This window comes from Culex pipiens, chromosome 1 (genome assembly GCF_016801865.2).
Source record: "Culex pipiens pallens isolate TS chromosome 1, TS_CPP_V2, whole genome shotgun sequence".
Taxonomy (NCBI): Eukaryota; Metazoa; Arthropoda; class Insecta; order Diptera; family Culicidae; genus Culex; species Culex pipiens.
Window position 1 is genome coordinate 1,129,281 of NC_068937.1, and position 69,584 is coordinate 1,198,864.

A 69,584-nucleotide genomic window follows, 5' to 3' on the forward strand; every position below is an offset into this window, starting at 1 on the left:
AATTTTGTAAACAAATTTAAGAAAAAGTTGCAGAAAATAACCGGTTAAAATGTTAATAGGACCTATTAAAAAAATAAATATGATAGATATGAATGTGTTTATCACTCAAAACCTGCAAGAAATGTTGTAAGCTTTTCGAATTTTCTTCTGAGAAACTTGCAATGGCGATTACAATACTTCCCCGTTCGCGAAAAGAAACTTCTCAATCCATTTCCGGTTGTCCGAAAAGTGTGCCATAAAAATTGTAGCAACCCAAAAGCGCTGTCACTCGATCTGTCAAAACAACGCTTTGTTTTCCTTTCTTTAGTGACCGAGTGCACCATTTTCACGTGTTGGCAATGTTTTGCTGCTAAAAATCGCAAATTTACCTGCACCACAGCTCCGCAAAAGATGTCCAAGTTTGCCCACCTCGTCGTGGACACGTCCGCGTTCATCAAAAATGTCCAGCTTCAGGTGAGGCGAATCCACAAGGTGGCGAAAATATAGTTTGTTGACAATTTTTTTTTTTTGGTCTTTCGTAGGACTTTGCCGACACTTGCTACACGGTCCAGGGCGTGCTGGACGAAATCAAAAACGACCGCCAGATGAAACGCCTCGTTGTGCTGCCGTACGCGTTGAACGTGCGCGAACCGGACCCGGTCGTGCTGGCCAAGGTGACGGGGGTGGCGAAAAAGACGGGCGATTTCGCGACGCTTTCGCTGGTCGATCTGCGGGTGATTGCGCTGACGTACCAGCTCGAGAGCGAACACGTCGGAACGGGCCACCTGCGGGAGGAGCCGGTGGCGGCGGTGACGATTGCTTCGGGGCAGCGCCCGCCCGAGATTGCCGGGTCGGGGAAGGTGCAGGGGTTCTACGATGGCGGGAATCGGTCGCGGACGGTGACCGAGACGGGATCGGAGCAGGTCGAGGTTGAGGTTGTGGACGGCGAGGAAGATTTGGAGCGGAAGTTTGCCGAGTTGAGTTCGAAGGAGGCGGAGGAGTTGCAGGAGACGATACTGAAGCAGGTTCAGGAGGATGGCGAATCAGCTGGAGAAGAGGAAGAGTCTGAGGACGATGAAGATGTTGAGGAGGGAGAGGATGACGGAGAAGATGACGACGACGATGGTTGGATCACTCCGTCCAACATCAAGGAGGTCAAGCGCGACTTTGGCACCGATCTGCTTGAGGACAATCCGTCGCCCGTTGCTTGCATGACCACAGATTTCGCCATGCAAAACGTACTCAAACAGATCGGCCTGCACATTGCCGCGTTGGATGGGCGGGTCATCAAGCACGCCCGAACCTACATTCTCCGCTGTTACGCATGCTTCAAAACGACCTCCGATTCCTCCAAGGTCTTCTGTCCCAAGTGTGGCAACAAGACGCTCAAGAAGGTGGCCGTTTCGTTGGACGAGAATGGCCGGCAGGTGATTCACATCAACACCCGGCGGCCGCTGACGGCGCGGCACAAGAATCGTCCCGTGTCCAAGTTCGACGGCGGCAAACACTCCACGAATCCGCTGCTCTTCGAGGATCAGCCGCTGCCCCAGCAGAGAATATCGGCCAAGGCGCGCGCCAAGACGAACGCCCTCGGGGACGATTACACGGCCGGGTATTCGCCGTTCGTAATGCGCGACGTCGATTCGCGGTCGGCCGTGCTCCGGGGCAAGTCCAACTTGAAGCAGTGGATGAAAAACTACGAGTATGATAACCACAGAAAGGGTTATAAGAAGTAGAGTTGTTTTGTTGATGTGGAGGAAATAAATATAACATTCAATGTGGAAAATGCCTGTGTTACATTATCGTGATTGCATGCAATCGTTTATTTTGATCGCCAGTCTCAATGTTCTCTGCGGTTTTTTACAAATTTACAATTGAATGCACTAAATTCTGCTTCAGTTACTTACTTTTAATTAGAGGTTCTTTCCACTATTTCAATATATTTGAGTATGGAAAAGCTGTTTAAGACATTCAAAATCTCAATGAATATTGGATGCCTTTGACACAGATCTTCATAATATTTTTTTTATAAATCAAATGATCTCTATTAATTATTGTTTATCAAACCAGAGGTAAAGTTAATGAAAAATAACATAAAAATAGAGCCTAATGGCCAGCTAAGAGTTATGACAACTAAAATTTGGCAATGTTTTTTTTTGTTGTAAATATTTTGAATTGTTTAACTAAATTCATTAAGTAATTTCCCTTGATTTTTTTTTGTGCGTATGGAGAAATAACCTGCTATAGATAAAGCTTGATTTTCAGTTTTCGGAAAACTTTAATATCGAATAAAATCCAAATTTTAAGAACTTTTTTTGCATTTTGAAACCGTGAAGAATATATTGAAATTGCAAAAAAATAATCCAAGAAATTTTGAGTTATTGCAAAATTGTAAAAAAAAAAAACAATTGTCTCTCCAAACATTTTGCTTAAAATAAGTGTAAAAACCTCGCATTAGACAAATAAGATTCCCAAGCATGAGTACAGGAATCTTCACAGTTACAAGGAAAACTAAACTCAAAATTAACAGTAGGCTTTCCTAAAAAAAAACGCAGAGTTTTACTCTAGGTTTTACTTTTATGTGAAGAAAAGGAAAATAAAAAAATAGGAAATTGCTTTTTTTCTGGTGACATTTACTATCCTTGGCAACGAACCCGATTCTTAATAAATGTGATTCCAAGATTTTTTTTTTTTAAAAAGGTAAAACTAGTTGTGAAATAAACATTTTCAACTTTCATATTTCTATCTCTAATTGACTCAGGAGCACATATATGATAAAATTATCACCAGAAAAAGAGAGAAAAAATCGAGAGCTTTGTGTAAAGTTCTTTGTCATAATGGTCATGTGTAACATAACCACCTGCACCTTTTTTGCATTTTTTGGAATGTCGGAAGATGTTGCACTTTTTGCAAGAATTTTTCAATTTTGAAATTTTCTTTTTTTTTGTTTTGTTTTTGCTATTTTAGAAGTTTTGGAATTGTTTAAAATTGTTGGAAATTAGGAAAATATTCGATCTACATATTTGCCATTTTTTTTTTGAATTTTTTTTTTAATTTGTAAACTTGTTAAGAAATGATGGAATTTTTGGACTTTTTTTTTGCAATTTTTAGTAGATTTTTAACAATTTTTCGCATTTTTCAGAATTTTCAGAGTGTCAAAAAAATGGGAAATATTTATAAAGTCCTAAAATTGGGTACTAAAGTCCTATGTCAATTATTATGTACAACGGTAAAAAACACGATTAAAAACCATTTCTGATCACTTTGTTTCATTTTAACGCATTTTTTTTTTTACAAGACAACATTTTTTTGATGGATCAACTATGGTCCCCTTGGAACGAGCTGTCAAGTAGGAGCTTTTCTGTCAAGAAGGACCGCGAAGTTAATTTTTCCATTTTAAACTCTTTGTGGTCGTACAAAGGGTCATTGTACTCAGAAAAATAAGCTTTATTGCTGTAAACAAAAATATCAGCAATCTCGTCAGCAATCTAAGCATAAATTTGTGATATTATGGTTCACAACAATAAAGCTTATTTTTCTTTGTACAACGACCCTTTGTACGACCGCAAAGAAATTTGAGAGAAGATGTGGCATTTTTTTATTTTCCGGATTTCTTGCAATTTTTAAAATTTCTGGAGTTTTCAGAATTTAGGAGATTTTGGAATGTTTTGGATTTCTTGTTGTAATTTTTAGTAAGTTTTTTTTTTCAAAATTTTCAAGGTGTTAGGAAATTTGGAAATATTTATAAATAATTAAATAATTAAATTAATTAAATTATTTTCGAATTTTAATTTTGGAACTGTTAATTGTTAACTTTTAGTTTTTTCATTTAAATTTTGTGAATTCTTGAATTTTCAACATTGAATTTTGGGAATGTTAGTTAGGAATTGCGAAGTGTTTGTTTGTAATGTGCTAAGTCGACAATTTGCAGAAATTTTTGCAATTTTTGAAAGAAAATTTTAAATTTCCAAATGCAAAGTGTTAGAATTTTGGAATGCCTCAAATTTAAATTTTTGAACTTTTAATCGTTACTTCTTGAATTTTAAATTAAATTTCATTATTTTTCCAACTGTTTTAATTTCCGGAAATTGAAGCTTTTGGATTTTTAGAACTCCAATCCATGAAATTTAGATTTAGATTTTTTATACATTTATAATGTTTTCAATTAAAATTTTTCAAATTTAATGTTTGAATACACTCAACCCCCGGTGGTTGGTCACTTTTTCGTTTGACACTTTTTTAGTTTGTACCCAGTTGGTTGGTCAAAGTCAAACTAAAAAGTGACGAACTGTCACTTTTTACACGGCGCTCACGCACACTATCAAAACAAACGTTTGGTAGTGTGTGTGAACTCCGTGTAAAAGGGCTGTCAAACTAAAGCGTGACCCCGTTCGTTTGACAACAGTTGGTGGCAAACCTTCGGGGTTTGAGTGTATAGAGAATTGGGTACTAAAGCCCTATGCCAATTTTTATGTACAACGGTAAAAAACCTTGAAAAAACAAGATTAAAAACCATTTCTGATCACTTTTTTTTTCATTTTAATGCAAATTTTTTTTTGACAAGACAACATTTTTTCGATGGATCAACTATGGTCTCCTTGAAACGAGCTGTCAAGTAGGACCTTTTCTGTCAAGAAGGACCGCGAGGTTAATTTTTCAAAATTGATTTAAAAATCCATTTTAAGCTCTTTATGGTCGTACAAAGGGTCATTGTACTCAGAAAAATAAGCTTTATCGCTGTGAACAATAATATCAGCAATCTAAGCTTCATTTTAGGACCCAATTTAGAATGTTTGGAAATTTATTGAAATTTAGGATTTCTTATATGGAATTTTAATAATTTTCGAATCTTTGAAGTCTGGATTTTTTCTAAATTGTTGTACACTCAAACCCCGGTGGTTTGACACCAACTGTTGTCAAACGAACGGGGTCACGTTTTAGTTTGACACCCCTTTTACACGGAGTTCACACACACTACCAAACGTTTGTTTTGATAGTGTGCGTGAGCGCCGTGTAAAAAGTGACAGTTCGTCACTTTTTAGTTTGACTTTGACCAACCAACTAGAGACCCTAAATAGGGAGACTGGTCGAACATTGCTAAATCGATCTGGCAACGTATGTTTTGAGCTTGCCAACACTGCCAAGTTTTGCTGGGCGTAAAGGCAAATGCTCGTTTGGATACGTCAAACTCGTGTCTGTTTGGGTACGTCAAATTCACTTCGACCAGTCTCCCTATTTAGGGTCCCTACAACCAACGGGGTACAAACTAAAAAAGTGTCAAACGAAAAAGTGACCAACCACCGGGGGTTGAGTGTAAAAACAAACCCTTAAAGACAAAACTGAGAAAAAAAAACAAACCGAAAAGTGCAAGGGGAAAACCACTCTGCACAGTGCCCCTGAGCAGGCTGTGCCTTGAAGGTGCCCAACGTGCCCGAAGGTGCCCGATTGAAGGTGCCCTGTGGCTAAAATCAACAATCAGTGGGTGATGCTAAGCAACCATTATATTAGAAATGTTTACATTTTTTTGAACGGTCAGTTGGCATTTGTAGAAACAAAATTTGATTTTCAAACTGGTCTGTCTTTTTCGAGGTGGTAGAGAGTGAATTCCAACTGAAGGCGAACTACGGAACAAGGACAAGAAGGAGATGACCAAGTAGCTCAAGGAGCTCACCTGAGCTGCTAAAGTTGTGCGTGGCTAAGGTCACAGAGTGGTCCTTGCTGTCTAAGATCCGCGTTGTCCGCAAGGCCATGTCCCGGGTGTCCATGAAAAAGGCAGAGGAGAATCAGGAACTGCGTGTCCCTGGATATACGTAACAAAAAGACGTGCCCCGTGGCCCTGAGAAGCAAAAGCGCACCAAGTTCCAACAGTAAAAGTGCGCTGTCAAGGCTTAAACACGTCGGTCAAGTCTACTTTTTCCATTAACAAAAAAACGCTGGAATCGCCAAAATATTGTCTTACAGGCGTTTATCCGGCGAAAACTAGGACCGCATCCTGAAGTACCGCGGCCTCGATGCGAGAACACGCCCTTCCGCTCTGAATTTTGGCTTAAAGAGGGATGGAGTAACGGGTTCGAAGATCATGAAATGCAAGATGTTTTCCTTCGAAACAAGATGAAAATTTTATAAATATATTGTTTTGTAAACTCAGTGAAATAAAATTGTGAATAAAAATGTATTTTTAGTTGGACACTTCCTTTATTTATTTTTATGTCAGCAAACTTTCTTTTCTCCCGTTGTCAGCTATCAGTGGAGCTAATTCTTTTCCGTATCCTGAGAGTTGTCCATTGGATTATGCAGCACGATAACAATGAAACCTCCTTGCCGTGTTGACCGACGCTGCGATCGACAATGTTTGAGGTGTTCTTCTTGAACAGGTCCTTCTTTTTGCCCTTGGTCGTCACCGTGGGGGTTGTTCATCCGCGAGGAATCGAATAACTGGCCCGCTAAGCAGGGTTGCCTTCAAACTAGAGTTGCTGCCGTTCCATGAGAGGACGCTGTAAATCAATTTCACGTCAAAAACGAATCTCTTAAAAATTAAGAGGTAAACTCACTTTGAATCGACACCTCTATCGACACCGTCATCACGAATTTAAAAAAATAACTTTATTTATCCGGTTGTTAATTTTCTCATTTTTTGTTGGGAAAACTGCAAACTGACTATTTGAATCAAATTTTTGGCCGAAGTTATAGTTTTCCTCACCGAACTGACAATGTTTACAAATTTTAACATGATTACTAAGATATTTAATTTGAGTTTGCTTGATATGCTGTCAAAAAGGTGCCGAACCTCGTGCCGAACTGTGCCCGAGAGGTGCCAAATCGTGCCCGGGGCTCTTTGATCAGAGTGGTTTTCCCCTTGGAAAAGTGTGTAAAAGTGAACTGAAACATAATGTGCAATAGAGTTATCTACGTGCGTATGTATTGCGTGTACGTACACGAAAAAGATTGAGGTTAAATTTTGTACCGTCCAGCAAAACAAATGGGGTGCTAGTGTGCGTGAGAGCGGACTTAGATAACTCTATATGTTGATTTCCCATAGAGTTATTTACGTGCGCATGTATTGCGTGTACGTACACGAAAAAAAGTGAGGTTAAATTTTGTCCGGCCAGCAAAATCAAATCGTGCGCTAGTGTGCGTACGCGAAACGTCATAAAGCTCTATTGAACAATGAGCAAGTCACTCGAATCTCGCGCCGCAACCTCTGCCTGCGTGATGCCATAAAAATTTCAGTTCAGCGACCGCATGCCTGCATCTGACAGCAGCTGCGGCGGGACGTGACGTCACAAACTTCATCGCGACGGCTAGCTCTTTTCCAACCGAGCTGTCCTTTTTGGTGGAAGCGAGTGGATTCCCTACAGCAATCAAAATGGTTAATATCGCTATGAAAAATTGTGAATTTTCGGTGGAAACGTTGTTTAAGCGATGGCGCGAGTGACTGGGCGTTGATTTGGGTGGATTTCGTGCGCGGAATGCGGAAATTCGCTGAATTGAGTCGCCTCATGTGTTTTTGTGTTTGTTTCCATTTTGGAAGGAGAGAGAATGAAGTTGATGGCATTCGTGGTTTGAGTGCCACTTCCGGTGAAATGACTGGGATTTGGTGCCGGAACGTGGTTCCCTGGCCTGCTGTGTAAAATTTTGTTTTTGAGTAGCAGGCAATGAAGATTGTTTCCCTTCGTCGATTTTGACAGCTAAACAACGTTCCCAAGCGAAAATGTGAGGTTATGTCCGAGGGCAGTTTTGTTGATGCCGGATTTTGTTTCTTTTCTCCAGGTGAAGGTCAAGTGCTCGGAACTGCGGACCAAGGACAAGAAGGAGCTGACCAAGCAGCTCGAGGAGCTCAAGACTGAGCTGCTCAACCTGCGCGTGGCCAAGGTCACCGGTGGAGCTCCCTCCAAGCTGTCCAAGATGTGAGTCTCTCACTTTGACGTCCGGAACAATCCGGATGCTAAACTGTTTCTTTCAATTCTAGCCGCGTCGTCCGCAAGGCCATCGCCCGGGTGTACATCGTGATGAACACCAAGACGAAGGAGAACCTGCGCAAGCTGTACAAGGGCAAGAAGTACGTGCCGCTGGATCTGCGCCCCAAGAAGACGCGCGCCATGCGCAAGGCCCTGTCCCCGCGGGACGCCGCCCGGCTCACCCTGAAGGAGCAGCGCAAGCGGGCCAAGTTCCCCACGCGGAAGTACGCCGTCAAGGCCTAAACGACAGTTTAAGCTTAACTACTTTTTTTGGTTTAACAAGAAAAAAAATCGCGGGAATAAAACGAGAGATCCTTCATTTTAAGTGGTAAAAACAAGTGTTTTGGTTTTGAGATGAAAGAGAAAGCAGCTGGAAATAAACCTCGGCGGAACCGATTCCAACCAAAGAAGTTTGACTTAGTTGTATTGTTTGAAGATTGCTTCGAGATTGCAACAGATTTTCATGGCTACTTCGATTCAATTTGATTTTTTTAAAGGAATTTCTCACATTTCTACAAAGACAACAGAAAGAGATTAAATTTTGAGTAATTTATTCCCTATTTAGTGAAATATTAATCAATTTCCAATAAACCCAACCCGCTTTATTTGGGCTTGTGCTTGATCAGCGTTTCGTACAGCTCGTCGGCTTCCTCACCCGTTTTGACCCGCAGCAGCACCGACGTCGGCGGTGGCTTCGTCTCCGGCGTCGGAACGCACACCATCATGACGTTATTCTTGCCCATCCGCTGCACCGGCACCGCCTCATTCAGGATGATGTTGAGCATAATCTGGCCCAGGCTGGTGTCGGCCCGCACCAGCACTTGCACCTTGCCGTCCACCTTCTTGATGTGCAGCGTTCCGATGCCACGGTCCGAGTAGTTGCCGTCGGCTTTGACGAACAGTTTGCACCGCTTGGAGAAGATGCTGTCCTTTTCCTCGACCGGCGTGAACTCCACCTTGGGCGGTTCATCCTCGTCGTCATCGGCGGTGGCCTTTTCGTCCGGCTTGGCGTCCTCGGCGGGTTTGGCCACGTTGGCAAAGCTGAAGCCCGTTCCGGGCGCGGAACTTGTCGCGCCAAATCCGAAGCTGAACGATTTGGCTGCCGCTGGGTTCGGTGCCGCGGCCGGGGTTGTCGTCGTCGCTGGCGCGACACTTCCAAACGTAAATCCACTTGAGGCCGTCGCGGCCGGCTTTGCAGCGGAAGCCTCCTTCGTGTCCACCTTGCCGCTACTCTTCTTGGCCTCGATCTCATCCAGATACTTTTCGTAATCCTTAAAGATCGGCGTCAACTTGCACACCGGATTCTCCTTGACCTTCTCCGAGATCCACGCAGCCACCGCGACATTAAGCGCCTTCACGTTGGCCGCATACTCCTCGTCCCCAGCATCCTTGCCGGCTCCGCCGGCCTCCTTCGGGGGGCTCCCAAACCCAGAGAACACCTTCTTGCTCGGATCGGTCGTGGCAAAGATGCTGGCCCCTAGCGCGGACGTCGTGGCCGCCGTCCCATTCGTAGGTTTCGCGATTCCACTGAGAAACGAAAATGGACTGGCCCCTTCCGTCGGCTTCACCGCCGGTGTCGACGTCACCCCGGCGAATCCCTTGAACGCACCAAACACCGACGACGAACCGCCGCCTGCGGAATCTGTGCCGGCGACGCCGCGCCGACGGGCCGTTTTTATGACGCGTTTTTTCAGTTCGTCCTCCGACGCCTGGGCAAAGCGGCCCGCCTCCTCCGTTTCCTCCTCCTCGTTCCAGTTGTCGTGGTTTAGGTCGGACTGAGCACCGCGTTTGGCCATTTTGCCCAGTTTGATTCGTTTTTCTTGGGTTTTAACACAGATTCTGGACACAAGACACAATCCGGAACGACGCGCACGTTTTTGTTTTCACTTTTTTTGAGCGGTTCGCGAACGCGATGACAGTTTGGGCCAGTGTTGCCAGTTGCGTGATTGCTTGGATCGATCGGTGAACGTGCCCCTGGACTATGGGGGTTTGGAGGGCATAATTTAGAAAACCGAACACACATTTTTTTGTTTTTTTTTTCGATAATAAACATTCTATAGTAATTTAACCATTAGTGGACCCCCTACTTTTTCTTAACTTTTTCATAACCCTATGTACAAAACAATGAAAACTGAAGTCATTTGAACAATTTTGACTATTTGTTTCATCAGTTTATTTGTTTTTGAGCAGAAAAGTAGCCATTTGAAAACAAATGTTTTTTTTGCCTGTTATGGACCCCCTTTTCCTATAGTGGACCCGGGTCCATAATCTGATTGTGGACCCGGGTCCACTATAGGCAAACTGTTATTTTTATACCAAATTTAACCGATATTTGATGTTCTGATACATGGGGTAGGTCTAATGATAGATATAATGAATAAAAGGTGGATTTTGCTGACTCTTCATCATAAAAAAATTTGTTTTGTTAACAATTTAGGCTTAAAACAACAATAAAAAACTAACTAAAATGTCAAAATTTAAAACAATTAATTCTAAAACTAATTGTTGTATCACCCTGGATTAGCAACCCAGCAACCTAGCGAAACCATTCGAAACAAACATTAGGTCTATTCCTGTAGCCACAGAATAACCGCAGCTTCTGCAGAATTGGGTCCTAAAGTTAAGCTTAAAATTGTGATATTATTGTTCACAGCGATAAAGCTTATTTTTCTGTGTACAATGACCCTTTGAACGACCACAAAGGATTAAAATAGATTTCTAAATCAATTTTCAAAAATTAACTTCGCGGCCTTTTGCATTAAAATGAAAAACAAAAAGTGATTAGAAACGGTTTGTAGCTGTGATATTAGAATAAGTAATGCCTCCTTTCCTCTAGCTATCCCACATCTATTAGCTATTTCGAAGGTGATTTTTGCAATTTTTGTCCAATTCGTTCTCCTTTGTACCAGTAAACTCTCTCCCCATTTCGAACAAATCAGCTGTTGAAAGGTAGTTCATATCTCAGCTCAGGATAAGAACTGCACCAAAGTAATTGTTAAAGCAACCTAATAAAATGAAATGAAAATGAAACGGTTTGTAATCGTGTTGTTTTTAACTGTTGTACATAAAAATTTACATAGGGCTTTAGAACCCTATTCTGCAGCCAGTAAAAGTAACTTATTTGCAGTCCATTCCCGTACTTTTCTGAAACTCTCGCTTCTGCAGCAGTTCTACAAAAGAGCAAGAAAAGGAAAGCGTTATTTACAGAATAAACTAACCAGCAGAAGCGAGAGAAAACTACCTGCAGAAAAATACGGGAACGTTCTGCTCCCGATTTTATGCAGAATTGCAGAATTCTGCAGTACTTTTCACTACTCAGCCGTTGGCAACCATACAGTCAAGCAGCAAATAAACATTTGTCTCCAGATTTGGTACAACGCTTTTTCTTTCCGGTCCACATGCGGACATATCATTAGAATTCTTACATTAAAAATAAATAAAAAACAAAACTCAATAATTCCAATTTGAAAAAAAATAACCATCTAAAATTTAATACGTAGATGTTTACCAAATACTGAAAAAAACAAAATTCAAGAATTTTAAAATCCAATTCATAAATTCCTTGTTATATTCTTGATCTTTTTAATTCTTCTTTTTTAATTGAACTGAAGAATTTAGTTCAATTAAAAAATAGTATTTGTGTTGGTTTCCTGCAGAACCACCAGCCACCACCACCAACAATTATTAGAATTTAGCAGTTCTGTTCCAGGATGTTACATTTCCAATTCACAGATTTGGAGAACCTTTAAACTGAGAACAATTCATAATTTTCTCAATTGGATCCTAAAATGAAGCTTAGATTGCTGATATTATTGTTTACAGCGATAAAGCTTATTTTTCTGAGTACAATGACACTTTGTACGACCACAAAAAGTTTAAAATGGATCTTTAAATCAATTTTGAAAAATTTACCTCGCGGTCCTTCTTGACAGAAAAGCTCCTACTTGACAGCTCGTTCCAAGGGGACCATAGTTGATCCATCGAAAAAATGTTGTCTTGTCAAATAAAAATTGCATTAAAATGAAAAAAAAGTGATCAGAAATGTTTTTTAAGCGTGTTTTTACCGTTGTACATAAAAATTTACATAGGGCTTTAGTACCCAATTCTTTAATTAATAAATTCTTGAATCAATTAAATTTCCTAAATCCTTAGATTTTGAATTCTTATATTTTTCAATAAAAAAAATCACTTCGTCAAATCACATATTCAACGGGACAAACATTGAACTTTTTTTATTTAAAAGAAAATATTTGTTGCAAAAATTAACTTGATTTCCAGATTTTTTGTTGATTTTCCCGACTTCCCGATTTGAGTGGCCACCCTGCAAGTTGTGACGATTGCTTCGATCAATCGGCGAACGCGCCCCTGGCGCAAAGCGTTCGCTTTGACGTTTCGACGACGGTGGGCTGGCGTCCCTTTAATCGCACTGTCAGTTTGCGCTCATCAAGCAAGTTTGTTTTCAATCGTGAAAATTTACAAAATTTTCAATTTTTGCTGTGATTTCGTGATTCAAAGTGAGATTTTTGTGGGTGGTGGACTTCGAGCGCAGATTCTTTACCTTTTGATACCATTTTCAATCGGAACAAACGCAGATTTGCAGGTAAATTTGTGGTTTTAAGTAACGTTCAGTTGGTCAACGATTTTTCTCTGTCCCACGCAGAGCAACCGTCGCGAAGCAAACAACCCGGAATGTCATCGCTCGAGGAGCAGGACGAAGGTGGCGGGAGAACCCGCGAGACGACCCCGGAACCGGACGAAACGTTGCGCATCAAGGATGAACCGATGGACGACGACGGTGAGGACGGTTCGCCGCCGCCGGCGTTTGGACCGGCCGCGCTCGGGTTGCACCCGGTGGGGGCGGCCTTCCCCACGAGGACCACCCCGCGCCAGGAACCGGTGCAGGTGCTGAACGCGCGTGGCATGCCCGCCCGCATTCGCAAGAAGAACAAGCTGTTTTTCGACGACGAGCTGCTGGTGAACGATCGGATTCCGCCGAAGGGGAGTCCCAAGAAGGGTGGGGGATCGGTGCCGGCTTCGCCGCAGAAGGGGCTGGTGACGCCGGGGAAGACGCTGACGCGGTCGGGGCAGAAGCGGAAGACGCTATCGCGGTACGTTAAGATGAAGGACAGTTTGAAGAAGCGCAAGGAAGATCCGGACGAGGAGGAGGGGGCGGTGCCGGCTGGGAGTGGGAGGGTCATTAATCCGATTGCGCTGCTGGACAAGAAGGCTAGTCAGCGGATTGGTTTGCGGTTGCGCAATCTGCTGAAGCTGCCGAAGGCGCACAAGTTTGTCAGTTACGAGTGGTTCTACAGCAACATTGACCGGGCTCTGTTTGAGGGTGAGAACGACTTCCAGCTGTGTATGAGGGAGATGTATCCGGATCTCAAGACGCGGCATTTGACGCGGGCCGAGTGGAACCACATCCGCAAGACGATGGGGAAGCCGCGTCGCTGTTCGGTGGCCTTTTTCGCCGAGGAACGGCGCGAGTTGGAACGGAAACGGCAGAAGATCCGGCTGCTGCAGACGAAACGTTCCGGCGATGTGTCGTTCGTTCGCGATCTGCCGAAGGAGATTCCACAACCGTTGTCCGTCGGGACGAAGGTGACCGCCAGGTTACGAGCTCCCCAGGATGGGCTGTTCACTGGGACGGTCGAGGCCATCGACGTTATCGCAAGCTCGTACCGGGTCAGCTTTGACCGACCAGGACTTGGATCTCACACGATCCCGGACTTTGAAGTGGTCGCCAACGACACTCCGGATAAGATCGCGCTCAACTCCATCACCAAGGACTTCCGGCCAAAGTACCAGAACGCATCGTTCTACGTGGCCTCGCCCGCCGTCAAAAACCCCATCACCGGAATCAAGGGCGATCCGCTGCTCGGCGGAGACAGCTACCCGAAGATCTCCGGCGACAACAAGATGCTCTTCCCCAAGGACAACATCGGCGGCTTCCCGGTGAAGCTGCTCGAGCTGATTGTCCGCACCAAGAAGACCCTCTCCGCCAAGCAGATGAAGCTGCTCCGCCTCCAGAACATGAACTCCGAGGCGGAAATCTACAAATCGTACGGCGATCCCTTCCCGGAAGAATTCCAAAAGCGCTACGCTTCCCTCGTCGTGGCCATGGAGAAGCTCAACCGGGACATCCTCGAGCAGCTCAACCAGCTCCAGTCCAGCACCCGGAACCTCACCCAGGACCCCTCCGTGATGGCCATGATCGCCCCCAGCCATCTCCGCGAACAGTGCCGCGAGCAGGCCGAGGAAACCTTCGACAAGAACAACAACGGCCAGCTCACCAACGACAGCATGATCAAACTGATCAAGGATCTCACCACGATCATGTACGTGGCGTCGAACCTCGGCACCGCCGACACCGAGCAAAGCCTGGAAGTTCTGCGCGGCTGCATGGAGGAAACCAAGGGCCGGCTCGACTTTGACAACATGGCCTCGTTCCAGCGGGGCGTGCACCAGCACATGAAGCACATCCAGGTGGGATTTGCGGCGGCGGCGGCGGCGGCCGCGTCAAGCAAGCCGGAACCGTCGTCGTCGAGTCAACCGAAGAAGAAGGTTGCTTCCGCCGGGAATTAGCGTGCATTTTTTTGTGATTTCTAAAATCACTTTCTTTTGTATTATTTTTTTCTCGCTTTAGTTCGACTTATTCTTATATACAAATAAAAGCTTCTTAAACCGGAAATGGCCTTTTCTTTCGACAGTCAAAAGCGAAATTTGTTTTTCGGAACAAGCGAACTAAAACCATTTATTCATCATCACTCTCCTCCTCCTCCTCCTCACTGGACTGGTTCAACCACTCGACCAGCTTGGCCAGCGCCTTCCGGGTGTCCTCCTCTTCAATCCCGCCGTGCCACTCCAGAATCGCCTCCTCCGCGACGTAGTCCTTCTCGTACAGAAAGTGCACGACGGCGGCTATCTTCGCCCCGACCGTGGCCGGTTCCTCACCGGCGACCTCCTCCAGCGCCTTCAGGCAGTCCAGCATGGCCGGCTGGCCGCGGATGTAGTTCTTGAAGACCGGCCCGAAGTAGCCGAGAAGTTTGGCGAGGGTGCTCACGAGGGCGGTCGCTGCGCCTTCCTGGGCGAGGGTCAGCTGGAGAATTGCTTTGACCACGAAGAAGTTGACTTCGGAGAGGGCCATGTTGTACGCGTAGCGGGATGAGTTGATCTCCAGGATGAGGTATTCCGGGTTGGACTTTTCCGAGAAGCCACGCTTGAGGGATTCCAGCACCTCGGACAGGAAGATGTTGGCGTCGTCTTGGATCGGGGAGGCAGCTCGGGATTCGTCCTCTTCTGAGGACATACTGTAGATGGATTCTGGGCTTGTGCGGGGTAGTTCGCCGAGGCGCATCGGATAACCGGTGGCGACGTCTTGGATGTCTTCCGCGTCGGAATCCGGTTCCTCGTCGGCATCGCCTTCCGTTTCGTCTGGGACGGTGAACGCGTGTTCGGCGATTGGCTTCGCGTCGGACCAGTCATCGTCGGGTTTTGTTGATTGGAGGGTTATTTTGGCGAGGGTCATTCCCTTCGGGAGAACCACTTCCGGTCCGAGGACGCAACCTTCGGTGAGGTTGCATCCGGGGCCAAGAATGACGTTTTCCGCAATGATACAGTGGTTCAGCACGCAGTTGTCCTCGACCTGGACGCCGTCCAGCAGGAAGCAGTTCCGAAGCTGGCAGTTCTTGCCGATCTTGCAGCCCTTTCCGAGTACGGAGTGGGCGACCACCGTGTCTTCATCGATTTCGCACTTTTCACCGATGACCACGTCCGACTCGAGCGTTGCCCTCCTGGCCAGACGGATGTTGCGATGGCGGTAGATGTTGTTCCGGCTGAACGAGTACAGCTGCTCACTGCCACAGATGCCCATGTCCGGAACCAGCGGGTACACGAACCGATTGGTCACGTCCCTGCTAGCGATCTGGTAGTTGTGCCAATTGTTGACCCGCAGGGCGTACTCTTCCGCCGGAAGCGGAGCCACATAGATTGTGCTGGCCAGAATTTCCTCGTTGATCAGCAACCCACGCACAAAGTCGTCCCGCGTGAGGAAATCAAAGTTGTCCGAAAACAGCGGCAGGGCCGTGTTGCTGCAGATCGCAATCTGCGGATCAATCAACCCGTGCCACATGGTCACTTCCTTATTTTCCAAGATGATCTCCATCGGGAAGGTAAACTTGCGCTCTTTATGCTTCGGATTCAGTCGCTGATGGAACAACAGCCGGCGGGTGTTTTTCTCCATGGCAATCATCACCTCATTCCCCGTTCGCTGGTCCGGAACGCCCTCCTTGTAGACCACCGTCATGGCCGCTCCCTTGTCCGTCTTGGCGATCCGTTTGTGCTCTTCCAGAATCGCGGCCAGATTCGCATTCGTCAGCGTGTCCACTCCGGTCAGGATAAAGTTTCCCCGGACCAGCCCCTTCGCGTCCAGGTCCCGCAGGGCATCGCCCATGCAGCGACAACCCTCGGAGCTCACGATCGACACGGTCATGCCGACGTTCCAGCTGCACGAGGGGTTCTGCTGCTGCGAGCGAATATACCCACGGACCTGATCCACGTGGGCCGAACAGAACACGATCACCTCCTCCACGCCGGACCGGTTCAACGACTCCAGGGCGTAGTCCACCAGGGGAACATTGACCAGCGGCAGGAGCGACTGGAAAGTGTTGAAGGAAGTTAGAATTCCATTTCCCAGCTTAAAGTGTCATCATATTGCGAGAAATGGAATTCATAAACTCCAGGGGACGTGCTATTCAAGTATCTAAAGTTCTTCGTCACGATGGTCTCGATGACCCTCTCCCCACCCCGGCAGAAATTTTCAGATTCTTGGTGCCTTGCAAAATCAGACTCACCAGCGGCTTCCGATCGCTGAACGGGACGAAGCAGTCGTTGAAGCTGTCCGCGATCAGGATCGCCTGCACCGGTTCCTTCTTGTCGAGCTGGTTCATGACGAAATCTTTGCTTTTTCGTTGCAAGAATCCGGAGCAAATCCGTAAAACTTGACGCGCACACGTTGCAGGTAAACAACGAACGAAGCTGTCACAACAAACGCTTCAAAGTTGGGGGGCGCGTTCACAGATGAAATCTGTCAAACGGAGAAAAAGAAGCTTTTGTTTACAAAAATTGTCGGAACGAAAATTCTACGGTCAAACCCAAAAAATTTCGATGAAAAATGTGAATAAAAGTGCCGCCGTCGGGATGTCCGTGCTTCCGCTCAAGTATTCGACCGCGCTCAAGCAGGCGGTCGCGCCGAAATCCGAGTTGAACCGGTGGTTGTTCGGGTTTGTCGTCGCGTTGGTGTTGTTGGTTTGGTTCGGGGGCGGTTCCAGCGCGGAGGGGGACAGCGAGCGGCTCTCGCTGGATCTGGTGGACATACCGCAGATCGTGCTCGACCAGGATGCCGAGCTGGCCCGGGCCAGGAATCGGAACTGCTCGTACTGGGACTGTTTCAATGTGTATCGGTGTGGCAAGAGGTCGGTTGGAGGTGGTGGAGGAGGAGGAGGGTTAGGTGGGGGTGTTCCGGGACCTGCTGGAGGGAGTGGGGAGGAGCAGCAGGAGCGGATGTCAATTTACGTTTACCCGCTCAAGGAGTTTGTGGACGGGGGTAGTCATAAGCAGGCTTTCCAGCTGACGAAGGAGTTTTACACGATTCTGAAGACGATTGTGGACAGTCCGTACTACACGGCCAATCCGAACGAGGCGTGCCTGTTTGTTCCGACGCTCGATACGCTGAATCAGAACCGGATCGATGTGAATCTGGTCGGGAAGGCGCTGGCCACGTTGCCATAGTAAGTATTTAAGTACGAAGTTCAAATTTAAGATAAATTTAATGAATTTGATTTTTAAAATTTCTAAATTTTTAATAAAAGCTTAAAAATTTACATTAAAAAATTTTCAGTGTTTTTTTTTTTGAAAATGTGCAACTTATTCAATTTACCTTTACAAAAACATAAATAATTCATTTTTAAGTTATTTCACTATTGAGGATTTTTTAATAATTAAAAAAAATAAAACTGCAATTTAAGTTATATGTGAAATAAGGGTCAATTAATCAGAGAGTAAAAACACTGATGTACAAAAAGAAGAAAAATAAAAACATTTAAAATGGTAATAAAAAAAAATCAGATTTCTATAGTTAAAAAATTAAGAATTAGGGATTTAAAAATTAAAAGAATCAGAGTATTAATGAATAAAAAAAAGGGACCAGAGAACAAAAATGCAATACAAGACAAATCTAAAAATTCATAAAAAAAGATAACTAAAAAATGAATTCAATAATTGACAAATTAAAGAACCCAGAAATTAAAGAACTGAAGAATAAAAAAATAAGAACTAAACAATTGAAGAATTGATAATCAAAGAAGGAAAAAAAAATATCTAAAAGGTTTATAAAATTAAAGCATTGCAAAATTTAAGAATAAAAAAGAAGCTAAGAAAAAAAAAGAATTTAATAAATAAACCAACGAATTGAAGAATAGAAATATAAAAGAATAAGAGAAATAAAAAATCAATTAATTAATAGGAATTGATTAATAAATAAATAAAACAATTTATTACCAGATTAGTAACAAAATTAAAGATTCCAAAATACAACAATAAAAGGAACATAACATAAAATAACATTAAATAATTAAAGAGCTAAAGAATTCAAGAATTGAAAAAGATAAAGAGTTAGAAAAACTAAGAATCGAATTGAAGCTGAAAAAGAATAAATAATAAAAGTATCATAGAATAAAAAAAATTATAATAAAAATTTAAGGAACAATTTCAAATATATAACGATGAAATATATTGAAGAATTGAATAAGTTAAAAAAATTAAAAATTCAATAATAAAAACAGAATTGACGAAATGAAAGAAAAAAAAGATTATTATAAAAAAAAAATAGAATTAAAGAATAAATAAATTACAAAATTATGTACTAGAATTATCAAAGGATTAAAAATATTAAATTATTTAAAAAATAAATAATTGAAGAATTTAATAATTAAAGAAATAATGAATTCTAGATTTGACAAATTAAAGAATTGAAGAGTCAACTAATTAACGAATTGAACAATTTATGAATTGGGTAAAAAATTTAGTACTAATATAATAAAAACCCTAAGAATTGAAGAATTAAATTAAGTGAAATTGATGAATTATAAGTTATTTTTTTGAATTAAAAGGAAGAATTAAAAATAGAAAAATAAAGAACTAGAAAAAGATTAGAGTGCTCAACTAAATTTAGTATTTTTCAGAATTTTATCAAATTGACGAATTTAAAAAAATACACAACCATTATTTTAAATACCATCTCGCGAAAAAACAAATTAAACATATTTTACAAATTGTACAGATTTCAGAAATTCTACAAAATTTTACGAATGATAAGAATTTAAAAAATATATAAAATATATATATTTTTAAAGTTAAGACAATGCCGTACAAGCTCAACAAATTTTATGAATTTTAAAACATCCTTACACCTTATTAATTTTTAAAATTTTACAAACTTTAAACAAAAACAATTTTTTAAAATTTTACAAATAATGAACTTTTTTTTGAATTTTGAAAATTTTACATGCTTAATTTTTTTTAATTTGAAAATTTTTAAGAATTTTGAAAATCTTATAATTTTGTTAAATTTTCATGAATAATATTATATATAATTCATAATAATAATAAATTCATGAAAACTTAACAAAATTATAAGATTTTCAAAATTCATAAAAAATTTCAAATTAAATACAACTAAATAAAAATACAATTTAGCAAATGTTATTTTTTTCAAATCTGATGAACTGAGAAAAAATACAAATTTTAAGAATTTTAAAAATATTACAAGCTTTACAAATTTTATGATTTTTTAAATTTTTACAAGCTCAACAGATTTTATGAGGTTTGAAAATTTCACAAACTTAACAAATGATATGAATTTTGAAAATCTTATTTTTTAAAAACTAAAAAAATAAAAAAATTGAAATCTTTAGAAATTTTCTTATTTCCGTTTCATCATTTCTTCCCAACTTTTTTTCTTGTTTTATGAATTTAATAACAAATTTAAAACATTTCAAAATTTTTACAAAACTCATAAATTTGACAAATTTCAAGAATTTTACGAATTTACAAAAATGTATGATCTTAAAGCGTTTTTCCATTTTTATTGGTTACAAATTTTACGAATTGACCAAACCTTATTAATTTAATGAACTTCACGAATTTAACGAACTCTACAGATTCAGCGAATTTTAAAATTAAAAAAAAATACGGATAATAAAAATTGCTTCACTCGAAAAAATAAATAAATTTAAGAATTATGTTTTTTTTTTCAAATGTTTCAAAATAATAACAATTTTTAAAATTTTACCAGTTATTTTAACATTTTTAGCGAATTTCGATTTGTAAAAAATATGTATTTTACGAGTTTAGAAATTAATCATTTTTCTTTTCTTTTAAAGGTTTTAACGAATTTATTTATTTTTCTTAATTTTATCTAGTAATATGAATTTTACAAATCCTAGAAAATTTTAAAAAATTGCAAATTACACAAATTTGACTTCTTTCAAATGTTTTGAAATTTGCAAAAAAAAAAACAAATACGAATTTGAGTTTGTTTTCCAAATTGAAATCTGAAATCTTTCATGATTTTTTTTTTAACAAATTTCACAGATTCAGCGAATTTTAAAATAAAAAAAAATACGGATAATAAAAATTGCTTCACTCGAAAAAATAAATAAATTTAAGAATTAGGTTTTTTTTTTTCAAATGTTGCCAATAATAACAATTTTTAAAATTTTACCAGTTATTTTTTACGAATTTTAAAAATACTAACAAATTGACAAATCTTTCCAACTCTCACATTTTCCCTCCCCCAGCTGGGAAAACGGCGAGAACCACCTGCTGTTCAACTTCATCGCCGGCACCGCCCCGGACTACAACACCGTGTTGGACGTGAACACGGACCGCGCCATGATCCTGGGCTCGGGCTTCGACAGCTGGACGTACCGGCCGGGCTTCGATCTGGCGCTGCCCATGTACAGTGCCATCCTGGACCATCACCGGCCGAGGCGCGACCAGGAGCGGAAGTTTCTGCTGGTGAGCTCGCAGTTGAACATCTTCCAGCGGCAGTACCGGATCATGCAGGAGCTGACGTACGACTATGGGAATGACATTTTGCTGCTGCAGCGATGTCCGACGAGTACGGTGAAGGCCGAGGCTGAGGCGAGTTTAGTTGGGGTGGGTTCGGCGTCGTCGGCGTCGTCGGATGAGAGTCCGGAGGAGATGTTGAAGGCGGTGAAGGATGTGAGGTGTAACTTTCCGCAGGGGAATGAGTACGAATATCCGAGCGTGCTGGAGAATGGGCAGTTTTGTTTGGTTGCGCGTGGGGTGAGATTGAGCCAGCCGACGTTGATGGACGCGTTGGCCAGTGGGTGTATTCCGGTTATAATGGCGGACAATTTGGTGCTTCCGTTTGGGGAAGTTCTGGATTGGGATCTGGTTTCGATTCGGATTCATGAGAATAATTTGCACTCGGTGATTTCGACGTTGAAGGCCGTTTCGAAGGAGCGAGTTCAGGAACTTCGTGCCCAGGGAGCTTACTATTACGATCGGTATTTTTCCAGCTTGAAAAAGATCGTTTTGACGACACTTGATCAACTGAATGATCGCATCTTTCCGCACCTCAGCCAAACTTACAACCATTGGAATGTTCAGAAAACGCAACAATCGACTCAGAACCCACTTTTCCTTCCGTTGATCGCGCCGAAAGCGCAAGGTTTCACCGCGGTGATCCTCACGTACGATCGCATCGAGAGTCTCTTCATCCTGATCCAGAAACTGGCCACGGTCCCCTCCCTGCAGAAGATTCTAGTCATCTGGAACAACCAGAAAAAGTCCCCGCCCCATCCGAGCCTCTTCCCGAAGATCGGCAAACCCCTAAAGGTCATCCAAACCGCTGCAAACAAACTCTCCAACCGGTTCTACCCGTACGAAGAGATCGAAACCGAGGCGATCCTCACGATCGACGACGACATCGTCATGCTGACCGCCGACGAGCTCGACTTTGGCTACGAAGTGTGGCGCGAATTTCCCGACCGGATCGTCGGCTTCCCCTCACGAACCCACGTCTGGGACAACGCCACGAACCGGTGGCGCTACGAGTCCGAGTGGACCAACCAAATCTCGATGGTCCTGACCGGGGCCGCCTTCCACCACAAGTACTGGTGCTACGCGTACACCTACTCGATGCCCGGCAACATCAAGCAGTGGGTTGACGACCACATGAACTGCGAGGACATTGCGATGAACTTCCTGGTGGCGAACGTGACGAACAAACCGCCGATCAAGGTGGCCCCGCGCAAGAAGTTCAAGTGTCCCGAGTGTACGAACAATGAGCAGCTGTCGGCGGATTTGAACCACATGGTGGAACGGTCGGCGTGTATTAATCGGTTTGCGGAAATCTACGGGACGATGCCGCTCAAGACGGTCGAGTTCCGGGCGGATCCGGTGCTGTTTAAGGATAATTTCCCCGAAAAGTTGAAGCGATTCAACGATATTGGCAGTTTGTAAGGGAGCGGGGTAAGTCTCATCAGTCATTGCATTTAGTAGGGTTTAGTGGTGTAAGCTTGTGCGTAGCGTTGTTTGACTCCAGTGGACATTTTGCAAAAACATCTACCAAATATCAGTAAGAAATCCTTACAATAAAGAATTGTTCGTAAGTTAGTGAATGGGAATGGCTTTTGATGGGATAAAGATCCGAACAATCCTTAACGCTTGCTCAAAACCATTCAACTCCAAGCGGAACTCATTTGGGGAAACCGTGGAGATTTTCCCTTGTTCGCTTAAAAAAGTGGATCATCAACGCTTCTCGTCTTACAAATCCCTTTCCTTGTCCCTTGTGCGCGGTGGAGCTGGGACCGACCGGCTGTCATGGTGTTGAGGATCTGATTCAGGTAGAATTTGTCCGAGGCAACCATATATACATGACGAAATCCAGTCTGCAATCGGCTAAAATCACCGTCTCTAAGCAAAACGATAAAGATCCGAATAATCCCTCAATGTCGATTGATTGTCTAAGTTTTAAATAAATCAATCGTCTTTACAGTTAGCAAGACTTGAACTCCTCTTCTTCAGTCCCAGAGACAACTTCTTTGTTTGTTGCCGACGCCTTCCAGAGAGATTAGATTTGCCGACGCCTTCCAGAGAGAAGTTATTTTGCACCATTTCACACTGGGAAAAAAGCCGACCTGTAGCCCCGGGAATTAGATGCCGCTAAAATGTTCCGAAAACATTTAAAATTGAAGAAAATACTAAACTTGTGCCCCTTTTGTAATGTACCGCATAACTTTCGCGATTCGCCTAATGAAAGTTGACCGTTCAAACATTGAAGAATAAAAAAAATCATAATAAAAAAAAATCAGAAATCCAAACATACAAATTTTCCTATTTAAAAAAAATGATAGTTTTCAATTCAAAAATGTTAAATTTGAGAATTTTACAATTTCATAACATAGAGATTGAAAAAATCGGAAAACATAAAATACTATTTCTTAATCATTGGGTTTTCTGATTTCAGAATTTTTAAATGGAAGATTTTGAAAATATAAATGAAAGAATTTCAGTTTTTCTGATTTTTCAATTTTAGTTTTATTTTACATTTCAATTTTGTTTAATTTTAACTTTTTTTTTTGAATGTTTATTTTCATGATTTTTATATTGTATTTGTATTTCTGAATTTTTAAATTTAATAAGTTGTAAATGATCGTGTTTTTAAACAAGATTTTTTTTTAATGTTTGTATTCTTAAATTTAAAAATTTATGAACACAAAATTGCTTGTTCCATAATTGTGGGATGATAAACCCCCCGCAATTACGAAACACCTAATTTTAACTGAAATTCCACAAAAAAAATTATCAAACTACAGTAGTTGTTCGGTAACTGGGCTGAGAACGTAGCCCAGTCACCGAATGTTGCTCGTTAGCTGGGCTGAACAAAATATAACGAGGAGACAACCGATGCATAACATTTTCCAGATGAAAAAAAAAAAGTTACTCAAATTTATGTACAATGTTTACTTTTCATATTTCTTTAATTTTGACTTGAAATTAAACAAAAGTTTGAAAAAAGTTTTTTTTTATTTATTGAATATGATTTTTGCACCCATTAACCCCTCGGTCATTTTGGTTTGTTTTGGTTTTTTTGACGTTTGTCTGCTTTTTAAGTGGGCTACGGCCCAGTTATCGAGCGCCCAGTTAAAAAGCAGCTCAGTTAAACAACGCCCATTTACCGAACAACTACTGTATTTACAATACCTTACTTGACCGTAGAATTTAAAAATATATACTTCTGTAGAGAACCCACATTTTTTTACATTTGTAAGAAAACATGTGTTTCGAATTGTAGATTTCGTGGGTTGATATTTTTTTCTTCAAATTTTTTTTGATTTTTTTTAATATTGGCCGATTTGTAAAGTTTTCCAAAAAAGTGGGATGACTGTATCCGGAGTGACGTTTTGGCGAGAACCTTCGCATAATCGAATGCAACTCTTGGTACGAGTTGTGTTTATATTTTTAAATCCCCTGATTTTGGAACTTTCATATTCTGAAGTATAGATTTTTTTTTTAAATTTTGTAACTTTAAATTTTTTTAATTTTATTTTTTTTTGTATTCTGGATTTTAATTTTGCATTTTAGAATTTTTTAATTTTTTTTTTGCATTTTATTTTTTTACAGTTTTTTTTTGGATTTTAAGTTTGCTTTGAATTGAACTTGAATTTTTAATTTATTGAATGCATGAATTTATATGGCACATCAAAAACTTCATTTATTTTTTCTATATTTCTGAGTAGATATAGCAGATAAATAAGTTTTTTGTTCTAAAAAATGAACTCAAGGTAATGGCTCATACCTCGAGTTTTTTTTTTGAAAATGTCCAATAAACCAAATTTCCAGTTTTTGCTTTTTGGGTGTTTTAAAAACCGCCTTGAGTCAGGGGTATTAAAAAACACCCAAAAAGCAAAAACTGAAAATTTGGTTTATTGGACCTTTTCAAAAAAAAAAAACTCGAGGTATGAGCCATTACCTTGATATGTATTTTTTGGTCCCCTAAAACATTTAAATTAATCTAAAATCAGAAAATACGTTTTTTTTTTTAAATTCACCTTTAGTGAATAAAAGTTAATTTTAAAAATCTGGCATTTTGTTAAGAATGCGATCATATTTTTTTAAAGTTTGCTCTAGTTATTCTGTCTGGATTGTTGAATTCCTAACTCGATGGTCTTCTCGATATCTACAAAAAGAAAAACAATCGATCTGTGTGTGAAAGCCCGACATAACTATTTGCTCTATACACATTTCTGTCGGGGAAATTAGTCCACTGCAGTTAAAAATCAACAAAGGTCCGTGAACGCACTCCACCAGCGCAAGCGTTCGCTCTGTTGTTGTTTTGCCACCCACCCACCCATTTTTGACAGCTGATAAGTCCCGTTCATTCGTGTTGTTATTTTCCGCTGAACGTAGTCGGCAAATCGAATCAAACTTTTGATGTCGTGTCCACCGTCGTCGTCGCAGCCAAAAATGAAGCGGTTCCGTCGTTCCGGCGGCAGTCGGAACGTGTTCCTGCTGGTGCTCTTGGTGCCACTGCTCGTGGGCAGCGTTTCCTGCCTGCGGAAGTACACCAAACAGGACATGCTGCGGTTGAGGTGAGGTTTGTGGGAAAAGTTTTGTGCTGATCGCAGCAATTTATGGGGAAAAAACAGTACAGTGGAAGAATAATTATTATTCTGGAATACTTTTTCAAAAAGGTTCTAACAGCACAGGTGCGGCATGCCATCCCTCAGGATTACGGTATAAAAGGCGGCTGTCGGAGAGAAATAAATCATTCTTATTTTGACCACTGAAAAACCAACAAGACAAGAAGGATGTTTCCAGACCGTGTTCAAGCGGGATCCGGGAGTTCTGTTACGATCCGGAAGCTGGGTAACGTTGGAAGCCTGGTTCGCCGAGTATGCCGTGATCCCTAGGGTATAAGATGCGTACAGAACCTCTTGGAAAAGTACTCTAGAATTGCCGTTACCATCGTTAACGCCACGAAATCGATTCCCCGCAGGGAGGAGGTCCGGGCCATGTTCCAGCACGCGTACGACGGCTATCTGAAGTACGCGTCCAAGTACGACGAGTTGCGGCCGTTGAGCTGCGACGGAGTGGACACCTGGGGCAGTTACTCGCTGACGTTGATTGACGCGCTGGACACGCTGGCCGTGATGGGGAACTATTCGGAGTTCCGGAGGGTGGTGCGGTTGCTGGAGCAAAAGTCGTTCGATAGTGACATTAACGTTTCGGTGTTTGAGACGAACATCCGGATTGTGGGCGGACTGTTGAGTGCGCACTTGATGAGTCATAAGGCGGGGGTGGAGCTGGAGGAGGGTTGGCCGTGTAATGGGCCGCTGTTGAGGTTGGCGGAGGATGTGGCGAAGCGGTTGCTGCCGGCGTTTGATACGAGGACGGGGATGCCGTACGGGACGGTGAATTTGAAGTATGGAGTTCCTTATGGGGAGACGAGCGTGACCTGCACGGCTGGGATTGGGACGTTTGTGGTGGAGTTTGGGGCGTTGAGTCGGTTGACGGGGGATCCGATCTACGAGGAGGTGGCGTTGAATGCGTTGTACTCGTTGTACAATCATCGGTCGTCGATTGGGCTGTTTGGGAATCATATTGACGTGCAGACTGGACGGTGGACGGCGCAGGACGCGGGGATTGGCGCCGGGGTTGATTCGTACTACGAGTATTTGGTGAAAGGAGCTATCATGCTGAACAAACCAGATTTGATGCACATGTTCAACGAGGGACGGAAGGCCATTGATAAGTACTTAAAGCGGGACGATTGGCACGTTTGGGTGTCGATGAACAAGGGCCAGGTCACGTTGCCAGTGTTTCAGAGCTTGGAAGCGTACTGGCCGGGAGTGCTGAGTCTGTTTGGGGACACCAGCGTGGCCATGAAAACCCTCCACAACTATCATACCGTTTGGAAGCAGTACGGATTTTTGCCGGAATTCTACAACATTCCAAATGCGGAAGCTGGAGCGAATCGGGAGAACTACCCGCTCCGGCCGGAACTGATCGAGTCGGTCATGTATCTGTACCGTGCTACCGGCGATCCCTACCTGCTCGAAGTAGGTGAAGACATCCTCCGGAGCATTGAGTACAGTGCCAAAACGCCCTGTGGCTACGCAACGATCAAAAACGTCCGTGATCATCACAAAGAAGATCGTATGGAGTCGTTCTTCCTCGCAGAAACCACCAAATACCTCTACCTCCTGTTCGATCCGGACAATTTCATCCACAACGATGGCCGCGTCGGCACCGTCATCAACACAACCCACGGCGAGTGCATAATCGATGCCGGCGGCTACATCTTCAACACCGAAGCCCATCCGATCGATCCGTCCATGCTCCGGTGCTGTCACGAAACCCCGAACCAAAATCTCTTCGCCGGCTACAGCCGGGAAAAGTTCGCCGGAGATCGGCTCGACCTAACCCGCACCCCAAAAGAACCCGAGCTGAAACCTCCCCAAGAAGTGGAAAACATCTCCGTCGTCGAAGCCCAAATCGAAGACTCCATCCCGGCGGCCGTCCTCGAAGAACTCGGCGCCAAGCTAGCCGAAGCTCGGCAAGCCCTGGCCAAGAAGCGCCTCGAAGAAGCCTTCCAACGCGCCCAAGAATCGCTCAAAGCACAACAAAACGAATCCCCAACGAATCTCTCCACCTCCGACGACAGCCTGATCGTCCCAATCGCCCCTTCCCCAACCACGAAACCCCCAACGGACGATCCGGAACGGATGACCACCGTCAAACTGACCCCTTCCGCCCGCGATCCCGACGACAAAAGCGCAACGGCCGCACTCAAGCTGAACGAGAGCACTCCTCCGGATGTCACAACCGGCGAGCGGGAAGTTCCGGAAGCGACGACCGTAGACGAAGACGACGAGCAGGACGAGGGCAATCCGGCGAAAAAGTTCTTCTCGGAGAATAGTTCCAGGGCGGGTGCGGTGGCGGACGGGGAGTCGGCGATTCCGCCGACGGTTGGAGGGCAGGTTCCGCAGCAGCAGCAGAAGGGACTCAACGGAACGATTGCGGAGATGGTGCAGAACATGTTCAAGACGAAGGTGTACCAGAAGAGTTTTGATGCGAGGGTTATGCTGGAGCGGGTTAGAGAAAACGGGAAGAACCGGAACGGGACGTGGGCCACGAATTATGGGCTGTTGACGTGCAAGGCGCAGCCGTTTTTGCAGCGGATCACGTTAATGGGGGAGTTTTATTGAGGGGGAGAATAAAAGATTGAAAGGCATTCCAGGGGAAAAAATTGTTTTTATTAGTTGAGAAATGCCAAATCATGAATTAAATAATTTTATAATTCAATAACTTAAAAATTTAATAATTTTATAATTCAATAATTTAATAATTTAATAATTTAATAATTTAATAATTTAATAATTTAATAATTTAATAATTTAATAATTTAATAATTTAATAATTTAATAATTTAATAATTTAATAATTTAATAATTTAATAATTTAATAATTTAATAATTTAATAATTTAATAATTTAATAATTTAATAATTTAATAATTTAATAATTTAATAATTTAATAATTTAATAATTTAATAATTTAATAATTTAATAATTTAATAATTTAATAATTTAATAATTTAATAATTTAATAATTTAATAATTTAATAATTTAATAATTTAATAATTTAATAATTTAATAATTTAATAATTTAATAATTTAATAATTTAATAATTTAATAATTTAATAATTTAATAATTTAATAATTTAATAATTTAATAATTTAATAATTTAATAATTTAATAATTTAATAATTTAATAATTTAATAATTTAATAATTTAATAATTTAATAATTTAATAATTTAATAATTTAATAATTTAATAATTTAATAATTTAATAATTTAATAATTTAATAATTTAATAATTTAATAATTTAATAATTTAATAATTTAATAATTTAATAATTTAATAATTTAATAATTTAATAATTTCATAATTTAATAATTTAATAATTTAATAATTTAATAATTTAATAATTTAATAATTTATTAGTTTAATAATTTAATAATTTAATAATTTAATAATTTAATAATTTAATAATTTAATAATTTAATAATTTAATAATTTAACAATTTAATAATTTAATAATTTAATAATTTAATAATTTAATAATTTAATAATTTAATAATTTAATAATTTAATAATTTAATAATTTAATAATTTAATAATTTAATAATTTAATAATTTAATAATTTAATAATTTAATAATTTAATAATTTAATAATTTAATAATTTAATAATTTAATAATTTAATAATTTAATAATTTAATAATTTAATAATTTAATAATTTAATAATTTAATAATTTAATAATTTAATAATTTAATAATTTAATAATTTAATAATTTAATAATTTAATAATTTAATAATTTAATAATTTAATAATTTAATAATTTAATAATTTAATAATTTAATAATTTAATAATTTAATAATTTAATAATTTAATAATTTAATAATTTAATAATTTAATAATTTAATAATTTAATAATTTAATAATTTAATAATTTAATAATTTAATAATTTAATAATTTAATAATTTAATAATTTAATAATTTAATAATTTAATAATTTAATAATTTAATAATTTAATAATTTAATAATTTAATAATTTAATAATTTAATAATTTAATAATTTAATAATTTAATAATTTAATAATTTAATAATTTAATAATTTAATAATTTAATAATTTAATAATTTAATAATTTAATAATTTAATAATTTAATAATTTAATAATTTAATAATTTAATAATTTAATAATTTAATAATTTAATAATTTAATAATTAAATAATTTAATAATTTAATAATTCAATAATTTAATAATTAAATAATTAAATAATTAAATAATTTAATAATTTAATAATTTAATAATTTAATAATTTAATAATTTAATAATTTAATAATTTAATAATTTAATAATTTAGTAATTTAATAATTTAATAATTTAATAATTTAATAATCTATTAATTTAATAATTTTATAATTTTATAATTTTATAATTTTATAATTTAATAATTTAATAATTTAATAATTTAATAATCTAATAATTTAATAATTAAATAATTAAAAAATTAAATAATTAAAAAATTAAATAATTTAATAAGAATTTTAAGAATTTTAAGAATTTGAAGAATTTTAAGAATTTTAAGAATTTTAAGAATTTTAAGAATTTTAAGAATTTCAAGAATTTTAAGAATTTTAAGAATTTTAAGAATTTTAGGAATTTTAAGAATTTTAAGAATTTTAAGAATTTTAAGAATTTTAAGAATTTTAAGAATTTTAAGAATTTTAAGAATTTTAAGAATTTTAAGAATTTAAGAATTTTAAGTAATTTAAGAATTTTAAGTAATTTAAGAATTTTAAGATTAAGAATTTTAAGAATAAGAATTTGAAGAATTTTAAGAATTTTAAGAATTTTAAGAATTTTAAAAATTTTAAGAATTTTAAGAATTTTAAGAATTTTAAGAACTTTAAGAATTTTAAGAATTTTAAGAATTTTAAGAATTTTAAGAATTTTAAGAATTTTAAGAATTTTAAGAATTTTAAGAATTTTAAGAATTTTAAGAATTTTAAGAATTTTAAGAATTTTAAGAATTTTAAGAATTTTAAGAATTTTAAGAATTTTAAGAATTTTAAGAATTTTAAGAATTTTAAGAATTTTAAGAATTTTAAGAATTTTAAGAATTTTAAGAATTTTAAGAATTTCAAGAATTTTAAGAATTTTAAGAATTTTAAGAATTTTAAGAATTTTAAGAATTTTAAGAATTTTAAGAATTTTAAGAATTTTAAGAATTTTAAGAATTTTAAGAATTTTAAGAATTTTAAGAATTTTAAGAATTTTAAGAATTTTAAGAATTTTAAGAATTTTAAGAATTTTAAGAATTTTAAGAATTTTAAGAATTTTAAGAATTTTAAGAATTTTAAGAATTTTAAGAATTTTAAGAATTTTAAGAATTTTAAGAATTTTAAGAATTTTAAGAATTTTAAGAATTTTAAGAATTTTAAGAATTTTAAGAATTTTAAGAATTTTAAGAATTTTAAGAATTTTAAGAATTTAAGAATTTTAAGTAATTTAAGAATTTTAAGATTAAGAATTTTAAGAATAAGAATTTGAAGAATTTTAAGAATAAGAATTTGAAGAATTTTAAGAATTTTAAGAATTTTAAGAATTTTAAGAATTTTAAGAATTTTAAGAGTTTTAAGAATTTTAAGAATTTTAAGAATTTTAAGAATTTTAAGAATTTTAGGAATTTTAAGAATTTTAAGAATTTTAAGAATTTTAAGAGTTTTAAGAATTTTAAGAATTTTAAGAGTTTTAGGAATTTTATAGTTTTAAAAAATTCAAGAATTTGTAAGAATTTTTTTAAGTTTAAAAAATTTAAGATTTATTGAATTTAAGAAATTTGAGATTTTTTCAATTTTAAGAATTTGAAGAGTTTTAAGAATTTTTTTTTTTTAAGAATTTTAATAATGATAAGAATTTTAAGAGTTTTAGGAATTTTATAATTTTCAAGAATTCGTTATATTTTAAGAAATTTATGATTTTCTTTAATTTAAGAAATTTGAGATTTTTTGAACCTAACAATTTTAAGACGGGTTTTAATAATTTTATTTTTATAAAAAATTCTAGAAATTCTATAATTTTTAATGTTTTTAGAAATTTTAAAAATTATTAAAATTTTAAGAATTTTAAAAATTTTTAAATTTTAGAAATTATAAATTTTTAAATTTTAGATTTTTGAAAATGAAAAATTTATCATGAAAATATCATCTTTTAAATTTGTCATTGGCTCCATACGAAATTCCAGGACGATGAAATTAAAAACCCCCACCTTTGAGATATATGAACATTAAAACGTAAGAATTGCCACAATCATAATCTTTCCTTTGCCGAATTCCTAATCTGATTGTCTCAAAGATTGTCTGCCATTCAATCGCACAGCCTACTTTGTACCCAAAATCCCTCTCACCTTGCCCCGCGTACCAACGATAAAGTGTCCCAATTAATTCCTTCCCCGGAAAATTCAAAAGCATCGCGCCTGCTAGGACGGGATAAGCTCCATGCTACTCCATGCTTCCAGCATTACCACACGTGCCAAATCCGCCTACTGGCGCGACACGCTGTAAGCTTCCAGCATTAAAAGACGCTTGCCGGCTCGCGCGACGTGACATTTCACAAAAACCAACAATTATTAAAACCCATTTGAAACCCCTTTTCGACCTCGATTTTGGAGGGAATTTCGAGTGTGGGGCATTATCCCGATTGTCGCCCTCACACAAAAAAGAGGGAAACATGTGCAAAGCCCTTCATTTACATCCCCCCTTCTCCCTTTTTCCTGACCCTTTTTTTTGGCATCCAAAAGGTAATTGCTTCATTGCGATCTTCAAAGTGGCCAAAGTGCCAACCGTTCGTTTGTTTCCCCCTTTTTCTCTTTGCGTTTTATTTTTGGACCGGAAATGGAATCCATGACACTTGGCGCGCCTCCTTTGTTGTGGGGTTTCCCGCTCCGCAAATCTGCGTGTGTGTGTGTGTGTGTGTGTGTTTATGTATTTTTCATTGCTTTTAATAATAAGCCCTTTTGGGCTGAAAATAAAAACCCCCTTCTTTTCTAATAATCACACGCCATATGGTGCGACCAGAGACAAGCAGAGCGATAATTTATTTCACTTTTGGTTCCGCTTAAATGAGTCCTTCTCCGCACGGTCTAGTAGTCTGGGGCATGACTTTCTTAGTCCCTTCTGTTTTGCGGCGAAAATCGAAAAACCAACGAAACACGTGGTTTTGCCAGCAAAAAAATAAAAACGACACTTTTACAAGGATTCAAATTGGAGGAGGGGGTGAAATGTGAATAAAAATGTAACACATTTTTCGACTGGGTCGTCGTCGTTATCTGTGGCACGCAATCGCGACCTGAAATAATTTGGGCTCTTTCCGGTTTTCCCACGGTCGAAAATATTCGCAGTAGGCGCCGTGCGAAAAAAAGGAATCGAAATTTGATGGAGTCTTTGGCTGTGGCTTGCTGCGACTCGATGGTATCGCGAGCACTGATTCTAGCTGTCAAAGTGGTGTTATTTGTTAATAAATAATGAACTTTACGATTTCTATTGGCTTTTCGACGTTTTCTGATATTTTTGTTTCTGTGAAGTCAATTGGGAGGAGATGTTTTGCTTAAAAATAATAATAGTAATAATAATAACATTTCAATGAAAAAAGTGTTTAAATTCGCATGGAGATGGTGATCTTAGCGGATTGCAGACTGGATTTCGTCATGTATGAGTGATGATTTTCAACTTTGCCGAAGACAACAAATCAATCAGAAAAACTGATATCAAGATCACTAGCGTGTCCAGATCCTCAAGAAAGGTGGGGAAACACTATGAGCGTTTCGAAAATTTCGTCGTTTATGGACACCCCCTGAGCAATTTTAGAACAAATTTCTTTTGTTTTTGGTCGTTGTGCTCAAATATGATCCATCGCAAATTGTCGTCTTGTAATTTAAAACAAAATAATGATGATAAGATTTCTTTAAGCACGCTTCTTTTACTGTTGTCCATAATAATAAACACAGGGTCAAGGACCCAACAATAACATCTTTGGTAATTTTAGGTTGTAAATATTTGACCAGAAATTGAAAACAGACAGCTCTAAATGAGCCATAAATTTCTTTTAAGAAAGTTTTCAACCTTGAAAGCCATCCATTAATCAAAACCCACCTACGCAAAAAAACAACGTCAAAAAATGCACTAAAAACCGAGAAAAAAAACCCCAAATTTCTCCGCCCCGCAGCAGCCTACTTGGATCTGGCGCGCGCTCGCGGGGTTAAAATTGAAAAATTACCTTCCACATTTCCATCGATCATTTTTCCACAAACATGAGAAGACCTCTTCTTCTCTCTCTCTTTTCCACAAACATGAGAAGACCTCTTCTTCTCTCTCTCGTGGTCGGTCAGAGAAAAAACAATTTGGTAATTAAAACGGGAACTCTCGAAGCACTCTCTCTCTGTGGTTCGACTTTTTTGTATTTTTTTGTATTTCTCCATTCAAGCAAAGCACGCTTTCCATGGGGGCCACACCGATTTCGAATTTAAGCCACTTTCGGTCGAATTAAAATACCGTATGTGGTATGATGGCCAGAATGGTCCCAAATCGGAGAGGAGTCAAAAAAACGAGACTGATAACGTTGCATTTGATTGAACCGTTTTCACCCCCAAAAAAGAAGGAAATTAGTACGAGAGTCGCAGTCATTACAAATCCACCCCCCCATTCGTAGTAGGCTACGTGCTCGAACGTCAAATCGGTTTGACCAAATGGTCAAATTTCACGTTTTCGATCGTGGATCCAAGCAGGCTGCCTACTTGGATGCTGCGGTGGAGCAAGACGCGGAAGGCATTCCTACCCGAAAAACCGGTCCCTTAAAATTTCTCATTAAAGTGACAGCGGCCGCGGCAGCGCGGCGAAAGCAAAATAACATCAACAACATTCGATTTCAGTTTCTTTCCGCGAGTTTTGTCAAGCTTGCTCAACGACCGCTCCGCGTCGATCATTTTGCCTAACTACAACCACCAATACCATTTTAAATAACCAATTCCAAAGTGGTGCCACACGCAAGGCCGTTGGGCCGTTAATCGAGCCCCCCTAAACTGTTGAAAGAGAAGCGGGCAAAAACAAGTAATTTAACAACATATTGCGTTATTTTTCCGCTAAGCCAGGCACGACGACGACGACGGCCACCTTCAACAAAACCGCGATCGCAGCATGCCGTGCGCCGTCAAGGTAAGGAAGGAAGGCTGTTTTTAAAAACAAACTCAAGACGAGATTCAAGATCAACTAGAGAAGGCGCAGGTTGCTACGATCGACGATCGCAGCAACAATGTTGTTTTGTTTAGTAGGTATAAAGGCAGGAAAGATTAGATTATTACATTCGGTGAAATTATTACGCGTGACGCGAGAGATGTCGATCTTAGACATGGTCTGGCTATGATTTAATCGGTGATGGAAGCAGAAAAATGCCATTGCTAACCCTTTGAAGGATTTTTTTCATAATCATTTTTAGATGCAAAAAGGGCGTTAAAGCCCATTTCAATGTTTACATTTAGAGAACAATATTGCTTTCTTTGATTAAACATTTAGCAAATCGATTTCAAACAAATATGTTCAGGGATTCTACAGGAAAACTTTGGATCATTTTTTGTTAAATAAACCTCTTAGTTTTTTAGAATTATTCATAAAATTATTTCTATTATCTATTTCTATTATCGGCCTATCAGCACTTTGATCAAGAATTACAGCTTTCATAAAGTGTTTTTGACTGTTCCAAAGTGATAAATAGCTCAAATAAAAGTGAGCAAGCAACTCTCCATTGTTAGTTCATCTGAAAATGTTGATTTAATAGCGGAAAATGGCAAAAGTGATGAGAATTGGTCGAACGGCTTAGAGTGATTAAAATGGGTATATTTCCCATATGTATCATAGAAATCGTAAAATTTACAAAACATTTGTTTTACAAAATTAATTAATTGTGTAAAGTTCGAAAAATTTGCAAAATTGGTGCAATCAAATCCGTAAGATTTGCAAAGTTCGTAAAATTTGTGAAGTTTATAGATTTTGTAATTTAAAAATTTGTGAAAATTGGATTGGAAACGTCTAACATTTGTTAAATTTATAAAATATATATTTTTTTCAAAATTCCTAAAATTGGCGTATTAGTAAAACTCGTAAAATTTGTCAATAATCGTAAAATTCAACAAATAAGTCAATTTAAAAAAATAAAAAAATAATAATCGTGAACTTCATCAAATAAGTCAATTTAAAAAATATATAATAAAAATCGTAAAATTCACAAAGGTCAATTTTGAAAATTAAAAAAAAAAACAAAAAAAGGAAAAAAATAATTAGACAAAAATATAAAAAATAAGATAAGAAAAATTCTCAAAAAAGCTATTTTGCAAGATTAAATTTTCCCCATACAATACAAATCAGACACGGTAATATTTGATAATCAGTATCTTCAGAAGGAGTTTTCTGGTCGTTTTGGTGTCTCCGGAAAAGTTATAAATTTCAATTAGGACTGCTCAGAAATAAGGGTACATGAAGGAAAATTTTCATGTTTTATTGCCTTTCTTACTATTTCACTTTTTATCATCAAAAATTAAATTCCCAAAATACGCATACTTTGAATTTTTGAGATTTGATGGTTCACAAGGGAGCGTTCTATTGTTACGTGACGCAGTAGGGAGAGAGTAGGGGTCGAAGGATATGGTATGCTTCATACACAAATTTCCAAAATATTTTTTTTTGCGTTACGTAATAAAAGAACGCTCCCTAAGGGACTAAAAAGACAATTTTTAAGACCATACCAATATCAACGCAATCAAAATGGCATTAAATTTTTTTTTTCATAAAGTGCATCGTTTTTAAGTTATATGCATTTTAAGGTATATTTTTTCGAACATTTTTAACTTTCTTCATGTTAAAAGTATTTAATGTAGAAAAATGTCCACTCTTTCATTAACTTAGGAACTTCTACCCTTATGAACGTAATTGCAAAATAAGTAAAATTCAGAATTATTTTATTTTAAATTCAAATATTTTCATTCTTCAAAATGGAGGTAAACATTTTACAATAGCACAACATTTTTTTATTTACAAATTCTAAAAAATCTATTTTAGATTGTCAGGTCAGTAAATTTCTGATGCAGTGGTTTCATTTTTGATATTGAAAATTAAATTGAAAAAAAATAATTTAAATTGAAAATTTTCTTTATTTTCCTAAAAGACACAATTTTTTAAACCATTTAAAGCTAGTTTTTTTCTGTGTTTAAAACATTTTAAGCTAGTTTTTTTGTGTTCAAACGAGTAACCCTTCTAAATTTAAAGATTTTCTTTTAGTTTAAACAATTATTGACAGTGAAATCATTTTTGTTAAATGGCAACACTGCCAAATTAATATTGACTAATTTTTTTCTTAGCTCAAAGATAGCAGTTTTGGTCATCTTTTGGCAAGCCAAGATTTTTTCTTTTAAATTTTGATATCTTCTCACTACTTTGCCGAAACCACCAAATTGATCAAAACCTGTTGTAATGAGATTTAATGAAGATTTGTAAACAATATATGAGCGAACCTAACATGCAACATAGCTTCTCTGATCCTGGGAAATGTAGTCACCGAGATTCAGTCAAATAAAAAAAAATACAAAAATCAACCTTGAAAATCTAGCAAATCACGCTTTCTACTTTCTTAGTCCTGACAGGGCTACCACGCATTTCGTCACGCCCATCACCGACTGTCGTCGTCGTTGTCTGCCTACTGCGATCCACGCGATCTCGTGCCACACAGCGCACACACGTGCACGTGTATAGATCCCAGCATGCCATGGGAAAGAAAGAAAGTGCGAGTTTATCACTGACTCACTGACATAACTGTGAAAAATGTTTTAAAGATTTGAAGAAATTTCGATCTGGATCATTGCGAGAAAACTAAAAATAAAAATCGAAAATCAAACTTCAAAATATAATTGATTTTTTTTTGCTGTGTATTCCCTGTTTGAAAAATGTCGCACGTCGTACGAGTTGTCGCACGGTTTTGATTTTACCGTTTCGATATGATTGGTCGAAAGGACAACAAACGCATGACAAACACTCGACATGCGCGACATTGTTTTTTCCATCGATTTTCCTTAATTTCGACGTCACGATTTTCGTCGACGCAAACAGTTTGACAGTTCTCTTCAGCTGATCTTGTTTGGACTTGATTTCAACCAAATTGAACCAGTTGTCGTTGCTGTTGGGCTACTGGAGGATTTTGACCGATTGACAGGTAAATTGTGTTACTTTTCCGGAAAGTTTCGGCTGGAGTGGCGAACGGCCAAATCATAGTCTTATGTTCTGGATTTCCAGATTTCGGTTGTCGTGGCTGTGAAGGACGAAGACGGTGGGCCATGTTCCGGTATCGGAAGGAATCGGTCTGCGATTGAGAAAGCGGATTGGTGTTTTGCTTTCCGCGGAAGTTGCATTCCCAAAGGAGAAGGAGTTTCCGAGTGTTGAATGTGTCGGAAACAGAAGGAGGGAGACGGAACATTCAAGCTCGGGAGTCAATCACTGTTCCGCTTGAATAAAAAGGTGGAGGAGGACGAAATAATAAACTCCCGCGACGTTTCTAAACAGCCAGAATTTGTTAATGGAACCGGTGAGTAGTGTTTTGGATGAGGTGTATTGGGAGTGCGTTTGTATGACGCAAAACAAAACATAAACATAAAACTTATAATTCGACGAAGAAAAATATTCAATTTGAAATTGCACAATTTTGAATTTAAGATTTTTTCATTTTATAATTCTTAAAATTTCAAAATTCTTAACTTAACTTCTGAAATCCTAATTTCAAAAATTCTAAAAAGATTAAGTTTTTTTTAAAGTTTGGAGGGTAAATGATGTATTTAAAATTTTAAAATCCAAACATAAATAAATATATAACTCTTTCGTTCTGAAATAAAAAAACTAAAAATTCTTAAAATTCCAAAATTCTTAACTTCTGAAATCCTAAATTAAAAAAATCGAAGGTTCTAAAATTCCTAAAACTATCAATCTAAAATTCCATAAATTTTTATTTTTAATTCAAAAAATATATAAATATTTGAAGTTAAAAAATTCCAACATTCTTAAATTTTTAAATTTACACAATGGAGCACCCGCAGTCGAGCAGTTTTTGACAGTTCGCTCAATAAGAAATACATTGTAGAAAAAAGCAAAAACTGCTCGAATGGAAATGCTCCATTCCTTGCTTCTTTTAAAATTCTTCAAATTGCATAATTTAAAAACCATTGAATCTTGAAATGAGAAAATTCAAGGTTATTTATAATCTTGAGAATTTGAAAAAAAAATAATGTTCCTAGTTTTAATAAAATTCTCAAGATAACATATATTGTGGCATTAAAAAAATGCTAAAACTCTAGACTACTAACATAAACATAAACTACAAACATAATAAAATTCTTAAATTCCTACATTCATAGATTCTAAAATTGTGAAATTTTCGGCTTTACAGAACTCTTAAAATCTAGTATTTGAAAATCCTAAAAACAAGTGCTTACATTCTGATATTCTGGAAAATTGTATTTTAATTCTTCAAGTTTTAATATTCCAAATAATTTAGAAGTTTTAAAATTCCTGATAGTCTTAATACTTTCAAAATTCTTCGTTTTAATATTATAACATTTTTAAAATTTCTGATTCCTAATATCTTGAGGTTTGTAATTCTAAAAAATACAATAATAAAGTAGATAATAAGTTTTTAAAATTATCTATTTTTATTTTTTACAATTTTGTGATTTCAACTATTTGGGGTTTTTTATAAATATTATTTAACTTAACTTTGAAAAATATTTGCAACGGCATTTTGAAAATATTTATTTTTGTCATTGGATACATCAGAACCTCACTGCTACCCACAATAAAATCAAACATAACATGTTTAATTTTTTTAAACCCAACAATTCTAATGAAAGTCAGCTTTAAAATTTCAAAACATGAATCTTTCTTTCTCAAAATTTTGAAATGCAAAATATTTATAAAACACGTCATGTCTTAATATTCTTAAATTCTTGAATCCTGCAATTTTTTTTAAATTATTTTATTCGTTCCAGCTCTGTACAAACAGTTTCCAGAGTGCTTTTTGCTGGACGTGGACCAGCAAGAGGAAAAGGACAATGAAAATGCGTTGGTGGTGTTGGACTTCTAGCGGAATCTCAAAAGTGCAATTATCAAAACTCAGTCTTCTTCCTGGAGATACTTTCGGCCGAGAACATCCACCGGGTGAAGGCGATCGAGGTGGACAAACTTCCCACGGGGCAGCACTCGAACATTGGAAGGGTAGACAAGCAGATCCTTTCCAAAAGTGGTTGGCCATCGTCGGACCAAAAGGAGTCGGTTTGTATTTCCTTCTTGTGCAACGGCCAATCCCGTCACTAAGCGAAATTAAGAGAAGTATGGCTGCAGTGATAGTGAATTTTTTAAAAACAAAGTGCCAGGCCAGTGCAAACTAATACAAATGAATAAAAATAATGAAAAACATAAACAACGTGAATTTTATTTTGAAAATAACCTCAAAATACCAAAATGACAGCACACGACAAAGGCACGACATCCTAAATAACAAAACCGTGCGACGTCGGTCGAATGTCGTACGACAATGTCGAACAATTTCGATTATCGATCGTACGACAAATACGACATTTTGGTGCAAAAACGTCTGACATTCGTGCGAAAGTCGCGCGACATTGTCGTGCGACGTCGTACTATTGCACGGACGACAAACGACGGACGTCCGACGGACTTTTCAGTCAGGGTTCATACGAATACGCAAAATCAACGCCTGCTACGCGTCGAGGACATCGTCCATCATCGACTGCGTGGCGTCGATCGTTTAGTATCGAAAGCACTCTCACTTTTGTTTGTCTCCCTTGCTCACACCCTCTCTTCTCTCTGGTTTGTCGTCGATCGGGAGGCAGCTCTGGAAAGTTCAATCCCCATTTTTATTTCGATCTTTTTCCGTTGGCCATTGGCCAAAAGAGCGATTGACGAATTGTGATTTATTTCCTCAATAGGACACAATCCAGCGAAAAGAATCCAACAAATTTTCTCTTTATTTGGCAATAAAAATGCTTTTCGCATGTTCAGAAATGCGCGCCCTTTTCAAAGCATTACCACCCAGCGAAATTGATCAGCACGCGATTGCTTTGATGAGGCGTTCGTGCGTTCAACTATAGTCTAGGTGACGATCCGCGGAAGTGGGATCGAATTCGATCGGAAACGGCGCGGTGCACGAAAACACGCGCTCCACAAATCCAAATCAAAGCAGGCCATTGTTTCGGCCATTTTCGCGCGTTTCTTTGGCGAGTTAAATTTCGACAAAAGTGAACGTTTTGAATTTGAAATGGTGCAAAGGCGTAGTTTTTATGACTTTTTTTTTCTTGCGGCAGTGATTTGGCACATTTAAGTGTGGTGCGCTTGTGTTTTGTAATCGATGCTAATGAGAAATGCTGGCCGGGCAATGGATGTTTAATTGACCGTTTCGTAAGAGGGCGAGTTTCCGCACTGGAATATGCAACTTTTGGGATGAAACGAGCATATTGTTTACTAATCAGCGGGGAATGCGTTTGCATTTCTATCTTATTTTTCACTTTCTCTTTTTAAATTTGATTTTTTTGAGGTTTCAATAAAACAAAAAAAAAACAGTGAGTTTTTTTTTTGATTTTTTTTTTGTTTTTGGTGTAACAATTGATTGAAAATATTTTTGGAAACAGCTTAAAATTCCTTGTTCAGTAAATTTTGATATTTTTTGCTGTTAAAGATATAAAAAATTAGACTTAAAAAATGAAAACCAAAAAAACATTGCTCAAGAAGTTTTCGTTAATTTTAAGTCTTTTTGAAATTAATGACAGTGTTCACGTGGTTTGTAAATACTTTTTGATTCAATATTTTAAAGGTTTAGAGGAATTTGAAAAGATGTTCAAAAAAATATAATATTTAACCTTTTTAGCTCAAGATTCTTTTGAAAATTTCTTTAAAAATAATTCTAACAAAAAATGGGAGAAATTTGTTCATGAAAACTCTCAAGGCAAACACATTTTTATGACAAAGCAGAGGAATTCTCTGGGACTTCGAACAACGATTGTGTTTGGATTTTTTTTTTAATTTGGATGAAACTTTGTGTGTTCATACAAGTTTTTCTACATTTTTAGCAAACTATTAAAATTTTCCAAAATCGATTTGGATCGATTTTCGGCAAAGTAGGTATTGCTTAGGAGTTCTCAGAAAAATATCTACACTTAAAAAAATACATTTTTTTATAATCGACTTTTTACCCATATTTGATATGGTCAAAAATAATTTTTTTTGGGCCTTTTCAAATGTAAGCAGCATTTTTCGATATTTTTTTTTGACGTTGAAAATCGGAGAAAAATGTGCTAAAATATCGCCAATTTTAGTTGATAATTTTAGTGGCCTTTTCAATTGGTAGGTTTGATTTGAAAACATTAGTCGAGAGATCGGAAAATTTCACGGTACTTTTTTTGAAAATTAAATGTAAATATTTTAAATTATTTTTTTTAAATGTCTTTTTCCAAAGTAGGTAACACTGACAAATGAATTTTGATCAACATTTTTATCAATCTTTTGAAGATTTTTTTTTATCTAAAAACATATCCAAAAATGTGGTTGAATAAAATTGCGCGCTCCAATTTTTGGTGCGAAAAGTTCAATTATTTATTTTTAGAGTGATAAATATTTTTTTCTTTGTTCAGAAAATTCGTTCTTTAGATACCGATTTTAAAAAATCTCTGCAACCAGCTGTCAAAATTGAGTGGATATTGGTATAAACGAATAATGATCCAAAATGTATTTTCTTGGCCTCTATCAAGTCTCTATTACGGTATGCTGATCGGAAGGAACGCGGTCAAGAAATGTTGCGTGTTTTTTTCGTGACCCCCCCAAGAAAAGTTGACAGTTCGGTATGAGCGCGATTGGCGGTGTGCGCGCTTGACGTTCTTTCGAGGAAAAAATTAAAAGATTAAAAATATTCAAAAGTTAAAATTAAATAGATAAAAAATGTTTTTTTTTTAAACAAAATTAAGAAATCAAAAATTGCTTTTCAAAAAACAGAAAATTAGAAATTCTTAAATTCTAAAACTAGAAAAGCTATAATTGAAAAATTATGTAATTATGAAATTAAAAAATATGTAATTATGAAATAAGGAAATTAAAAAATTAGGAAATTAGGAAATCAGGGAATCAGGAATTTTTGAAACTATGATATTAGCAAATTAGAAAAATAAAGAATATGAAATAAGGAAACAAGGAAATTAAGAAATAAGGAAATTAAGAAATTACGAAATTAGGAAATTAAGAAATTAGGAAATTAGGAAATTAGGAAATTAGAAAATAAAATGTAAGGAAATTAAGATGTTAGGAAATGAGGAAATTAGGAAATTTGGAAAATAGGAAATTAGGAAATAAGGAAATTTTGAAATTAGGAAATTAGGAAGTACCGTAATCTGGGGTGAATCGGGACTACAGTCTGAATAGGGACAGCAGTATTTAGAGCACTTAAAGCTTTTAAATTTGGAAATGGATGTACAAATTTTGTTGGGTTGAGTCTGTTCTAACCGAAACCAATCAGAAAAATCTAAATATTGTGCTCCAACATGGTTAAAACTGCTGTCCCAATACGCCCCATGTGTCCCGATTGACCCCAGTTTACGGTAAGGAAGTTAGGAAATTAGGATATTAGGAAGCGAGGAAGTTAGGAAGTTAGAAAATTGGGAAATTGTGATATCAGGAAACTAGGAAATTAGGAAGTTAGGAAATTATGAAATTTGGAAATATGGAAATTAGGAAATTAGGAAATAAGGAAATTGGGATATTCGGAAACAAGGAAATTTGTAAATAAGGAAGTCAGGAAATTTTAAAATAAGGCTGGTGCAAATTGGGTACAAATGTTTAATTTTTGTCTTGAATTCTTAAATTCTTAAATTCTTAAATTCTTAAATTCTTAAATTCTTAAATTCTTAAATTCTTAAATTCTTAAATTCTTAAATTCTTAAATTCTTAAATTCTTAAATTCTTAAATTCTTAAATTCTTAAATTCTTAAATTCTTAAATTCTTAAATTCTTAAATTCTTAAATTCTTAAATTCTTAAATTCTTAAATTCTTAAATTCTTAAATTCTTAAATTCTTAAATTCTTAAATTCTTAAATTCTTAAATTCTTAAATTCTTAAATTCTTAAATTCTTAAATTCTTAAATTCTTAAATTCTTAAATTCTTAAATTCTTAAATTCTTAAATTCTTAAATTCTTAAATTCTTAAATTCTTAAATTCTTAAATTCTTAAATTCTTAAATTCTTAAATTCTTAAATTCTTAAATTCTTAAATTCTTAAATTCTTAAATTCTTAAATTCTTAAATTCTTAAATTCTTAAATTCTTAAATTCTTAAATTCTTAAATTCTTAAATTCTTAAATTCTTAAATTCTTAAATTCTTAAATTCTTAAATTCTTAAATTCTTAAATTCTTAAATTCTTAAATTCTTAAATTCTTAAATTCTTAAATTCTTAAATTCTTAAATTCTTAAATTCTTAAATTCTTAAATTCTTAAATTCTTAAATTCTTAAATTCTTAAATTCTTAAATTCTTAAATTCTTAAATTCTTAAATTCTAAAATTCTTAAATTCTTAAATTCTTAAATTCTTAAATTCTTAAATTCTTAAATTCTTAAATTCTTAAATTCTTAAATTCTTAAATTCTTAAATTCTTAAATTCTTAAATTCTTAAATTCTTAAATTCTTAAATTCTTAAATTCCTAAATTCTTAAATTCTTAAATTCTTAAATTCTTAAATTCTTAAATTCTCAAATTCTTAAATTCTTAAATTCTTAAATTCTTAAATTCTTAAATTCTTAAATTCTTAAATTCTTAAATTCTTAAATTCTTAAATTCTTAAATTCTTAAATTCTTAAATTCTTAAGTTCTTAAATTCTTAAATTCTTAAATTCTTAAATTCTTAAATTCTTAAATTCTTAAATTCTTAAATTCTTAAATTCTTAAATTCTTAAATTCTTAAATTCTTAAATTCTTAAATTCTTAAATTCTTAAATTCTTAAATTCTTAAATTCTTGAATTCTTAATTTTTCATTCTAGATTTTTTTTTATTTTGGAAAAATAGAGTTTTTGATTGTTATAATTTCGAGATTTTGTTAAATTTGTAATTACGAATTTCTATGTTTCCGATTTTTAAAACTTTTGAAATTTCGACTTGTACATTCGTTTCGAGTTTTAACATTTTTGAGCTATTGAATTTATAAAAAATTTAATATTAAAATTATTTTTTCAATTCTGCATATTTTTAATTTTGAATTTCCAAATTTCATTTTTTTTGTTGAAATTTTCTTTATTATTTAAAAAAAAGTTATTTGAAATTTCTGAAATGTTTATTTATCATATTTTTGAATTTGTTGTTAGGTTGGATTTCAAAATTTCAGATTATTATTGTATTTTCAGTAAGAACATAGACATTTGTATGATTATTGTCAAGTTTAATTTCACTCTGATTTACTGCATTTTGGCCCCGAAGGTGTGGATCAATCGGACAGCGCAGGGGACTTGTAATATAGAGTACTGGTGGGTACTAGCAATAAATAGTTGGTGACACGATGGCCGACATCTATAAAGACAACTTCTTTTAACTCCATTTCGACCAAAAAACTAAATCTGTCCTTTAAATTTCAATATTCTGCATTTTGAGATTCGGCGGGAATTTTAAATATTATTATATCCAATACAAAATTATTTAAGCGTTTGTAGTTATCAGTCGCATTCAAAAAAGAAAATGACAATTCTTTGATTTTTTCATCAAAACATATTGCAAATAAGCACCGCGCGAAGAAACGTCAAACGCAATCTTTCCGTTTCTGTTACTTTTCAGCTGCGTACCGCTTAAGAAAAATCTTTTCGTGACCCTTTCCTTGACCGTTTCTTGGGCGTTTTTTTATATGGAGTTTTGCGTTTCTTCCGATCAGCATACCAGCCTTCTATGACCATAAGTAAAATAAATAGGGATGCGTTCTTTTATTACGTAACGCAGTTAGGGAAGAAGAGGGAGGGGGGGGGGGGGCGAGGACCGTGTTACGCTCCATAAACAAAAAAAATGTATAGAAATTTTGTTACGTCAGGGGGGGGGGGGGAACCAAAAATTCTGTTTTTTGCGTTACGCAATAAAAGAACGCTCCCTAATATGCACAAAAAAATTGCTCATTCTTACAAAAATTTGCTCATCAGGGTTTTCACTTTTTTTTTGTAAACAGAAAAATAGCTGTCAGCATTTTAATTTTTTTACAACATATTTAAAAACAAGAATAATTTAATTTAAACATCAATCGACACATTTCATTATGGTTCTCAAGATTTGGTTTCATTTTTAATTTAACAAAATAAACTCAATTCAAATATTGTTTACAGTTTTACAAAGATTTTACATAATTAAAAAAAATTAAATGAAATAAAATTATTTGTTGTCTAATATCGTATTCTCTATTTTTTTTACACTTAAAGTAAACAATTAAAAAGCTTTTATCCACCCGACTCTCACTCAATAATGTTACTCAAAAGAAGCCCAAGAACACGAAACGATCTCGATCGCGCCTTCCGTCTTCTAACAAAATACAGCAAAAGACTTGCTCCGCGATCTGCAAGCGACGAACCCTTCCCTGTTTCGTGAGTTCCCTTGCTTGCGCCTACTTTGAGTACCGCTCTGAGAGGAGCGAAAGAGAGTGAGTTGCGGCGCGCCTTCGTGCCACACCGTCAAGCTGTGGAATTTTGCTAAGGCTTCGTTCTTCTTTCGCGAGGGGTTCAAAGTCACGCGATTCGACGGTGGTTCGCCGAACCGAACTCACCCGACATGGCCTGCTGCTGCTGTGTGGCGATCGCGGTTGGCGACTGGAGCTCAGTACGATCGCCTACTTTGTCGAGTTCAGTTGATTCGCGCGCGTGGCTACTACGATCGCGAGGGGTTTTGTGCTTTGTGTTCGGTTGTGTCAAGTGTATTTGTTGCCAAAGGAAGCAGGGAGGCATCCAGCCGTAACATTCCCTCGGAAATCTAGTTGGCCTGGGCTGGTGTGCAATCTCTCGGCGGCGCGCTACCATAACAACACAACAAAACGGTGGTGCTGGTGGAAGCAACGACTACTACGATATCGAGTCGACGCTGGCTGGAAAGAGTTGGTAGTACGTACCTGGTTGCAATGATATTGCTTTTAATCGCTGGGCTAACTATATTATTTTCGCCATTGTGACCGAAAGAAGGGTGAAACAGTTCGGAATTAGAGTGCAAATTCTTTGTTTTTTTTTGTTTTTGCAAGACTTGTGGTGGTCCAGTTGTGATTCGGTTTATGCAAATGAGGGACACTTTCTGGAACGTCTGAAACGCGGGCAAAACTGAGCATAATTTCACTGCAGGAAGCTCGATTTGATCGAGTACGTGTAAATTTTTGCAACAACAGCTCGAAACAACAAGTGAAAACGTTGATCTGTCCAAGTTTTGCGACACACACACACTCACTCACACTCTGACGACATTTTGGAGAGACTTGAAGCAAAAGTGCCTTCGGGGGAGACACCTCTTGACGGATATGAAGAAAGACGTGTTTTTTGTTGTTGCTGGTTGCTGCTTCACTACCAAAAGCAGCATCGTAGTAGCCGTGTCGCCGGAGAAGGTCTTGGCAGGCCATGCCGACGACGACGACGAGACGTTGACTTTGGGAATGGACCAAAAGAGGCGCGTTGATGACGTGTGTGGAGCAGTGCATGCACCTATTTTCGCCCTATCGGAACCCATTTTGGACCGAACTTGGTGTCGTCAAGCCGCTCCCCTTCGATGATCTCGCGTCTGCGAGAGGTCAACTTTTGATGGATCGTCACCAACACAAAGTCAGCGTCGTCGTCGCAAACATGTGTGTGCGGTGATCTGTGATGTGAATAATTACTTTATAAAAGTTTCATTTCACTTTTTTTTTGTTGGTTCGACGACTGCGTCGTCAAAGTTGGCTTTGGTTGGATTATTTCGCGGCTTGATTTATGGGTGGGAGTGTGAGGAGCGCGCGGTAGCAGTAGGCTGTGATCTGTGAAATATCATTCGTGTTTTTATAAAATCGGTTTTGGTCGGTGATTACTTTGATTGCGGAATGTTTGTGAGCGGTTCTAGCAGTTTAGAATGGATGCAACTTTGTTTAGTTTTAATTTGGCTTTGCCGAAAAGAGGTTCAATTTTAAAAGTTAAGTTTGATTTTTTTTTTTGAGGTGTGACCATTGTGCGAAGATCTCGTCTTGTTATGACTTGAAACACGACCTTCAAATTAATCTAACACTCCGTGAAAGTAATACGAACAATGGCATTGTGTTACATTGTAAACATTCACTGACAGTGAAAAGGAAGCTAGTTATCCGTTCTTTGATTGTCACGTTTAAATTTGTTTAACAACAACATCGTAATATTACGTGATTGATAAATATTGTTAGTTTTAATTTCAAATATGTCATTTAGTCAATCTGTATCATTTGAGAAGCGTGATGTTTTGCAACATTTCTTGTCAGAAAAGTTTTTCTTACAAGTTTTATACTTTTTCAAATATTTTTTTTTTTGTGTGTTTGAGATAATTTGGGAAATTTTAAATTAAAAATTTAAAGTAAAAAAAATCCATAATACAAGGCGGGAGTCAAATTAACGCTAGACAATCAAATATACACAGTAAAAAAAATCTTGGTTACATTACATCTGGGAAGGAGTACATGTTTTTGTCAGAAAATATGTGTTATTATACCTCTGGAAATGTGCAAATTTATTACTCTTCCAAATCCTTCCAAATGTACATAATTGCTTATAGTGTAAAACAACGACTTTTTTATCAAGTGAAATTGTTTCCAGACTTTCGGATAATCGAGTCCGTAATTAAAAAAAAATCGACAATTTGAAAAATATGAAAATTTTAGAGTGAAAAAAGTTATGTATTAATTCAAAAAAATCGTTTTAATTTTTATATTTTCATCTAATTTATAAATGTTTGATAATTTAAAATTATTTTTTTTGTAATTTTGTGTTTGTTCATTTTTTTTTTTCAAATTCTGATATATTTTCAAAATGTGTGTTTTATTTTAAGCCGGGACCGTGGTGGCGTGATTGCCTCTCACCCAGTCGGCCTGGGTTCGATCCCAGAAGGTCCCGGTGGCAAATTTTGAGACGAGATTTGTCTGATCACGTCTTCCGTCGGACGGGAAGTAAATGTTGGCCCCGGACTAACCTTAAAAGGTTAGGTCGTTAGCTCAGTCCAGGTGTAGGAGTCGTCTCCCTGGGTCCTGTCCTGGTGGAGTCGCTGGTAGGCAGTTGGACTCACAATCCAAAGGTCGTCAGTTCGAATCCCAGGGTGGATGGAAGCTAAGGTGTAAAAAGAGGTTTGCAATTGCCTCAACAATCAAGCCTTCGGACACCTAGTTTCGAGTAGGAATCTCGCAATCGAGAACGCCAAGGCAAAGCTGTAGAGCGAATAATTTGATTTTTTGATTTACAATTTGTTTTAAGTCATTAAATGTTTTTTTGCTTTATTTTAAAAAAAATATTTGGATTGTTCGATTCCGATAAACAGTACCGCAAAAAGTTTTTTTTTATTCGCGAAATACAAATTTTCGACGAAATATTTTGAATGCTATTGATTGCAAAACTATTGTAAAATAAATTTTAAAATTCTTTTCCATTCAAATGTTTACCATTAGAGTGTAACAAAAATGCCTTTTGTGCGGACAAGTTAAAAGAAAAAAAACCCGTTAATTTTTACAAATTCATAAATTAAAAAAAAAAACATTTTGAACATTATTTTTCTATTTTTTCAAATTTTCAAATTGTGCTTTTAAATTTTTAATTTATGTTTAAAAAAATAATTTTTGTTTAGAAAAAGCATAAAAAATAACATTAAAAAATTTAAATACAAAAATACAAGAAAATACGAAAATAAAAAAAAAACAAAATTGTCAAAATTGTCAAAATTGTCAAAATTGACAAAATTTACAAAATTGACAAAATTGTCAAAATTGTCAAAATGGTCAAAATTGTCAAAATTGTCAAAATTGTCAAAATTGTCAAAATTGTCAAAATTATCAAAATTGTCAAAATTGTCAAAATTGTTAAAATTGTCAAAATTATCAAAATTGTCAAAATTGTCAAAATTGTCAAAATTGTCAAAATTGTCAATTGTCAAAATTGTCAAAATTGTCGAAATTGTCGAAATTGAAACAATTTACACAATTGACAAAATTGACAAAATTGACAAAATTGACAAAATTGACAAAATTGACAAAATTGACAAAATTGACAAAATTGACAAAATTGACAAAATTGACAAAATTGACAAAATTGACAAAATTGACAAAATTGACAAAATTGACAAAATTGACAAAATTAAAAATATTGTCAAAATTGTCAAAACTGCCAAAATTGTCAAAATTGTCAAAACTGCCAAAATTGTCAAAATTGTCAAAACTGCAAAATTGTCAAAATTGTCAAAATTGTCAAAATTGTCAAAATTGTCAAAATTGTCAAAATTGTCAAAATTGTCAAAATTGTCAAAATTGTCAAAATCGTCATAAAATTCATTATATTCAAAATTGTCAAAATTTTCAAAATCGTCATAAAATGTCAAAATTGTCAAAATTGTCAAAATAGTAGTTTATGCAACAAGTTGCAAAAAGAGGATTTTTTCAGCACGAGTCGTACATTTATCCAACGAGGTTCACCGAGTTGGATAAATACGACGAGTGCTGAAAAAATCAAGTTTTGCAACGAGTTCCATAAAACATTTTTTGCAATTTCGAAAAACACCCATTGAGTGAAATTTCAAGTCGAATTTTCATGTATTTTGTCAATAAATCGTTTAAATCAAAAAAATGTTGAAAAGTGTTACTTTTCGAAACAAGTGCTGAAAAGTTCAACTTTTCAGCACCCATTTGAGTGCTGAAAAGTAGAACTTTTCAGCATTTATTTTGAAAAGTGTTGCTATTCGATTCTGTTATTTTTGGTACAGAAAAGAAGGCTATTTCGTCGTTCAAGAATGACAGGAAAAGTAAGTAGTTTCACGACGGAATTGCAAAAAAGGGATTTTCCTAATTTTCAACTCACAATTATTATTAAACCTTTAAATCTTTTAAACCTTTTCTACTGACATAAATGCATTCAAATCGTCATTTATGAAAAATGTATCTTTTTACAGGATATAAATCCCATTTACAATTCAAATCATTTAAGATTTTCTCACATTTCATCTCTTTGTTTTTTTAAAATAATGTTTTCAGGTTCTCAGCAACTTTTGTTGAAACTATTGATATTTTTAATGAAATTTTCTGATTTTTTTTAAATTGAAATCAAATTAGTGAAATGACCATCAATTTGAACCTAATTGGGTTCTTAACTGCCCAGAAATGTGTATTTCTAGATTTTTTTACAGCTTCAATAAACTATTTTTTTTTATTTTTGGGTGTTTTTGAAACTGCCTTGAGTCCGGGATATTTAATAACACCCAAAAGCAAAAAAAAAAAAAAGTTTTGTTTATTAGACATTATAAAAACACATAATATAAAATTGTATGCAATGCGCAGTTTTTTTAATGAGTGATAGAAAAAACTATCATTTGATGATTCTTGCACCAAAACATCAAAAGTTATTGCGACGTCACTATAGCTTGTGAGTTCTCTCTTTGTTATCTCGTGATTGAATGCATAAGTATTCTCTTTCAATCACTACTTCTCTGCCGTTTTACGGCGATATGATGTATACGCCATTGAGGTGATTTTGCTGTAGACACGATTTTCTGTTTTTGTTCATTTTTTCAATTTAAAATGACTAATTTAAGGTCTGCCCTGTAGAAACTGTTAAAAAGTACAATAAAAATGTGGCCCCTACAAAATTTATTGTTTTTTCCTATTCTCTACGATTTTAAATCACAAACATCATTTGGCCGAAAAAATAGCAATAAAAAATCACTACTTTTACTTCCCAATGATGTATGTATACATTGCTCGATCAAAGCAGGTTTTATTTTTTGTGCCAGCTATTTTGACAGCTGAGCGGATCCCTTAATGCATTGTCCACGTGGATACTTTAAGGGGGGGGGGCATTAGGGAGCGTTCTTTTATTACGTAACACAGTTGGGGGGAGGGGGTCGGAGGCCGTGTTACGCTCAATACACAAATTTAAAAATATGTATGGAAATTTTGTTACGAGGGGGGAGGAGGTCTAAAAATCCTATTTTTTGCGTTACGTAATAAAAGAACGCTCCCTTAGCGATTGTCTACATATTTTTTGCATGAACAATTGTCCGCAAGTGGGTGGGTCTAGAATTTTCAAAAAAGTGTCTACGTGGATGTGGATAAGGTGTCATGCATTAAGTACGTCACATTAAAATCAGCCAAATAATTTAATACTCCACCCCCCTTTGTCACGATTTCCCTATGCTTTTAACACGCAATGTCACGCTTGCTCTCTTCCCTCAGAACGTGACGTACTTTATGGATGACGCCTAATGGACGTCCCCTTAAGAATTAAATCGAAATAATGTAATAAAATACTGCCCAGTCTTGATTTGGCCCCACAAACCTCAAATCAACATTCAAACAGTATTGAATTTGGCTTCTATCAATTCTCAATGTATACATACATCATGATGATTAAAATTGGCGTATACATCATTGTTTGTTTGCTTAATAAAATTGGCCCCAGAGCAGTTTTTTGAAAAATTCTTTCATCAGGAGGTAGCTTTTAAGATTCTTTATCAAACTGTACAATAAAATTGAAAATGTCCAAAATGGCGTATACATCATATCGCCGTAAAACGGCAGTTCTCTCTTCCTCGTTCACTCACACTCGCCGAAGATTCTTTTGTTTTCTCAAAAAAGAACTAGGGACGGGGGATTGGGTACTGTCCATGCATCACGACCACGATGCTACGTCAATTGTGGATGGCTTATTGTTTTCTCAACAAAACTTCTCTGAATTGATTTGAATTTTTTTTTGCTTGGATGATAAAAAAATGACCAAAAGTGAGTTCAACCTGCTCAAAAATAGCCAGCTTTTTTTTTCTCCATTTCCAAGCAAGGCAAAGTGCCCATTTGCTCGCCGTCTTGACATTTCGCCGCCAACTTCGATCATCTTCATCGTCGTCGTCGGCAATGCCATGATGAAGCTTTTGCTTTATGGTCCGTCTCCCATAACATGTGCGCTAGCTGTCAGATATGTGTATTATAAATAATTATTAATTGTGGGAAGCTGCAACAGCAGCCATCGCAGCAAGCCATGAGGGATGGGGTGTGCATCTGCATTTGAGTGGTTCGTTGTGTTGTTGTTGTTGTCGGAAAATGGGTGGAAAAAAAATCGACGGTTGGGGGTGGGTGGTGCTGGGGGTCGAGTCAAAGCAGGCGTTGAGTGGCTGCTGAGAGTTGTTTTTCTACTACGACTACTACTACTACCTAGTACTGCAAAGGGAGGCAGAGCAGCTTTCGGGTGGCATTAATATATGAGCTTGCTGGGGGAGATGCATTTATTTCAGCAAAGTATGTTGAGTTTGTTGAGGTATGACTGATTTTCGGAACATTTTTTTAATTGAATTAATCTTACTCAATCTCAAAAAAAAAAGATAAATGTGTGATGAAAACACCTTCCAACTTCAAAATACCTTGAAATTCCGTGCAATGAGATGCGATGTTTTGCAGGGAGCCATTTTTTTTCGCGAACATAAGCATTATAGAGAAGCACTTGTGGTTATTTGTTGCTGAGAAGGGGGCAGGTGACGCGCGCGGAGAAGAGAGGATGATGTTATGAAATAGTACCCATAACTAAATAAAATAACATTCGAACCAACGCCGTTGCAGCAGGCTGTGAAGTAGGCAAAGTCGTGAGGGAGGGATGTTTTTTCGGTCAACAAAACAACCTGCGCTGTCGAACATAGTGGGCCATGTGTCCCATTGACTGCATCACCCACAGCCTACTTTGCTGCTGCTGCTGGTGTCGAGTGTGTTTGATTATGTTTTGTTGGGCGGTGTTATTGTTAATTTGTTGTGGTTGAAATTGCTCCAATGTTTTTGGTTTTTTTATTTCTTAACACGGAGAGGAGGTTTAAAATGAAAAGATTTCAAAACTACAACAATCCAGAAACTTGATAATTTATAGCAATTAAAAAAATAAAAACAAAATTGTCTAAATTGTCTGAATTGTAAAAATTGTAAAAATTGTCAAATTTGTCAAAATTGTCAAATTTGTCAAAATTGTCAAAATATTCAAAATTGTCAAATTTGTCAAATTTGTCAAAATTGTCTAAATTGTCAAAATTGTCAAAATTGTCAAAATTGTCAAAATTGTCAAAATTGTCAAAATTGTCAAAATTGTCAAAATTGTCAAAATTGTCAAAATTGTCAAAATTGTCAAAATTGTCAAAATTGTCAAAATTGTCAAAATTGTCAAAATTGTCAAAATTGTCAAAATTGTCAAAATTGTCAAAATTGTCAAAATTGTCAAAATTGTCAAAATTGTCAAAATTGTCAAAATTGTCAAAATTGTCAAAATTGTCAAAATTGTCAAAATTGTCAAAATTGTCAAAATTGTCAAAATTGTCAAAATTGTCAAAATTGTCAAAATTGTCAAAATTGTCAAAATTGTCGAAATTGTCAAAATTGTCAAAATTGTCAAAATGGTCAAAATTGTCAAAATTGTCAAAATTGTCAAAATTGTCAAAATTGACAAAATTGACAAAATTGACAAAATTGACAAAATTGACAAAATTGACAAAATTGACAAAATTGACAAAATTGACAAAATTGACAAAATTGACAAATTTGACAAATTTGACAAAATTGACAAAATTGACAAAATTGACAAAATTGACAAAATTGACAAAATTGACAAAATTGACAAAATTGACAAAATTAACAAAATTGACAAAATTGACAAAATTGACAAAATTGACAAAATTGATAAAATTGACAAAATTGACAAAATTGACAAAATTGACAAAATTGACAAAATTGACAAAATTGACAAAATTGACAAAATTGACAAAATTGACAAAATTGACAAAATTGACAAAATTGACAAAATTGACAAAATTGACAAATTTCACAAAAACATTAACAAAATTGACAAAATTGACAAAATTGACAAAATTGACAAAATTGACAAAATTGACAAAATTTGACAAAATTGACAAAATTGACAAAATTGGCAAAATTGACAAAATTGACAAAATTAACAAAATTGACAAAATTGACAAAATTGACAAAATTGACAAAATTGACAAAATTGACAAAATTGACAAAATTGACAAAATTTACAAAATTTACAAAATTTACAAAATTTACAAAATTGACAAAATTTACAAATTTTTTACAAAATTGACAAAATTGACTAAATTGACAAAATTGACAAAATTGACAAAATTGACAAAAGTGACAAAATTGACACAATCAATTTTGACATTTTTGACAATTTTGCCAATTTTGACAATTTTGACAATTTTGCCAATTTTGCCAATTTTGCCAATTTTGCCAATTTTGCCAATTTTGACAATTTTGACAACTTTGACAATTATGACAATTTTTACAAAATTTTGACAATTTTGACAATTTTGACAATTTTGACAATTTTTACAAAATTTTGACAATTTTGACAATTTTGACAATTTTGACAATTTTGACAATTTTGACAATTACAAAATTACAATTAGAAAAATTACAAAAAAAAAATCTAAAAAATCTAAAAAGCTAGCTTATTTGAACCGTATTTTGACAAAGAACTTTGTCCTAAGGTTTCTATACGTGGTGTCAATCCAAAATTTTCGCGAAGCGAAAACGTTACGTGACGAATTCCCCTCTCGGCAAATTTCCCCTCTTTTTGGTGCACGCTGGTTGGATGAACGAACGTTTCCCAATCAGTCGATCGAGAGACGTGAGATTGATGTATCTAAAATCTCCCCCACTCCACCTCATAATTTTCGGATCGTCGACGAGCCAACAAAACTCGGCTCGGTCGGTCCCGAAAATTCATTCTATTGCTGGACGACGACGAGGACACATCAGAAGTAGACGGCCTGGTGGCCCGGTAGCAGACGGCCTGGAGGTCCGGGAGCAGATGGCTTGGAGGCAAGGACCAGCTAAGACATGCCAGTCGCGTGAGTCGATCATTGGAACTGGCCACCACCTGGAGTGGCCGGAGGCCCCGCGGATGTTCCGATGGGGGGGCATTTGCCGGACCGTAAGAGTTGGGGCAATATGGGTATCAAACTTTATGGTTTTTGATACCGGACATGAAATTTGACATTTTGGCAGTAGTGGCCACAATCCGGAGTAGCCGGAGGCCCCGCGGATGTTCCGATGGGGGGACATTTGCCGGACCGTAAGAGTTGGGGCAATATGGGTATCAAACTTATTGGTTTTTGATACCGGACATGAAATTTGACATTTTGGCAGTAGTGGCCGGAGGCCCCGCGGATGTTCCGATGGGGGGACATTTGCCGGACCGTAAGAGTTGGGGCAATATGGGTATCAAACTTAATGGTTTTTGATACTGGGCATGAAATTTGACATTTCGGCAGTAGTGGCCACAATCCGGAGTGACCGGAGGCCCCGCGGATGTTCCGATGGGGGGACATTTGCCGGACCGTAAGAGTTGGGGCAATATGGGTATCAAACTTATTGGTTTTTGATACCGGACATGAAATTTGACATTTTGGCAGTAGTGGCCGGAGGCCCCGCGGATGTTCCGATGGGGGGACATTTGCCGGACCGTAAGAGTTGGGGCAATATGGGTATCAAACTTAATGGTTTTTGATACCGGACATGAAATTTGACATTTTGGCAGTAGTGGCCACAATCCGGAGTGGCCGGAGGCCCCGCGGATGTTCCGATGGGGGGACATTTGCCGGACCGTAAAAGTTGGGGCAATATGGGTATCAAACCTTATGGTTTTTGATACTGGGCATGAAATTTGACATTTCGGCAGTAGTGGCCACAATCCGGAGTGGCCGGAGGCCCCGCGGATGTTCCGATGGGGGGACATTTGCCGGACCGTAAGAGTTGGGGCAATATGGGTATCAAACTTAATGGTTTTTGATACCGGACATTAAATTTGACATTTTGGCAGTAGTGGCCACAATCCGGAGTGGCTGGAGGCCCCGCGGATGTTCCGATGGGGGGACATTTGCCGGACCGTAAGAGTTGGGGCAATATGGGTATCAAACCTTATGGTTTTTGATACTGGGCATGAAATTTGACATTTCGGCAGTAGTGGCCACAATCCGGAGTGGCCGGAGGCCCCGCGTATGTTCCGATGGGGGGACATTTTCCGGACCGTAAGAGTTGTGGCAATATGGGTATCAAACTTTATGGTTTTTGATACCGGACATGAAATTTGACATTTTGGCAGTAGTGGCCACAATCCGGAGTAGCCGGAGGCCCCGCGGATGTTCCGATGGGGGGACATTTGCCGAACCGTAAGAGTTGGGGCAATATGGGTATCAAACTTAATGGTTTTTGATACTGGGCATGAAATTTGACATTTCGGCAGTAGTGGCCACAATCCGGAGTGGCCGGAGGCCCCGCGGATGTTCCGATGGGGGGACATTTGCCGGACCGTAAGAGTTGGGGCAATATGGGTATCAAACTTATTGGTTTTTGATACCGGACATGAAATTTGACATTTTGGCAGTAGTGGCCGGAGGCCCCGCGGATGTTCCGATGGGGGGACATTTGCCGGACCGTAAGAGTTGGGGCAATATGGGTATCAAACTTTATGGTTTTTGATACCGGACATGAAATTTGACATTTTGGCAGTAGTGGCCACAATCCGGAGTGGCCGGGGGCCCCGCGGATGTTCCGATGGGGGGACATTTGCCGGACCGTAAGAGTTGGGGCAATATGGGTATCAAACTTTATGGTTTTTGATACCGGACATGAAATTTGCCATTTTGGCAGTAGTGGCCACAATCCGGAGTGGCCGGAGGCCCCGCGGATGTTCCGATGGGGGGACATTTGCCGGACCGTAAGAGTTGGGGCAATATGGGTATCAAACCTTATGGTTTTTGATACTGGGCATGAAATTTGACATTTCGGCAGTAGTGGCCACAATCCGGAGTGGCCGGAGGCCCCGCGGATGTTCCGATGGGGGGACATTTGCCGGACCGTAAGAGTTGGGGCAATATGGGTATCAAACTTAATGGTTTTTGATACCGGACATTAAATTTGACATTTTGGCAGTAGTGGCCACAATCCGGAGTGGCCGGAGGCCCCGCGGATGTTCCGATGGGGGGACATTTGCCGGACCGTAAGAGTTGGGGCAATATGGGTATCAAACTTTATGGTTTTTGATACCGGATATGAAATTTGACATTTCGGCAGTAGTGGCCACAATCCGGAGTGGCCGGAGGCCCCGCGTATGTTCCGATGGGGGGACATTTTCCGGACCGTAAGAGTTGTGGCAATATGGGTATCAAACTTTATGGTTTTTGATACCGGACATGAAATTTGACATTTTGGCAGTAGTGGCCACAATCCGGAGTGGCCGGAGGCCCCGCGGATGTTCCGATGGGGGGACATTTGCCGGACCGTAAGAGTTGGGGCAATATGGGTATCAAACCTTATGGTTTTTGATACTGGGCATGAAATTTGACATTTCGGCAGTAGTGGCCACAATCCGGAGTGGCCGGAGGCCCCGCGGATGTTCCGATGGGGGGACATTTGCCGGACCGTAAGAGTTGTGGCAATATGGGTATCAAACTTTATGGTTTTTGATACTGGATATGAAATTTGACATTTCGGCAGTAGTGGCCACAATCCGGAGTGGCCGGAGGCCCCGCGTATGTTCCGATGGGGGGACATTTTCCGGACCGTAAGAGTTGTGGCAATATGGGTATCAAACTTTATGGTTTTTGATACCGGACATGAAATTTGACATTTTGGCAGTAGTGGCCACAATCCGGAGTGGCCGGAGGCCCCGCGGATGTTCCGATGGGGGGACATTTGCCGGACCGTAAGAGTTGGGGCAATATGGGTATCAAACTTTATGGTTTTTGATACCGGACATGAAATTTGACATTTTGGCAGTAGTGGCCACAATCCGGAGTGGCCGGAGGCCCCGCGGATGTTCCGATGGGGGGACATTTGCCGGACCGTAAGAGTTGGGGCAATATGGGTATCAAACTTTATGGTTTTTGATACCGGACATGAAATTTGACATTTTGGCAGTAGTGGCTGTTGTGTTCTGAGGAAACTAAATTTAGAGTGTAACACAAATACACACACAGGGGAAATACCAGACACACCTTGGGGAAAGAGAACTGTCATTACACGAAAGGAGGAAAAATAAAGATACACGCGGTTGTAATTTGGAGATTAAATTCGACTTTAATTTAGCGATTTAAACCCGGAATATAACACAACATTTGGCGACGAGTGGAAAAACGAACCCCAAGAAGCGTGGAAGTGATCTGGATTGAATTCGGCCGCGGAAAACGTTAAATCGGTGCGGAAGTCGGCACGCCAAGGGAGCCGTTCGACAACATAAACAAAGCAGAAAAGAAGAAGTAACCAATTCGGACGACAAGAGGAGGATTCAATTCGTTTGAATTTGGCGAAGATGGAAGGAGGAAACAACGCAGGTTTGGCACCGTTCGTTCCCGGGGACACGTCCACCGTCTCCGCCCGATGGAAGAAATGGAAACGTTCGTTTGAAATCTTTCTGGACGTAAACAACGTCGCAATCGCCGCACGCAAGAAGTCGTACCTCCTCCACTACGTTGGACCGCTGGTTCAGGATGTGTACTTCAGCTTGCAGGGCGATAACGAACCGGATGTTCCGACGGGCTCCGACGTGTTTCAAGAGGCGCTGAAGCTGCTGGACGAGTACTTCCTGTCGATGAAGTGTCTCCCGCTGGAGCGGCACAAATTCCGAAACCTTGTTCAAGCCGGCGACGAGCCCGTCGAATGTTTCGTCCTCCGGCTGCGAGAGCAAGGCAACCTCTGCGAGTATGGTGACCACTTGGACGAAGAAATCAAGGAGCAGATTTTCGAGAAAGGCGCGTCGGATGATCTGCGCGCGAAGATTTTAAATAAGCCTCAGATGACTCTGGCCGAAACAGTTGAAGCTGGTCGTTCGTTGGAGACAATCGGAAAGCACAAGAACAATTCGGCACTGGGCCCGGCACCAGTGGAGAGCAGTGTGGAGGTTAACAAAATCCGATCGAGGACTCGGCTGAACCGGGAGTGCTATCGTTGCGGCAAGTTGGGTCATTTCGCCAACGATGAGAACTGCCCGGCGAAAGACCAGAAGTGCAAGCGCTGCGGCATGGTGGGACACTTTAAGAGTTGCTGCAAGACGAAGAAGCACACATCAACGAAGGGAAAGCGGCTGCGGCAGGTGACTGGTCGACGCGGAAGTGACTCGGAGGACTCGGACGAATCGGAGCAGCAAAGTGATGACTCGGAGGAGGAGAGCGTCCAGTATTTGTTTGCAACAGAGCCAGGACGAAAAGGTACAGTTGCCTGCACTGTGGGAAGCGTTCGTACTAACTTTGTGATTGATTCGGGTGCCGGCGTTAACGTAATCGACCGACGAACCTGGGAGCAACTCAAGAAAGAAAAAGTCCGCGTCAAGTCCCAAAAGCCTTTGGTGAAGAAAACTTTGCTTTCGTATTCTGGCCATCCCGTTGAAGTTGCTGGAATGTTCTCGGCGGAAGTGGCAACAAAGAGGACGTCCACTGTTGCTAAGTTCTACGTTGCCGAAAACGGAAACTGCTGCTTGCTGGGTCGGAAGACGTCAGAAGCGCTCGGAATACTAAACATCAATACGGAAGCGTGCGCTCCGCTCACACAGGAAGGTCGTGCAGCGGCTATTAAGTTGAAATGTCAGCTGGAATAGAACGAGACTAGAGGACGATACGGAGCTGGAAGCGAGTCGAAGCCAAACGGATACTTTTCGAGCAAACCGGAAGAAGGAGAGATTGTTGTGTTCTGAGGAAACTAAATTTAGAGTGTAACACAAATACACACACAGGGGAAATACCAGACACACCTTGGGGAAAGAGAACTGTCATTACACGAAAGGAGGAAAAATAAAGATACACGCGGTTGTAATTTGGAGATTAAATTCGACTTTAATTTAGCGATTTAAACCCGGAATATAACACAACAGTGGCCACAATCCGGAGTGGCCGGAGGCCCCGCAGATGTTCCAATGGGGGGACATTTGCCGGACCGTAAGAGTTGGGGCAATATGGGTATCAAACTTAATGATTTTTGATACTGGACATAAAAAGTTGCATTTGGCCATTATCTGAAATTAAGAAGTTAAAATATGCTAATGCTAAGCAGTGAAAATATATTGCTTATTAGGCAGGAAGTAATAAATAGACTACTGCGATGCACATTTTTTTGTGCCACTGTGAAAATCTGTTTCTGGAAATTTAGAATAACTATCTCGTAATCATTAAGAGCCCTGTAAAGCGTAGTTTTTAATGTCTGCTGTTCAAATTTCCTTTACTGCCGCCGATTGCTTGCAACAGCCTTGCAAAAACATTCCCGCATCTTGGTAACTTTCGAGTGGTGAAGGAAAGTAAATTGATTTCACTTCGATTTCTTTTTCAGCTCCATTTGCAATTTCCGTCCCCTTAGTTCGATAGGACGATTATTATAAGGGGGGAATTTGGACCGGACATTCTAATCGAAAATTTCAACAATCATCTTGCAAAGTTCTTTGTCATACTGGTCATGTGTAACATAACCACCTGCACCTTTTTTAAATGAATCTTTGCCGTGTTTATGCCACTACTGTCGCAGCCTACTTCGATTTGACAACACTTTAATTTTCCTCTTGACCGACCAAAAACACAACTAATTCAATCCCATTTTTTCCCATCCACAGCCGAACTGTTTTCAACAGAGTTTGCGAGCAAAAAAAAAACATGTTTTCTGGTGCAAACTATTGCCAGCCGTGGCGTCATCGACGCCATCGCCGTCGCCTACTGTGACGAGGAATTTGGGCCGCAACCGTGTCGGATTTGTTCACGAATTTTAAAAACTCTGCGCGAAATATTGAAGAGGAGATGGGCTAGGATGTGTAAGAGCACTGTTTGCTAAAATTGATAAAAAGTGAAGTGGTCAGACAGGCGGAAAAAAAATTAAGCAATTAGGTGCTTCCAGGAAGACCTTCTCCTCCCACTCGCCGCGCGTGAGGGTTAAATTTTGCGAAACAAAAGAAGAAGTGGATAAATACGTGCCAGTTGAAGTGCTCTGCCAGCGCAAAATTGAAAGAGTTAAGGAGTACGGGAACGGAAGAATAGCAGAGTGCGCGGGGACACGGTTCAAGAATCTTTAATGGATTTGTTGGATTTGGCGCGGAGAGAACAATAACGCGCTGCGCAACAGGAAGAGAGGCCAGCAGCATCCAAGCAAGCGTCAGTTCAGTTCAGTGGACTCTGCCCCAGCAAAACATCGGAATCTCATAGACTGCTACGATCGCGCTTCTTCCCACGTCGTCGTCGGTCGTTCATTATCAACTGCGGGATCGCGCAGCAACCTTCGCTGAAAAGTGTAAGTTCATTTTTGCTGGCCCTTTTTCTTTTCTTTTCTTTTCTTTATATTGGGTTCGGATCGTTTATTCTTATTAGAGTGGTCTCCCCCCTCACCTCTTCATTTTATAGAGGTGAGGTGAAGTCCGTAATGGGCTATCTCCGTTCGGGCTCACAGTTCAGCTCCATTCTCTCGCTCTTCATTCATGTTAGCTGTTCTCGGTGGCTTTTGCCGCTTTTCTTCCACGTCTTGTCTTTTACCTCTTTTGCCATTCATCCAGGCCAGCAGCTGTTCTTTCCTTTCGTAGCCAGCCGCCACATATGAGTGGCTTTCTGGTCCGTGTTTCAGAACTTGTTTGTGGTGTGCGCTCGTAACAGTTACAACCTGATTTTGTTAAAACTTGAAATGGGGAAGCACCACCAAAGTATGCCATGCGTTGATGACCCGTTGCCAGGGTGAAAATTGCTGATGAAGCAAGTGCACTGGATTTGCGTTTTGTGTTTTGACTCAAAGTAGGCTGCGCTTTGAGGTTCGTTGCTTGAGCAATGCACTTCGTTTAAGTCTGTCACTTGAATATGTATCAAATTATTTATTTAGTTCTCAATGTCAATCAATCATATCAATGCAGTTTTCGCTCGAGGCACAATCTCGTAAATATTTATAAACATTGTTGAAATTTTCTTAAGCATTTCTGTTTTTATCAGTGAACTTTTTTTTTAAATCTTTCTCAAAAGAGTTACAGTAAACAATATTTTGAAAAAATATCTTTTATTTGTTCTTTTATTTTTTATAGGGGGCAGCATGTAATTCCATCGTGCCTCTAATGTTGGCATATCAGTACTGTCCCATATGTGGAACTTTAGGTTCAAAAACGGGGACAGTACAGGTGCTGCCTCTCGCGGTGGAGAGCTGCAACTTTTCTACCAGTTTTTATGGCAGTTTTGCACCCATGGGTCGTCCATAGTGCGTGTAGAAATAATATTTTGAATTTCAGTAAATTATTTAAAGTAGCAAATTATGTAGTATATGTTTTGGATAACAGTATGTATTTCCATCCAGCACATAATGTTGACTTAACGGCACTTCGGCGTGCAATTTAACTTCATCATTTTTGGCTGAACTCTTGTAATAAAACTCGGAAACTTTTGAAGGGCCAAAAATGACCGCATAAAATCACGCTAAAATTGGCAAAAAATAACCCCCCTCCCTCCTACGTCACACTTTGTCACGCTGGCTCCAACGTACGTCAGATTTTGTTGATTTTTTGAACAATTTTGGCATGATATATAAAAAGGTTCATTAGCTAGTTTTAAATTGTTACAGGTTGTATATGGATTTTTATTTTTATTTTGTTGAGTGATAGAAATCAGATTATTTTTTAAAAGAAAATCTGATGATTTAAGCATATTAAATCTATCATCAAAAACTCTGTTTCTTAAAGCCTTGTGTCGTGTTTGATTTATGAGTGAAGTTTAACAAACATTAAACTTTTTTCTAGATATATTCTTAGACTGAATTTTCAGTATTCAAGAAATAGTCTAGCGTGCCGTCACGGTCTTACAGACCCCCCTCCCCCTCTTGTCATACTTTGTCACGCTTGTGACAACCCCCCTCCCCACTATAGCGTGATGTAGTTTATGGATGACGCCTTGCCGTGACTGCAAACAAGGTTTCCAGGCAGTAATTTCAGAGCGACGTTCCTCCAAACCTGGTTATGTTTTTCTTGTACTGATAACCGATTACAATGGTTGATTTTAATGTGCCTTTTGTGCCTTGGACAATCTGTTACAAGGTATCATTGTCAAGTAGATTCTAATAATTGCCAGTAGATGTAACTAATTAGTAAGCCTTATTTTAATTGGAACCGTTCTCACTTGTTGATCATAATTTTGGTTTAATTATATTTTTTTGCTGTAATGAAATCTCATAATAACACTCATATACTGCTAAACATATTTGTTTCTAACTTAAGATGTTTTTAATAATGATACTGTAACAATATGTAACCTATGTGTTTTTTCTTTTACTACTTACTTACTTAAAACAAAATTTTAGTTTTCTAGTAAGTTTCCCTATATTCAACATTTTCAACATCCTATTTTTCGTTCAATTTTTAAATTAATATTTTTTACAAAATTTTAATTGATTTCCGGAGTTTTTTTTTTGAAAAGGACTAATAAACCAAATTTCCAGTTTTTGCTTTTTGGGTGTTTTTTAATACCCCTGACTCAAGGCGGTTTCAAAAACACCCAAAAAGCAAAAACTGGAAATTTGGTTTATTGGTCCTTTTAAAAAAAAACTCCAGATTTGTATAATGTCATTTAATCGTAAACAGATACCGGCTACATGAAATATGATCCCTCGTCCGATCAAAACTGGTATACTGAGAAGATGCCTCAAGTAAACAAAATCGCAGCATACCATGATTTGAATTTTCATTTTTCTTCTCGCGCGCCTCCCGTGTCAGCCGTTTGTTTTTGCAATTTATCTACTTTTCATGCTCCAAAATGCCGGAAAAATCTGTGCAGTTAAAAATTTCATGTTCAATAATCATTCTGTTCCTTTGGGAACAGGTATTTAGCTAGTGCTGATAAAATGGCTTGAATTCTGTGACATCGAACAAAAATAAGGGAGGCGTCTTCCTCCAATCACCCATTCGCAACATCAAAATCTGCTCCTTTCTGAAACCACGATTTTATCAACCCATCAGTGAAATAACGAGGGTGAGCAAGCTTTAACTGTTGAGACGAGCATGCAAAATGAAGGGTTGGCAAAGAAATCGCGCCACTAAAGCAACATAATCTCCACAAGTCGATCATGTTTGGAAACATTACTTGAATTACGCAGAATTGGTAGATAAAACAAAAACAAGGTCTGTCTGTCAATCTGCGAGTGGTATAAGAGATTCAAATTTTTTTCTGAGTAGGCTGTGACTAGGTTGGACAAATTTACACTATACCAGCGACAGAGCTCAACAATCGTCCCACTTTTTGGGCTAAAAGGATGTATGGAGTACCATGTGGTACTGTGACGATCAATTACAGCTCATAAAAAGCATTTTAAACTGAAATCAGGTGATAGCTTATGACTTCATAGTTTGATGAGAAGAACTTAAAGCTATCCCATTAGAAATGAGAACACATGGGGATACCGTGGAGATTTTTCCTTATCCTGTTGAAAAAGTGGAGCATTAAAATTTCCCGTCTTCTGATTCCCCTACCTTTGTCCCTTCACCCAGAACTGGACATCGGCATACACAGAAAAAAATATGTGAATTTACACAGCACGTAATTACTGTTTCTTATGTAAACTCACTCAATGTAATGTTGAAATATGATGTAAAGAGTAAAAAATCATGGAAACTTCTCCAATGTAAATCAAAATCTAATGTAAATCATGAATCTACTGGAAACGTTGAGCATGGAAACTTAAATCTGATGAATTTCTACCCGTGTTCGGCTTCCTGTAAATTCCTATTTAATGTAAATCATATCTTGACTTTTTTTTGATAAGGTCCTATAAACAAAAGTAAACATTGAGTGTATCCCGCTTACTCCGATGGACTTTGACATAAGGTGTGAAAGGGATACACTCAATGTTTACATTTGTTTATAGGACCTTATCAAAAAAAAGTCAAGATATATCCAATGTATTTCTGCCAAACGTTGACTTCAAAACTACCCGAACTAAAAATAGTAATATTTGGTTCTCTTTCTATCGCTCTCATACTTCGCTGGCCCACTGCCTGTGCCTCGACCTGAACAAGTTGATGCTTTAGCCGCTCGTTTATAAAATGCGAAGATGGCTCAGTCGGCAGCGGGTAGCAGCAGTAACACCGAACATTCTTCCCGTCGTCCGTTCGATTCCAGGCCAGCGTTATTCCACTTGGCCGTCGACGAGAAAGCATCCCCTACCTGAGAAACAACTTTTTAAAATCATAATTTCCTTTTGCTGCCCGCTTCAATCATTTTAAAATAGAACATAGGCCACACCCTTTTCACTGCAATCCAAGTCGAGCTTCTCATTCCCATTGGCCAATCAGAATTAGTTGATTTGAACTAATGTAAATTCAAAAGTAATGTAAATTCCAAAACTAATGTAAATTTTCAAAACTAATGTAAATTTCCAATGAATATAATGTAAATTTCCAATGAACCTAATGTAAATATACATCATTTATCATGATACCTTTTGGTACATGATAAATAATGTAAATTTACAGAAATATTTTTTTCTGTGTACGAGAGGATAAAGAGCACGATTCGGTAGTAAAATGGTACTGTGGGTGGACTGAGAAGATAAATCCCGAAACTACCGAGAGTACTTTACTCATGGGTTCATCTTCAAAAAAAGTTCATCTATCAAAAAAAAGTACCGGTACCGAGACTCGAACCCAAGACCTTCGGCATATTAAACCGTGCCTTTGCCGAAAGGGCCACCATGGTTCGGTGACTAAGTGGAGGTCATTTGTCCATATAAGCCACTCAATGGAATGAACTGTTCCAATAAACGAATGAACACGCGAGAGGACTATGCTCTCGCAAAATAGCACTTTCCTCACGTTTCTTTTCTTGAGGACTATCCCCTCGTTCTTTAACTTTGGGTGTGGTGTGCGGTGGAGATTTTGAGAATCTGTTCAGGTTGAGTTGGTTCTACAATTATCAATTATTCAACTTGAACTTGGTAAATCATCGCATAAACATGACAAAATCCAGTATGCAATCCGCTAAAATCATTGTTTCCGAAGTGGCAAACCGTAGCTCAAGACATATACTTAAGGGAAGGTAAAGTGGGTTTCCTAACAGCCGAAAAAATAAAAATAGCACGAAAAGTGGATTTTATGTAAAGATTTTCATAAAAGTGGAAAATTTACCATTTTATTGACAAATTTAACCGGATTTTTTGTAAAGTTGTTAAGCATGCAAAACTGTATCCAAAAATGCTCTTGAAACGGACATATTTTTTTCCAAAAAAATAAAATAACTAAAAGCGTTTTTAGGTCTAGATTGTCATGCTGGCGTTTATACTCTTCACATCGTTCTGATGGCCGAGCGGGCAAAAGCGCCAGTCCTCTTTGTGAGTGCTGCTGCTGGAATTGAATGAATCCCATCAGTTGGCACTTTTTTGTGTGTGAGCAATTCCTGCTCAAATCAAAATTTCGACGTTTAGACCACTTTTCAAAAAAAAAAAAAACAGTTTTAGTAAATGATTTTTGTATTTTTTTAGGAGAGACATACCATCCAGCATTTTTCGTCAGTCTTTTGGTAACATCTTGGGCTATTTCCTCAAAAAATTTGAACGAAAAAAAATCGTGACATCACCTTTAAATTTAAGTTTTAGACTTAAAAATAAAAAAATCTCGTATAAGTGGCGTGTATTTTTGTTTCAGTGTATTTTTTTCAGAAAGCTCGTCCAATTTCCTACAAGTTTGTCTTTGACCACTTTTTGATACGACGCAACTGCTTCGAGATACAGTAATTTTTAAATTGCAAAATACAAAAATATTTAAATACCTTACACCCTTCTCAAATGTTGTTTTCGAGAACTATTGGCTTCATATACACAAAAATGGCTTATATAGGTCTAGGATAACATGTCTACAAAGTTTCATTGAAATCGGAGAGGGTCGGGTACAAAAGTACCAGAAAAATTCCTGATTTGAGCTGGAATTGCTCGTGTATAAAACTGTATTTTTTGCTGTGCGCATTAATAAAATTACATTTAAAAAATAAATACACATTTTTTTTACATTCCTGTCAAAGATACTGTTTCAGATAAAAATCATTGATTATTTTAAAATATGTTTGCAAATGCCTGTTTTCTAATAAAATATTTACTAATTGAACATCTTTACGGCTAACTTAACGCAGTAGGCCTGGCTGCTTTTGCAAGCAAGTCTCTATCAAAATTATGCAACTTTTTTTCGAAACAACAATTTGGATGGAAGCCGGGACCATGGTGTAGGGGTAAGCGTGGTTGCCTCTCACCCAGTCGGCCTGGGTTTGATCCCAGAAGTTCCCGGTGGCAAATTTTGAGACGAAATTTGTCTGATCACGCCTTCCGTCGGACAGGGAAGTAAATGTTGGCCCCGGTCTAACCTAGTGGTTAGGTCGTTAGCTCAGTCCAGGCAGGTAGACACCTAGTTTCGAGTAGGAATCTCGCAATCGAGAACGCCAAGGCAATGCTGTAGAGCGAATAATTTGATTTGAATTTGGATGGAAATATGACTGAATTATTGGTTTCTCATCGTTTATTGATTTAGAAGCTTGAGTTACAATACAATACTTTGTGGTGACATCGAAAAAAATAGCTTGATTTTTTTATGATTTCGACCAAATTGGTTAACGTTCAATATAACATGCAAAATTTGGTAAAAATATAAAGGTAAGGGGAAAAAATTAAAATTTAAGTATGGAGTACAAAAAAAACTGAACAACTTTGTCGAAACTGCAAATCAATTCGAGATTATCCTGAAAAGTAATTAAAGAAAACTACGAAATTTTAGGGTGGTTCTTAAAAGTAAGACTTTTGTAAAAATGTGACTTTGAGCTTGTTAAGCTAATGTTGATTTCTCAGGGTTTCCTCGATGTGCAATGATCTGCATTTTAACATAAAATTTCATCGATTTTTCTATTCCGAAACCTTGCATCAGATTTCCCAACAAAGTACACATTTTTCCGTTTCAACGCCCTTTTGCAAAGTTGGCAAAAAAATTCCACAAACATATCGCAAAACAGCCGACATTCAGCTGGGCTGCTTTGATCAACCCGTAACCGGCTAATCGATTGTGGAAACATTCTTATTCCGCGCAAGCAACAACAACAACAAAGTCGAAGCATGCTTTGCCTATACTATGTTAGCGCATGCTTCGATCTTCGATGCACGGTTAAGGTGCAAGGGCTTGGCTCAAGCATATTCGTTCAACCTTCGATTGCAGACGGATTTTCTAAGCTTTCATATTGTCTAATCGCGGAAAAAAAATTCTTTGAAGGCACTATTGAAGCTTAAAACGTTTCGAAAGGGCTGATACGCGGAACGTGGAAAATCGCTTACGTATTTTGCTCGAACAAAAAAAGAAGTTATAAATTGAAAGGAACACCGAGAAATATGCTCTGTAAAGAATAAATAAGAGAGAAAACCAACGAGGATGATGATGATGTTTACTCACCCGGAAACGCGATTACCATTCCCTCGTTCGCCCTTTTTTTCCTTTTTTCATGTTTAAGCCCCAGACTGGTTGAAAACAAGCAGCATAACGTCCATCCACCGCCACGGAGAACGCAGAAATTAAGTCTAATCCAGTCGAACCGTGTGACGAAGGGTCTCGTTTTCGTTACATAACCTCAAAGTAGCGGTGGCACGAATTTTGTTTTTTAACCAAGGTCGACACGGCGCGGGTGCA

General features: G+C 37.6%; 9 protein-coding genes across 11 annotated transcripts in view; 7 read left to right on the plus strand and 2 right to left on the minus strand.

Moving 5' to 3' along the window:
- The first annotated feature begins 290 nt into the window (after nt 1–290).
- LOC120424299 (RNA-binding protein NOB1) lies at nt 291–1,765 on the plus strand. Its single transcript, XM_039588384.2, has 2 exons — nt 291–453; nt 522–1,765. The coding sequence occupies exons 1-2, from the start codon at nt 391–393 to the stop codon at nt 1,713–1,715; spliced, it is 1,257 nt and encodes a 418-aa protein (XP_039444318.1). The 5' UTR covers nt 291–390; the 3' UTR covers nt 1,716–1,765.
- Nucleotides 1,766–7,201: 5,436 nt separating this feature from the next.
- Nucleotides 7,202–8,275, plus strand: LOC120424308 (60S ribosomal protein L35). Its single transcript, XM_039588393.2, has 3 exons — nt 7,202–7,348; nt 7,750–7,886; nt 7,949–8,275. Exons 1-3 carry the CDS (start codon nt 7,346–7,348, stop codon nt 8,178–8,180), a joined length of 372 nt encoding a protein of 123 aa, XP_039444327.1. The 5' UTR covers nt 7,202–7,345; the 3' UTR covers nt 8,181–8,275.
- Nucleotides 8,276–8,471: 196 nt separating this feature from the next.
- On the minus strand, nt 8,472–9,864 carry LOC120424307 (nuclear pore complex protein Nup50-like). The gene has a single exon (XM_039588392.2). It carries the CDS (start codon nt 9,731–9,733, stop codon nt 8,540–8,542), a length of 1,194 nt encoding a protein of 397 aa, XP_039444326.1. The 5' UTR covers nt 9,734–9,864; the 3' UTR covers nt 8,472–8,539.
- A 2,472-nt stretch (nt 9,865–12,336) lies between these two features.
- LOC120424306 (protein lin-9 homolog) lies at nt 12,337–14,628 on the plus strand. The gene is made up of 2 exons (XM_039588391.2): nt 12,337–12,537; nt 12,598–14,628. The coding sequence occupies exon 2, from the start codon at nt 12,627–12,629 to the stop codon at nt 14,520–14,522; it is 1,896 nt and encodes a 631-aa protein (XP_039444325.1). The 5' UTR covers nt 12,337–12,537; nt 12,598–12,626; the 3' UTR covers nt 14,523–14,628.
- Nucleotides 14,629–14,659: 31 nt separating this feature from the next.
- Nucleotides 14,660–16,978, minus strand: LOC120424305 (translation initiation factor eIF-2B subunit epsilon). Its single transcript, XM_039588390.1, has 2 exons — nt 16,790–16,978; nt 14,660–16,593 (listed from the first exon to the last, which is right to left on the minus strand). Exons 1-2 carry the CDS (start codon nt 16,883–16,885, stop codon nt 14,692–14,694), a joined length of 1,998 nt encoding a protein of 665 aa, XP_039444324.1. The 5' UTR covers nt 16,886–16,978; the 3' UTR covers nt 14,660–14,691.
- A 54-nt stretch (nt 16,979–17,032) lies between these two features.
- LOC120424304 (exostosin-2) lies at nt 17,033–22,645 on the plus strand. The gene is made up of 2 exons (XM_039588389.2): nt 17,033–17,725; nt 20,795–22,645. Exons 1-2 carry the CDS (start codon nt 17,103–17,105, stop codon nt 22,485–22,487), a joined length of 2,316 nt encoding a protein of 771 aa, XP_039444323.1. The 5' UTR covers nt 17,033–17,102; the 3' UTR covers nt 22,488–22,645.
- Nucleotides 22,646–25,438: 2,793 nt separating this feature from the next.
- LOC120424294 (ER degradation-enhancing alpha-mannosidase-like protein 2) lies at nt 25,439–28,278 on the plus strand. The gene is made up of 2 exons (XM_039588376.2): nt 25,439–25,618; nt 26,026–28,278. The coding sequence occupies exons 1-2, from the start codon at nt 25,461–25,463 to the stop codon at nt 28,235–28,237; spliced, it is 2,370 nt and encodes a 789-aa protein (XP_039444310.2). The 5' UTR covers nt 25,439–25,460; the 3' UTR covers nt 28,238–28,278.
- Nucleotides 28,279–37,658: 9,380 nt separating this feature from the next.
- LOC120424298 (uncharacterized) lies at nt 37,659–40,340 on the plus strand. 3 transcript variants are annotated; one of them, XM_052711619.1, is made up of 4 exons: nt 37,659–37,866; nt 37,947–38,235; nt 39,689–39,765; nt 39,797–40,340. In XM_052711619.1, exons 2-4 carry the CDS (start codon nt 38,227–38,229, stop codon nt 40,011–40,013), a joined length of 303 nt encoding a protein of 100 aa, XP_052567579.1. In that variant the 5' UTR covers nt 37,659–37,866; nt 37,947–38,226; the 3' UTR covers nt 40,014–40,340. The 3 variants fall into 3 exon arrangements, with proteins under 3 accessions (XP_052567579.1, XP_039444317.1, XP_052567578.1); XM_039588383.2 differs by having other exon boundaries at nt 37,660–37,866; nt 39,689–39,951; XM_052711618.1 differs by lacking the exon at nt 37,659–37,866 and having other exon boundaries at nt 37,880–38,235.
- Nucleotides 40,341–46,581: 6,241 nt separating this feature from the next.
- The window catches only part of LOC120424285 (uncharacterized), a 67,480-nt gene continuing 44,477 nt past the window's right edge, over nt 46,582–69,584 (plus strand). The window contains exons 1-2 of the mRNA XM_039588356.2: nt 46,582–46,820; nt 61,536–62,203. The gene's annotated coding sequence lies outside the window, so the exon portion shown is untranslated. The remainder of the gene's footprint in view (nt 46,821–61,535; nt 62,204–69,584) is intronic.

What these genes read in the sequence shown, in the direction of transcription:
- LOC120424294 (XM_039588376.2), top strand. Translation starts at nt 25,461, where the DNA reads ATGTCGTGTCCACCGTCGTCGTCGCAGCCAAAAATGAAGCGGTTCCGT. An exon ending in CAGGACATGCTGCGGTTGAG is followed by an intron (nt 25,619 to 26,025) that starts GTGAGGTTTGTG and finishes GATTCCCCGCAG; the next exon opens with GGAGGAGGTCCGGGCCATGT.
- LOC120424308 (XM_039588393.2), top strand. An exon ending in CCCTCCAAGCTGTCCAAGAT is followed by an intron (nt 7,887 to 7,948) that starts GTGAGTCTCTCA and finishes TTTCAATTCTAG; the next exon opens with CCGCGTCGTCCGCAAGGCCA.
- LOC120424299 (XM_039588384.2), top strand. Translation starts at nt 391, where the DNA reads ATGTCCAAGTTTGCCCACCTCGTCGTGGACACGTCCGCGTTCATCAAA. An exon ending in TCAAAAATGTCCAGCTTCAG is followed by an intron (nt 454 to 521) that starts GTGAGGCGAATC and finishes GGTCTTTCGTAG; the next exon opens with GACTTTGCCGACACTTGCTA.
- LOC120424306 (XM_039588391.2), top strand. Translation starts at nt 12,627, where the DNA reads ATGTCATCGCTCGAGGAGCAGGACGAAGGTGGCGGGAGAACCCGCGAG.
- LOC120424305 (XM_039588390.1), bottom strand. Translation starts at nt 16,885, where the DNA reads ATGAACCAGCTCGACAAGAAGGAACCGGTGCAGGCGATCCTGATCGCG. An exon ending in TCAGCGATCGGAAGCCGCTG is followed by an intron (nt 16,594 to 16,789) that starts GTGAGTCTGATT and finishes AACACTTTCCAG; the next exon opens with TCGCTCCTGCCGCTGGTCAA.
- LOC120424304 (XM_039588389.2), top strand. Translation starts at nt 17,103, where the DNA reads ATGAAAAATGTGAATAAAAGTGCCGCCGTCGGGATGTCCGTGCTTCCG. An exon ending in GCGCTGGCCACGTTGCCATA is followed by an intron (nt 17,726 to 20,794) that starts GTAAGTATTTAA and finishes TCCCTCCCCCAG; the next exon opens with CTGGGAAAACGGCGAGAACC.
- LOC120424307 (XM_039588392.2), bottom strand. Translation starts at nt 9,733, where the DNA reads ATGGCCAAACGCGGTGCTCAGTCCGACCTAAACCACGACAACTGGAAC.
- LOC120424298 (XM_052711618.1), top strand. Translation starts at nt 38,094, where the DNA reads ATGTGTCGGAAACAGAAGGAGGGAGACGGAACATTCAAGCTCGGGAGT. An exon ending in AGAATTTGTTAATGGAACCG is followed by an intron (nt 38,236 to 39,688) that starts GTGAGTAGTGTT and finishes TATTCGTTCCAG; the next exon opens with CTCTGTACAAACAGTTTCCA. An exon ending in AGGACAATGAAAATGCGTTG is followed by an intron (nt 39,766 to 39,796) that starts GTGGTGTTGGAC and finishes GGAATCTCAAAA; the next exon opens with GTGCAATTATCAAAACTCAG.